The following is a 72,089-nucleotide window of genomic DNA, read 5'->3' on the forward strand; positions in this document are numbered from 1 at the left end:
AGGCTAGTTGTCTGTACGATTGTTGTAACACTGTTCAACCAACAACAATGCCCCGTCGGCGTTTTGAAGATAAACACATTGTCAATCATTTGTGAAAATTTCAAAACAAAGGGTCAAAGCGTCTCGGAGCTATTTTTTTTAAAGTTCTGGGATGTGCACTAAAAAGAAGCTGAGATAATACACTCAGTAAGAAGTTTGCTAATGTTCATAATTAAAATGGCTGTAACAGTTCCAAATTTAAATGTATTATCGTTTTGTTAAAAGTTAAATATAGTGCGTAATTTGGAGATCCCGTCATTTCTTTTTTTCACTATGTTTCTTTTTTATTATTTATGTACAGCCTTGCTAAATCTTGCCAAGCACTCAAAAGAGAGAATGTTTGCACCTGTTATCTATATTTTAAAATCGTTTTTTGAATATGTTCCATTATTCACAATTCTACAAAATTTTAACAGTCTATAGCCAAGACTGTTGGATAATAAAAAGAAAACAAAAAAATTTCACTCCCAAGTGCCCCCGAACCTGCATCTCCACCTTAAGTGAATTATAATGAATACCAGAATCTCCTGGTGGGGATAACAGAAAATATTTTTTTTCAAACTAGTCTGGTCTGTGATTCTGCCATTTTGAATGTTTGAAGTGGAGTGTGTGCCTACATATATACCAAGAAGTATGTGTTGTAACTTGATCTTAACTCTGAAACCAGTGTTTTAAATTTTTTTTTTAATTGAGCTGTAAAATTCTTGTTTGAATATAGTTTCAATGTGGTCAGTGATTGAGTGTACGATTTGTCCCAGAAACGTACAGCTTGTGACTGGTTACATGGCTAGTTGGGTAACTATGGGAAATAGGTGGGAAACAATAATCAAAAATAAAAAAAGACGTGTGGAATATTTCGGTTGCTCAAAAAGTGAAGGAGAATAGAAGTTTGAAAAAGTTATTAATCGGACGATCTTTTTCTACAGAAAAAATAGGTTGAAGCAAAGAAGTGAAAGCTTTTCCCCTGATTTCTACAGTAGCTTAGATGAGGCTAGATTAAATTTTTATATAACTGAATGACACTGAGGAATTTGTGAAATAATCCCTATTTTTGGGACAATCGTTTTTTTCAAACTCTCTTTATACGGGCCTTCCAATTTATCTGTTTGTCAATGCTCACTCCGAGAAAATGGGTAGAGTTAACGTCCCCAATGATTGAACCAAACACATCAATATTTCCCTCCATTCTCACAACCCTATGTGGGTTTTCTTTTTATCATGTACCGGGTTTGGTCAATATTTATAGTAAGTTTGTTAGCACTGCACCATTCATACATTCTTTGTAAGTCATTGTTAATTACAAATGAGATACTTGTACTGATCTTAATAAATTTGGATAAATTGGTATCATCGGTGAATAGTCAAATATTAAATACCTTAGTTGAATTAACAATTTTATTGATGTGAACAAGAAAGAAAATATGACACCGAACAGATTATTGTGGAATTCCACAATTAATGATGAGTTATGCGTCGACGAAATATTGTTTATGGTAACGAATTGTTGTCGATTATAAAGGTGGTTGGCAGTAGCAAACCTATCATTCCGTAATGTTCAAGTTTCGATAAAAGGATATTATTATTGATAGTGTCAAATGTTTTTTTAAAATTAATAAATACACCAAAAGTAATCATGCCATTTATTGTCCATGTATTGTACATATCTGACTGACAGCAAGTCTACTAGGGATAGTTTTGTATTACACCTTTGTTTTTGGAATCCAAGGTGTGTGCTCCAAAGTATCTGTTTTTTTCTAAGTAAATGAAAATGTTTTTATTAACAAGTGATTCAACGATTTTGCTGAAAATAGCTAAAACAAATTGAAATCAGTCGGCAATTTCCAGCTTCTACAGTGTTTCCTTCACTTTCAATCAGTGAACAATTGATTGCGTTACCCGGCCCAAGGGACGACAAATGACCGTGACATCGGCGACATGTTACACCAATTTTGGGTGAATCTGTACACTTCCGTGGATCCACCAATTTATAGTTATTCTCAGCAACTCAAATTCAGTGGACTGGGTGAAAGAATTATAGTGGTTGCTGTTGAGATACTACAGCTGTTCATCACTACTGCTGCCTCTAAGTTCGCGTAACATTGTATGGTATAGAGGATGGAAGAGCGCCGCCATACGACACGTTTGTGACAGTCTTCATTCAACAAAACAATAACAAGATTATATTTGAATCGTAAATATTTATTGAAAGATGTAAAAATGATTACTTAAATTATCTTTCCTGAAACTTTTAATTCGGAATTATAAAATAGTTCCAACAACAACAACAACATGATAATATTATTTCAACTTTTGAAAGCTACCAAAACGACGATATTTGTGCATATCGTGTACACAGATCTATAGTGTAACCTCCTGTAGAGAGCTTTGTGACCTGTACGGTGACACACATACTACAAACACTGGTGGCGCTATGTCAGAATATTGGCAAATACCAGATGACAACTGTATTACATACCTATGCTTGAAGATTCCGGGATTCCAACAGTGAAATAAATGTTGCTTTGAAAATCATTTGGTAATAAATAAAATACAAATGTCATGTTATATGTAAAGAAAAATTGCCAGAAGATTACTTTCACACCACTCCGGTTATACAATCTAATATGGTAACAAGTATTATTGTTTCTATAAATAATTGCTGTATTGGTCGTAGTAAACTCTTGAGGAATCGACTGGTTGCCCAGACCGGTCATTTGATGGAATGCCCCTTTACGATGCACGTCAATGCACAAATATGACTTGATTTTTTGTATTTTGTTATACGACGAAACGACATGTGTACAGATGTATGTATATGATATTAAATAGGTCAACAGTTCACCTGAATAACCCGTCATGACCCATATCAGGTGGGACTTCAATTATACTACTTCAAAATCGAGTAATAATGCACTGTGAATATGTGTATGTGTTTGCCCAAAATTTCCCAGTTCTCAATCTTGTTTGATATTTTGACTTACTAGTATTAGTATTAAATAAACATAAGTAACTACAATAGTTTCCATGTGGCCAGTGTTCAAGTTCTACTACACACCACACTATACAATATGTTTCTATTTACTAGCTGAAATATGTTTTACACGATTAGCAGAAATACTTAGATAAAAATGTACATTTTTGCATGCCCGTTGATCAATAATAATAATACTTTTCGAACAATCAAATGATATCTGATTCATCAAAACCATTCATTATCTCTTACTTTATAAATAGTAAATTATGTAAATGATTTACTAGTAACCAGTGATCGACTTGTCTTGAATTTTAAGTAAAACGACTATTCGGCAGTTGTTGATTACCTCAGAATAATGCACAAGTTTAAAGCGGGGGTGTCGTCACCTGCGCATGTGTCAGATGGCCATAGCGTGTCATTGTTTACAAACAAGCGTCTACCCATGAGCCTTTGCGTTTTTAGCGTGTGTTATCGTCGCTTGGGACTAAATTCCCACGCGTGCGCAGGTGACGACCCTCCCGCTTTAAAGAAGACAACTACTGGATTCAATATACTAATATAAAGATTTGCAGATCATGTGACCTTCATCTGTTAAGTAAACATGAAAAACAAAAAAAAATTCTAATAATTTAAAAAAAAAATATATGAAATACTGGAGCCGTCCCGCGGATTTTGCTAAAGGATTAACCCTCAGTCGACACACGATCACTTAATCATCGTCAGTTGCCCCAATTGCAACCTGGTATCTAACCATTGGTTCATCTGCTATCACGATCTCGCCATTCTTGTAATGATCCGGATTCTCCAAGCAGTCCAGAAAGACGTTGACGACAGTTTCCGGTGACGTCAGACAACCCTTTGATTTAATATCCCCGTGAACCTTTGCTATAGATGGGAAGTGTTCTGTAAATGACTCCGTGCCTGTTGCCAACATATCTGTATCTACCATTCCTGGATCGAGGCTGAAAGCTCGGGTTTCAAACTTAGAATAAGAATGAAAACAAAATGAGTTAAAGTAAAGCACAATAATGGAGCTGAAAGCATGAGAGGTCATCCAGTCGATTTGTTCTTCGACAATATTATTTTGTTGACAAGTGCTTTAACATAGACTCACAAATATATTATACTAGCACTAATTTATTTATATCAATATTGGAAAGATTTTCCCCTGACAGGCATTGTTTCGGACAGTTGGACAGATGATCCCAGAAGTCATCAATGTCACACAAATGACCTAGAATTGCTAATGTCGCATACGACTTATGTACCACTTCCGTGTCACTGAGAATGTTCTAGAACCGTACTGTGTCTGGGTGGAATATTCTAGATTTTGTTTAGAAACTGGTTGAATAGGTAATAGAACACTGTAGGAGGCAATAGGAGGCAATAGAAGGCAATGGAACATTCTAGAAATTGGTAGTAAATTCCAGACTCATTATGTATGCTGATGTAATGGTCTATTTATAGACAGTGTGGGTATATATAGGGAAGTTGTTCAGCACTGAGTTCAGATCGGAGATCTCGTTGAATTGTATTGGAGTTTAAGTATCTAGTTATTGGAGTAGTGGAGTTTTACCACGTTATTGTACTTGATGTTTGCAGAGTATAATAATACCAGTACCAGTTGAAACCTCATCTGTTGGCTCCGTGTTTGTATGATATCATCGCCGCCAGGGAAGTCTTTCTGTTACTGTTGCCATTTTGGTATTTGAACCATCACACCTGTACTATACCAATTACGGTAATATTACGTTGCGTGTGACAGCTAACAACTATGATTTGGGTATGCTGATTGTTTTTGAACACGTGACATCACTAATGGGTATTTTTCAGATTTGACCACGAGTTTTAATATACAAATAGTCGGATGGTTTGCGTATATGTGCTGGGTTACTTCTACTTCCCATACAGAAATCACTCAAAATGTGATTCCTCTTAAGTTTGATATTACGACCACCAACTTCATATACTGCGTCATTCTCCCCTGTAATCCTGTGTACTGTTCCAAATACCACAGATACAGAGCCGACATAGACCAGGGAATCTGTGGTCGCAACGACAACACACAATGTTGTTGTTCGGTTTAACAATTTCAGATATGAGCAGTACATAGTTTGCAACTTTCGAACACTATGTAACTTCAGAATTCTCATGTTTCTCAGCAAAGCGAACAAGTGATAATACATTTATTGGATATTTGATAACTCTTTGATGTAACAGTACTGGGGGTTCGGTAAACGCAGAGAATGACTTTATCTCAGGGCAGCAACTGGCACAACATTATCACTCGTTACATCAGCCATCTAGAACAAGCCAGCACTGTTAGTTTGTTGTCATAGGCCGTCATCACTCCAATGCATTGCTGATAATATCCAACACACAATAGGACACAGTCGCAGAGTATTGATTAAGTATCGACTCATTAATGTCGACTCATTACATTTGTCGAGAATATTTCGATACTCATCCATATAGGGCGACGTCCTTATACAATTTTCATAATAAATTGCCCATGTTGGGAGTTTTCGTCCACGAAATGTCAAAATACACAAACAGTTATTGCACCATCAATAACGATCACCGACCGGGTTGACATAGTTGAGCTATTGATGACAATTAATCATGTAAAAGGGAATTGTATGTTCATACAGTTTTTATTTTATACACACATTTTTTCAAATGTAATATGTACTACCTTGCCAATTCAGTTTTGGATATGCGTTCAGAGTTGTCATGTATGATTAGAAACAGATGAACAATCCATTTTTTTGTTCATGTGTAGATGTCATCTAAATTCAATGGTTGCTAGGAAACGAACGTATTGCCAGTGGATAACACTCAACAAAACACTCGTAAAAACTCGAGTGTACTGCAAATATAGGAAGACAAATCTGAAAATAGGATTTAAAAGAAACTTCTAAATTAAGTGAAGGAGTGGCCTTTAGTGATTGCAACGATAAAACACTGTGTTTGATTTAGTGATTGAACACCGCCACCTGCAGTGTGGACTGGCTTCAGCGCTGCAATATTTGAAGATTTGTTGCCAGGGCAACTGGTTTTATCATTTTTTTTTATTGTGATCACAATAACCAGTGGAAAGGTTAGAATGCAATATAGATGAGAGCATGTGATTTTTAGTGTTGATGTTTGAAACAGTATATTGTGAAATACATTAGACTGTGATCAATCTCTGTTCTACTTTTCGTTCGATGAAACAATGGCTGGTATTGGTAGCGCATGCGTATTAGTAGTTTTGATTTGTCATCTAACGAATAATTTTATGTGTCCTGCAAACATAACATTTTTAATATATGGTGAATCATCATCCGATTTTGTCTACAATATGGAGTATCAAATATCAAACTATGTTTTCGCCCGTATATTTAATATGACACATAAATGACACACTTACGTCAGAGTTGACTAAGTTACGTATATATTGCTCCCTCGCTGCTTGGATGGACGAATAAAGCGAAATCACATTCGTTGTAAGCCGACCTAACAATGACGTCAAATTCACCACTGTACATTGGCATGATGTCTTGAAATACTGCATGAAATAACTGATAAATAAGACGTACCCCGTAAAGTTTAAATTAAGAGCTTTCTGTTGAACAAAAGAGAAAACACAAAATGTGATATGTATATGTATGTGCGCTTTTACTAGACTCACTTGGATGCTCTTCGTGTTGGAGTGTTGTGTACCATAAATATGAGTTCAGAACGATCACACAGACCACCACAATAAGACTGTCAACCATGGAGCGATTGTTATTCAATGATTCACCGCATAGCTATACCGTTACGTATTTTTCAATGATCTCATCCACTAGCTCCAGAAAACACGTCAGTGTTATTGTTATCGATGGAATTAAGATGACATTGTCTGAATAATTTTATTTATTACTAAATAATGCAAAATTCCAAAGCGCGTAAACCACTCTTTTATACAGAGGGTTGATAAGATGTAATTATGTCGGGGAAAAAAAATTGTGGACGTGTATACATCGTGCGTAACATACTCAACCATAGTAGTGACATAGTACCGCGAACACCTGGCGATGGGCAGTATCTTTGTAGTAATTTGGACAACCATACTTCGAACGAGTCTGTAGCGTTACTATGGTAATCGAACATGTCATGCGCAGTTTAAACACATAAATTGTCTATTCATATGATACAAAATGAGATGTACGTATTTTACCTGAATGAGAGAGGCGTCTGTGTGTTGTCCGGCCATACGTCCTATGTCTCCCGTCAAATCGGCAACGTTGTTAACAAGGATAGCATCAGAGTAATTCTCGGCGCTGGCTTCACTGATGATCGCGTCCCATGTCGACTGTAAACCACTTACGTCTGATAAGTCACGTGACACTAGCGATACTGAAAAAAAATATGGTTGACTTTCAACAGGAATTACAATATTTCAACAACTGCCACTTCCAAGTGATCGTCTGCCTTTATAATCAGAAAGGGAGACAACGGATAAAGATTTAATCTATTAAATAATAAATATTATGTTTCAATATTTTTTTTCCTCATTCGTCAATTGGTAAATGTTTATTAAATTGACCGTACGGCTGACATGCAAACACAGATGCGGGGAAAATCAATCAACATTAACGTCAAACCTCGTTATATTCTGCCTGATTGCGTCCATAACGTGTAGGACCCTTTAAAGTTCATTGACGCATGCGCAGATAATCGCCAGCACGTGCATACAATTACAAACACACCGGATTTCGCATCGTTTCAAATAAAAACATTTACCTGCTCATTGCAGTGGTGCGATAAATAGATATTTAAGTATATTTTTTATGACGATTGCCGCGAGTAACTTGAAGACTAAATAAAATGGCTGAGGATTTTATGGCATACTCGGATAATGAAACCGTAATGAAAGCGTTACTGTGTTTCATTAAGCCGAAAGTGAGGTACATACTTATCGATGGGGCGCCTCGACTATCTGTAAGCCCTCTTACTGTTAATGAACGGAGTATACCTGAAGTAGAGGATGGAAATAGCTACGCACTGTAAACGGAGTGATATGGAGGGTACAATTTTCACGTTTCGAGGATATTCGCTATTTTTTAAAATACACACTTCCATTTATAGCTTAACGCCAAATGCGCCAACGGCAGGTGTCTAGTACAACGCGTCATACTCAAAAAAACGTCGCACTATGCTCTTTCAATTTTAGGTAGCTGGCCCTATAGCGTCTTGTTTTTTAGTGTTTACGTATATAGTTACGAATCACAGCTTGTCGTATATTTATTTTAATACAAACTACCGCCAAAGGTATCAATTCATGACTTTGCGTGAATCTCTTTCAATAAGTACGATTTAACGAGATAACCAATTGAGGCTCGCAAGACTCGCAAGATATCTTACAAGACATCTCAACAAGTCCCCTTAGGATGTTCCAATTTCTCCCTCACGTACAGCACCACAAACTACACGAATACGTTCTTGAAGCGTTAAAGCGCGGTAGTCGTCGCGCTGCGCATGTTCGACATTTGTGTTGATAAACATTGATTATCCCACAATCCAATGCGCTCTTCAAGTGGAAATCACAAGTATGAGGTTTGACCTGGGCGCGACTTGCACTCACTACCGCCGGTGACTTCTTCGATACCTTCCAATCACATGAAAATAACCTAATTAAAGCTTGGAAATGTGTCAGTTCGTACTCGTTGATCTGCGCAACAGTCAAAGTCGCCATCTTTGTTTATATGAGACCCATATATCTCGCACATGCGCAGCGCGACGACTACCGCGCTTTAACGTATGACATGCACGTGAATTATTCCGTCTATCACATAACGTAGTCCCTGTCTGTTAAATATATGCGTGTTGTTCTGCAGCTAGATACTAGGCAAACTGACAGCGAAGTATTCAATATACATAGTTTGTCGTGACCCTGTACATCAGATCTACCATTTTCGATTACGGTTGGCTTAGAAACTAAGTCGTCTGCAAAAAAAGCCTGTTCACTTTGTAGTTCCGGCTCATATGTTACGCAATGCGCCAGTATAACATTTCGTTTGTTCGTGATTGCTATTTAAATAATGCTATCCAATCAGAATCTTCGTATTATATGCATCGGCTATGCAACACATTTGATCATTTTGGTATTCCCGAGTAATATTTCACATTATATGACGAAATATAGTGGTGAAACGAAATTGACGCCACGACCGGACCATCTCATGATATGTAAAGGTGTGTCAACTGTTAAGTAACTTATAATAACATATTTAATCGACTTCTGAGACCTTATACGGATTTTATTCTACGTTAATTTTTCAGACTGCAAAACAAGATGTAAACGTGACAGCAAATCCATAGGTTGAATCGATTTGAATTGATAATTAAACAAACTCTTGTACGATAGTGTTGCATCACTTTTATTAAAATGTGCACATTGTAATATTGTGTACACAAACAACGCATTTTACACGCTTAGTATACTTCGCTATAAACCCATTTTGAACTCGACAACCGCCCTCTAATTTAAAATAGTTTTTAAAATTCAAGACGACATAATCTTGAATTGTGTTCCTTTGAGTCCCATGAATGTACCACTAACGAGCGTATGTAAGTATTGTGGAGACTTTAACGTTTGACGTTTGGTATGTATCTAGTGCATCAGCATAGCAACTTACAATCAACCCGTTCTTTAATTGGCAGCCAGGAGCGATATATGCCCGACCATAACTTATTCCAATTTTTGAAATATGAATAATGATTGTCGATAAAATAACCGCGACAGTAATTTAACAAGTTGTTATGGTATGCGAGACATTCTATATAGGCAATAACAAGGTGAGTTGCTGATTACATTTATACGAACAATCATTACAGAGAATTACTTGTCACACAAATAACTCCCAGACTTCTTAATATACCGATTACTCAGAACCATATTACTATTACAAACAACTCCGTTACGATTGCTGCAGACTAACACAATCTTGAGTTTAATGAAAGCTTGTTTTAATACATACACGCGTAAAGACCAGGAAGGAATTACTAGAAGCTTGTCTGAAGTAATTCACGACGGATCACAATTCAATAAAACAAGATGCCTGACTGCACATAACGAATGAAATTTCTATCACGTCGAGGGGTTTTTGTGGCATGTGACCTCGATGTCTCAAATGTGTTCTAACGAGTTTGTGATTGGCATTCATAATATGGCTTGGATATATCGCCTACATATGTACACAAGTTTTTACAACGATTTACAAATATTTAAAAAAAAAAATATTTTACTACCAACTTTTTATATTTAATTTCAGTAAGGTTAACATCATTTTTATTTATGTCTCATAGGTTAATAATGTTCACTATACAAAAATAATAATAACTATTTTTATTCATGCATTTCAAAATTTGCATAAAATAATGGCAAGTCATGATAAATTTACATAATAAGCTGATGGGACAATATATACACCGCTACATATAGAATGAATACTACAGGTAACGCCTAAGCGGAGCGAAATGACCATTCGGAGTAGTCACCAACGACAAATACAGTGAACTGTTTTTACATCTTGGTTAATACAAATTATCGCACAAGCCATCATATTGAGAAACAAGATATTGTTATTTCTATGACAACTAATCGTGCCTATTGCATAACACTTTTGCATCACTATGGCAACGAATAGTCAATCTGATTAAAATCTGATGTAGTGTACGGGCTTTAATTATTTTGGCTATAAACTTGTTTTAATTTTTTTTTTTTTTTACTTTTGTTATTAATGCCCTTTTATTTTATTATTTTACTTTGATTTTGATTTTTTTAATTCCGCCCTACCTACATCTGATCCGACGCCTATGTAAGTCCCGTTCAAATCTCGCGTAAGTAACAGCCAATCACAGTCCCCCTTTTATACAGGCTGTCGGTTGCTTACTTTTCAGTGTATACGGGCAATCTTTCTGTACATTTATATTTTGCCCACTTGAATAAACCATTAATAGAAAATTGCTAGTATATTTTTATTTGAGAAAGAAATTCCACAACATTTTACAATTTTTGTCATTTCATTGAATATTTTTGTCACTTCCAACAAATGTGTACACTTTCAGATACATCTTCGCCAGCCAAGGTTCGTTCATTCAGTCATCGCTTCAATTTTACATCACTGAGCATAATTATCTAGAATGGAAGCAACAAAAAAGTAAATCGTAATGATTAGAACACTGTAAACAGCTATAGTAAACAATGCAAACTGATTTTAAATTGTATAGCGGTCACCGGCCCACGGCATCGACGCAGAAAATTGGAGCAAAACAATATTTTCTGATCAATTGCGATGTGTTCCAAATAAAAAAAATATTTTATTCCAGTCCAAATCAGCTCAATTACTTTAATAAAGTGTTATTGTATAATGTACAAAATGTTGATAAAATTTGATGAATATTTACAGCTAAGGCTTCAATACTGTAGACGATTTTGGCCCGATCGTCAACAAAACATCACCCGTCTCCAGGGCAGGCGACTGGAAAAAGACACTGGTGTTCGGTCGAACAGGTGGAAACAAAATCGTCACTCCCAGAGAAACTATGCAAAATAACGATCTAAAGTCGAACCATTCGAGCCACAATATTAACATAAAAATGACTTTCGTTGCATTTGACAATGATAAACTTACCGAAAAGCCGTGTTTTTCTCGGTCGGTATAATCCGCCATTTTATTTGTGTGTTTGCCACCAGGCTCTGCCAGGTGACGTCATCATGTGCGCTATAGAAGGAGGTATGTGATTCGTTGACTAAAATCGTCGATAGTGGGTCTCGTTGAAATCTCGTTACATAGGCATCGGTTCAGATGTAGGTAGGGCGGAATTAAAAAAAATCACAAAATCAAAATCAAAGTAAAATAATAAAATAAAAGGGCATTAATAACAAAAGTAATAAAAAATAAAATTAAAATAAGTTTATAGCCAAAATAATTAAAGCCCGTACACTACATCAGATTTTAATTAGATTGACGAATAGTATAATGTTTTAATAGTATTATGAAGTATAACACTATGAAGTTATGAAACCTTCATATGTATGTACCGAATTGATTTATAATTAAACATTGCCTTCTGTGAATTTGGAGATATAATATATAATATCCAACCAACATATGTTCCCCTGGGATGGGAAATGTCTTAGGGTAGTTTTTAGGTTTCACAAATAACTCCCACAAAAACATATTACAGAGATGCTATTATATCCCACCCACAAACATTTTTTAAAAACTTTCCTCCGACAAAGCAACATGATCCTACACTTCAGTATTTCCTTAACTTGACATGATAATCATAAATCATACTCATACTAACGTTGGCATATTTTTTTAAACAAACTAAATGAGACCAATTCCAGTCGCGTGGATGTGTTACCTTTTTATTTCTCTGAATGTATACGTCCAATCATGCATTGGCAACAACTGAGTGAAGGGATATTCTGATATCATTTGCGTTTAATATATATATATATTTGTGTATATCAATCACCATACCTAGCACACACATTCGTCAATCAGTTTAGTAATCAGCCAGAAAATAAGCACTAAATTACATATATATTGCTTGATAGATACTTTCTTATTTTAGTCCCGCCTAATGATAATAGATACATTATCTTGTTTCACGGCTGTATGCATGATTAGATTGGTGATAGATGTGTATCATATCTCGTAATGACTATTAACGCAAAATTGAAAATAAATTAATAGTACCGGATATGGATTGCGGAAAACTATTACTTATTCCGTCTAAGTGTAATATTTTAAAACCTACACTGTCAAATCTGTTTGCACGTTGTCGTAGGAGGAAGTGGATACCTGGAAATAATTATCTAATGACAAGTTCTATATATATATATATGTGTTCGATGCTTTTTACACGTGTCGCGTGAAACAGTGACGCTTTAAATGAAACCGGTTGTACATTCGCACATGACAGCAAATGCACTCATACTTGCCATGTTTGCATTGTTGAATAGTAGAGTGCTTACTTCGGGCAATCAATTGGCATTTATGCTTGTTTATATTCTCTCGTTTATAGTAATAGCGTGGGACACAAAGCATCCGCTTACTTGCAGGTTTTATGAACGTCCCTGGGACGAGGTCAAATATTAGGTAGCACGTTTTTCTGGATTGTGATCATGAAGGGCGTGGTGAATACCGAACTCGCGTTTATAAAGTTCATGGTGGAATTGTACGTTAAATGTTAATATGTTCCACGTTTGGTACATTAAGAAAACCAACAAAGGTTTTCATATAGGAGTTATCAATTTGCCAAAACGTTTTGAAAAAAACAAATAACACACACACAAAACGATATTCAATTTGAGGTTTAGGTGACCTAATTTATCTTTCAATTAACATTAGCGCATTACCGTTCTCCCAACGGCACAGGCCACTATAATAAATCACGTGAAAAGCACGTCCAGTAGGGATAATATCCAGGGATATAGTCATAGAAAGCTTCATAACGAACCGCAGACTAATAACAAATTGTTATTAGTATTAGAGTGAATGTAGAAGGGGTCGCACCCGTTGGGTGCCCCCAATGTAAAAGCGCGCCCCCCATAACCAAACATCGTGCGTCCCTGGATGCAAGGATACCGCCAAGACGTGGTATATGAGGTTCCCTGTAGTAGTGCAACATTATACGTCAAGATGCCGAGGTCAAGGACGACTAGGGCTGGTTTTTTATCGATTCTAACTTGTTATATACACGGGATGAAAAATGCGTTAAAATTTTACATTTTACAAGGTGTGCAATGTATACGTGTAAACGACACATACCTTCGATACGGTCGCCGTATTGGTCTCGTATTAGAGACTTCGTTTCCTGTAGTTTCTCTAGACTTCGAGCCACTATCACCAATCGCGATTTGCGCCTAGATGTATTGCGGGAAAGAATCTTGGCAGTACCGATGGCCAGATGTCGTCCAATCCCACGGCTGGCACCGGTGATGACGCAAAATATTGGTTGTTGTCCGTACACGGCTGTAGAAGCTGCTTTCGGTGTGCACGTCGCCATGTTGAATGAAACGAAAGTGCTGTTAGTATTGAGGTCATGTCATGCTTTGTTACGCACAGAGCTGAAAGACCCATTGGTCAGAGAATGGTGATGATTATAATAAGGTCGCGCTATCTACTATTGATTCTGCCTCAGGGTGTTATCTTCCAAGATTGTATGAAATGCTACAGTTACTTTGTAATTATTGTCTATTAAAAGCAACCGGCTCGTATCGGATAATGAACACATACAATAACTCGTAGACGAGCAGCTTATAACCACTATGTCCTCTCAAATGTTCCACTCCGCTCCCAGCGCCGACTTATGATGAGTTGGTGTCTAACGACTACCCAATTTGACGAATAGCTTTCAGTTGAAGAACAGAACTACTTGTTTGTGAAGCAGAATAGCAGTTGTATGGTTTTTTGCTAGAATCGATTCCAACCTAGACGATGCTTCTATGAGTTTTAGTAATAATGAACAAACAATATCAAATAGCAATTCAATCGTTTATTTCTACATTCATGAATGAATATCAAAATATAAACTTTTAATCATTAGTACCGCTAAATACCTAACTAGTTCAATACCTAATTAAAGCGCGGTGGTCGTCGCGTACAGCGCGTTTGGTTTTCATCCAAACAGACAATGTATTTTACAATCCTTGTATACATACGTCACTATGAGTCCCATATCGAACAGGACGCGGCACGACGACTACAACTTTATGATTCCGCCTTGGTTATCAAAGCTAATTTTGTACTTATTACACACTCGCCTTTTATCTATAGTGTACCGTGTTGTACATCAAATTCGGCGACCTCGAATTCGTTAAACCTAATGCAGATGCATAACATGTGTTTGTGTTAAAGTTGTATTGCCAGGAAAATTTTCTTTGAAGACTTTGTCACGTCAAGAATTATGCGCAATCTAATAAATTCAACATTTACGGTATTTTCAAGATACCTGCGTGTCTTGCCAAAGGCTGAACAATGTTTTTTTCTTCTGTAGACTCAGTTGTAAATGTGTTCAGCATTACATCAGGACTGTCAATCACACACAGATTTCTCTCTTCAAGATTGGATAAGGACAAGTATCATAAGTATCATAACATTCAATGTGAAGCATTTTCTATCAAGATTAGTCGAGAAGCACACCATACTCTCGAGTTGTTTTCAGTATAACTATTATGTCTTTCCGTGAATATTTTCGAAGGACATTGACCGTGTCCAATTGTCGACATTGAAAGAGCTGTCGGGTAAATTTTGTCGACAATACAACTTTAGAGAATTGAGCAGAAGGTCAAGGCCGAGTAATCTTAGAGCATGGAAGATACTAGTACTAAAGGACCATGCTTAGAAAGAGAGAGAGCTCCGATCCTAATACCGTTACATGCAGTGAATAATCATGAACGAGCGTGATAAACATCGAAAACAAAACAATCAAACAATTTAATAAAGATGGTCTATTTAATTCTGCCATTACGTCCCAGAACAATTTGTGTTAATGCCACTAGAACACTCCACGCGTTTTGCCATGTATCATTCACTTTCCACACCGCAACAGATGTGAATGTGTATGACCTACGTACTTGTACATATACTTTGTGTACGCATATAATATAGTATATAGAACAATGCTTTGCACGAAAATCACTCCAATGTCCAAAATGGAAAGCAAACTAAACAAAAACAAATCGCAGTTTAATTATTAAATTAAATCACGTTTTAAAATCAAAAAAATAATTGACAACATTTCTAATAGACTATGTACAATCACACATTTGAACCATACGTACCGATGGTGTGTATTAGCATGTAGACCAAAATCAAGGTCAAATCCATTACAGGATCGCCAGAATATTTGTTTTTTTCCGGCAAAACATTAAAAAAACAAAAACAAAAAAACACAACAACCATATTAAAAACATTTATCCGAACTACATTTCTATAAGTTAGCCGATATATATATATATATATATATATATATATATATATATATATATGACAAACAATACTAAATTCATACAAATAATTAGTAATAAGAACACTTCACTAATCAAAGAAACCATAAAGTACATCGAACAGTGTTACAACATAAGAAATACATTACCGGCATAAATAAACAACATATGCCATATTCCTACATATTGTAAATTGTCTTACTATTCACGGATAGTTTTATGTCCGCTCAACTATGTAAAAACTGTATTAACTCGTTAACCAAAAAAGAAATGTCACATTATCTTTACGGTATTAATAAAGAATTCTATTCTATTCTATTCTATTCTATTCTATTCTATTCTATTCTATTCTATTCTATTCTATTCTATTCTATTCTATTCTATTCTATTCTATTCTATTCTATTCTATTCTATTCTATTATATTCTATTCTATATACTCCCAAACACCGCAACCTGCCAGTGACATTGACTTGCCAGGAACATGAAACATTTCCTTTAATATTCCTTTACAGACACGAGTGTGGACTAAATCCTTAGACCCCCATATTGGAAATAGCCCCAACAATGATACGTACTCTGTGGGCGCTAATACTTAGTGTAGAGTGTAGGTGTTATATTTCCAATGTTAAAATACACATGAAGAGCTTCTATGTCTTAGGAAATGTCCAAAAGAAATCTAATAGTTTCGATTTTGAAAAATCTTGAATATTGATCAATAATATACATTGCGGCAAACGCAAAATGAAACATCGAATGAAACATCGGATTAACCAGTCGCTAATTTCAAAATAGGTCCCTGCCCTTGCGTGTACTCATACCAAAGCCTTACACTGGAAAATTAACTCGTGATGCGGGGTACCATGACGTGAACGATAGATCTTCGTGCTTTACTTTATGGACCCATGAAACACTAGTATATTACTTTATGTATCCATGAAACACTAGTATATTACTTTATATATCCATAAAACACTAGTATATTACTTTATGTACCCATGAAACACTAGTATATTACTTTATGTACCAATGAAACACTAGTATATTACTTTATGTACCCATAACACACTAGTATATTACTTTATGTATCTATGAATCACTAGTATATTACTTTATATATCCATGGAACACTAGTATATTACTTTATGTATCCATGAAACACTAGTATATTACTTTATGTATCCATAAAACACTAGTAAATTACTTTATGTATCCATGAAACACTAGTATATTACTTTATGTACCCATAAAATACTAGTGTATTACTTTATGTATCCATGAAACACTAGTATATTACTTTATGCATCCATAAAACACTAGTATATTACTTTATGTACCCGTAAACTACTAGTTTATTACTTCAGGTATCCATAAAACATTAGTATATTACTTTATGTATCCATGAAACACTAGTTAGTATATTGAGTTATGTATCCGTGAAACACTAGTATATTACTTAACGTATCTATGAAACACTAGTATATTACTTTGTGTATCTATGAAACACTAGTATATTACATTGTGTACCCGTGAAACACTAGTATATTACTTTATGTATCTATGAAACAATAGTATATTACTTTATGTATCCATGAAACTCTAGTATATTAATTTATATATCCGTGAAACACTAGTATATTACTTTATGTATCTATGAAACACTAGTATATTACTTTATGTATCCATGCAACTCTAGTATATTAATTTATATATCCGTGAAACACTAGTATATACTTTACGTATCTATGAAACACTAGTATATTACATTCTGTACCCGTAAAACACTAGTATATTACTTTACGTATCTATGAAACACTAGTATATTACATTCTGTACCCGTCAAACACTAGTATATTACTTTATGTATCTATGAAACACTAGTATATTACTTTATGTATTCATGAAACACTAGTATATTAATTTATGCATCCATGAAACACTAGTATATTACTTTACGTATATATGAAACACTAGTATATTACATTCTGTACCCGTGAAACACTAGTATATTACTTTATGTATCTATTAAATACTAGTATATTACATTGTGTACCCGTGAAACACTAGTATATTACTTTATGTATCTATGAAACACTAGTATATTACTTTACGTATCTATGAAACACTAGTATATTACATTCTGTCCCCGTGAAACACTAGTATATTACTTTATGTATCTATGAAGCACTAGTATATTACTTTATGTATCCATGAAACACTAGTATATTAATTTATGTATCCATGAAACACTAGTATATTACTTTACGTATCTATGAAACACTAGTATATTACATTGTGTACCCGTGAAACACTAGTATATTACTTTATGTATCTATGAAACACTAGTATATTACTTTATGTATCTATGAAACACTAGTGTATTACTTTATGTATCCATGAAACACTAGTATAGTAATTTATGTATCCATGAAACACTAGTATATTACTTTACGTATCTATGAAACACTAGTATATTACATTCTGTACCCGTAAAACACTAGTATATTACTTTACGTATCTATGAAACACTAGTATATTACATTCTGTACCCGTCAAACACTAGTATATTACTTTATGTATCTATGAAACACTAGTATATTACTTTATGTATTCATGAAACACTAGTATATTAATTTATGCATCCATGAAACACTAGTATATTACTTTACGTATATATGAAACACTAGTATATTACATTCTGTACCCGTGAAACACTAGTATATTACTTTATGTATCTATTAAATACTAGTATATTACATTGTGTACCCGTGAAACACTAGTATATTACTTTATGTATCTATGAAACACTAGTATATTACTTTACGTATCTATGAAACACTAGTATATTACATTCTGTCCCCGTGAAACACTAGTATATTACTTTATGTATCTATGAAGCACTAGTATATTACTTTATGTATCCATGAAACACTAGTATATTAATTTATGTATCCATGAAACACTAGTATATTACTTTACGTATCTATGAAACACTAGTATATTACATTGTGTACCCGTGAAACACTAGTATATTACTTTATGTATCTATGAAACACTAGTATATTACTTTATGTATCTATGAAACACTAGTGTATTACTTTATGTATCCATGAAACACTAGTATAGTAATTTATGTATCCATGAAACACTAGTATATTACTTTACGTATCTATGAAACACTAGTATATTACATTGTGTACCCGTGAAACACTAGTATATTACTTTATGTATCTATGAAACACTAGTATATTACTTTATGTATCTATGAAACACTAGTGTATTACTTTATGTACCCATAAAATACTAGTGTATTACTTTATGTATCCATGAAACACTAGTATATTACATTGTGTACCCGTGAAACACTAGTACATTAATTTATGTATCTATGAAACACTAGTATATTACTTTATATATCTATGAAACACTAGTATTTTACTTTATGTACCCATGAAATACTAGTATATTAATTTATGTATCCATGAAACACTAGTATATTGCTTTATCTCAAACAAAAGTTCTCGTCGTTGTTGATTTCAGTACATATTCAATCCATGGTTACGAGCAAACCACGTGACCAATTGCATTGACCTTCTCATTGGTGCATAGATTAGCATTCTTTGTGTCAGATCAATGGAAAATTTTTGCCAAGGAAAACAAAAACGATTTGGAAGCACCTTTAATAGGGGTATATTTCCATTTTCTTCAAATCAAATTTAAAGATTTTAGATGCCACAATAACGTCAGCTCTTCTATAGCCTATCGTGGGCACTACATTATTCGGAAATAGTAATTCCCGTACCTTTGAAAAAAATCCGTTGCGATACCGTCACCGGTGGCCATATTGAAAGGAAACTGCCCCCATTGTTCCAAGATTCAATAGTCCAAGTGTGTGATGTGATTTCGTGATAGTCAATAGCTAACCCATAAACACACACACGGAAAAATGAAATGACACTTATAACCACGTATGACCTTATGATCCTCATAAACGTTAAGATAACATCGGCACGTTCAGCGGAGTATTATTCCCAAAGCGTAAACACTAGCGTTGCCCGAATCCGTCGCACGGTTTCGCTGAAGCGACCATCCATGACCGTCCCGCGAGCCCGTGCGAGAATGATAGTAAAAGCTGTATTTGACCTTCAAAGACACTACCAGGAACTTAATTAATTAACGTGCGAAAGTGAAGGAAGTTCTGTTGACAAGGAATTATTCGATTAAGGGCTCCAATCGTTTAACACACGTCTTGAAAAGTACACTTAAAATATCAAACAAAATGTGCTTCCAATTTATATGTGTGATTTACACATAGTAGAGAATCTGTTTTCTATATTATTTCACCAATCACAATTTTCATCAAAATGTTTACCGTCCTACAAAGTAAACGCTTTGGGACACTATGTTTTCATGAATTAAATTGTTATAAAATGCTAGAAATTTGCGGGATTATTTACAATTTACTTTTTCACCAAATCCTTCAAACAACTATTAAACAATCAAGAAGATGATTAATTTTTGATCGCATTTAGATAAATAGAGTATTCATTTCTATTATAATACTTCAATAATAAAAGATAAACATATTATATTTTAAATATTTTTTTGTAAAAAATTAATTGAAATATTGATCATTTCACTTCTGATGCTCATATAAAAATTATAAATATTATAGTGTATGCTACTTTATATTTTTGTCTAATTGTTTTTATTCAAACATATTTTGAGTACGTATGTTTTTATAGTGCATGGACAACTAAAAAAAGTATAGCAATCCTTTTTGCTCAGATTTGTTGTTGTTGACGTCCGGGATTGAAACGTGCCGCTTGTTATTGGTGACAAGCGCCAACAGCGTCGAAACTGTCAGTAACATTCGTTTGAATGGATTTCACCAATATTTAATTATATACGCCATATGTTGTCTTACACTAATCACAATGGTATTGTATACGAATTAGAAAGATATCATTATGACTGTACTAAATGCGCAGTAATATTTTAAAACTTTATGATACAAATATTGCAAAATCAAAAAGAATTTTACCAATTTGGCCATTATGTATGTTAAATTAATTTCCCTTCAACATATTCTAATTGGGTATTGGTTCCCTGAGTCAGATCATATTTAATAATTAAGGACTGCGATTTACATAACAACGGACTAATTGATTTGTATCATGAGTTCCCACTGGACTGGAATATGCTAAACTCAAACATAGCACAAGTAAATTTACTTAATCGATGCATATTAATTCTCATTTTATTATACTGATTAACATAACAAGGTCTATTTGCATGTGGATTTTAACTGAATGGTTTAAAAGATATCAACGGCCACTTAAATCGAACAAGTATATTTCTTTGAATTATCTTTAAAATTGTAGAACCGGAATTCAACTTATAACCCGAGTATACAAAAATGAGCATTGTTCTTCTACTCCAACTGATCATGGTTACTCAGTTGATTTTTCCTTTTTCAAAATGGTTCAGATCGAAACAAATACTGTCCCCAGTTGACGGGTATTAGCAATGCTTTCGTTTTTCATCATAAACTTAACAGTCGTACAATCTGCTCCGGATTGGCGGCGCTCATCTAATAGTCAACCCAATTGATGGTTAACAGCAAACAGGATACATAGAAAATTTCCATCTCTTTGGAGATAAGGATACGAGACAAACGACATAAAATCAAACATCAACATGAAGATTTGAGAAGGCTGTTGGCTATATGCATACTACAAATAATGAACTGACCTTGCTAGCGGTGTTATCCCATCTGAAAACTTAATTTAATGTAATCAATTACGCGAATTCGCCATAACAGTATTTCCTCTCTTCAGATGTTTTGTGAAGATAGCAGAACATTAGTCTGCTTTGATTGCCAGAGGCCCCTGTAAAATATTATCGTATAAACAAGTACTATATAATGTTATTAAGCGATGTCCATGCCTTTGTGCCTTGGGATGGTGCTCTAATAGTCCGGAATAAAAAATATATGCGCATCCTTATGGTAATTTGTTTGTTTGACTGAATTTCCCCACTGTGTGATCACTTTTAAGTTTGTGCTTCTGTGCAGCAAGATTATTCTTTAATATTTTCTCAAACCAATATTCATGAGTGCTCAGATAATATTCCCAAGGCCATAGCTCCATAAAACGTCAACAAATAACCATCAATAATTGCTTAAAATATTACACATATGGTAATAGTTTTCCCAATGCATCTTGGTCTCAAATGTAAATGATTTATTGCATGTGCTACAATGTATGTGTCTCATTTTAATAAATATGATCTGTGGTGAAAATAATTATCTGTTTAAATCGCTAAGTTTTCAAAAAGCTTTGTCCAGTGTGTTAGGAAGTCTTTTTCTTGTCATTAACACAAAAACGTCGGCAAAATGTAAATTTTTACTTGAAATACTGAACGCATTTGAAGTGCATCCACAATAGTCGACTTTAAATGCATGCTGCAATAAATGTTATATTTTTGCTGAAAAGGTTTCGGCGTCCATCTTTAATTGCGCTTTTCTCATATCGCGAGAGGAAATCAACTCGACTTAAACGTACCGATCTATTATATATGACCCGTGTTATACAGCGGCCTTTAGTACGCGAGAAACGCTTAACACAGTAATTGTGAAATCCTGCCAGGAGATTGTCACCACAGTTAGCCTGAACTACGCAACGTGATCGGAAAAATTAATCGTTATATTGCAGACCACTCTTGTCATTCCCGCTGGTCCGCTGTATTCAAGTCTCGACTTCAACGCGAAGCCGACAATGACAATCCTGAAACTAAACCCAATGCGAAAAATGTAACTGGTCATCAACCGATTGATTTCACCGTAGTTATATTTAATACAGGAATTGCATTCGCATTATACAGTTCAATTTTTTGGTCGCAGGTTAGACTCGTAATTCCACGGACGATAGAAACAGAGTTTAATTAATAGTTACCTAGCTACGTCTATAGTTGTCCGGGATACGCACAACATCATCAAATGTCCCGAGAACATCATCCATAATGTCATCCACATTACCATAGGAATGGTGCTCTCACGAGGCACACTTTCCACTGTCGAAATAACACTACATCCGGGTAGCGCAGCCTAATTATCGTCTCATATCTGGCAATGGTTTTAAAACGACGCTTTCCTCATTTTCGTATAATATATGTTATACAGGGTAATGCCCTTATATTATTGATATCAGCGTTCGCATGTCAATATTATTTTATGTGTCATTTTTTTTTCTAATTTTCACATACTTTATTACACACTAGCTCAGAATGTTAAATCGAGGACGGCAGTTCTTGCGTTGGACTATCGAGCCAGAAAGTTTATGGCACTTTATGTCAGTATTTTGTTTCGATTACCCAGAAGATATGGATATCGATTAATTCTTGTCAATACTCGATTTTGTCTTCAAGCCGTATGGCTGTCCCCATACTGTTATTACTCATGCTCGTACATACATATATACATACATAAAAGTTTGGTCTGTTTATGACGCTACACTCACGGCTAAGTATTAACCACATATCATTTCCCCCTGGTTATTCCACCCATCAGAATCTAGTATAAAGTATGTTAGGAATACTGGATGTACGTAGCAATTTAATCCAGCAGACGCGGCGCAGTCGAACTGTTCATTAGTCTATTTCTTTCTCAGACTCCCATATGGTTCGTACAATATTAGTGATGTTGCGGATATATCAAATCTCTCCAATATACAAGAATAGTGCAGTAATTTAGGGTTAATTTCCGTGAATGGTTGGGTTATTTTGTACATGATGCATTCACATCGACCATTAGCTGACTAATAACTTCAATGACTCACAGTGCAGCACGGCGTACATGCAATCGGTGATGGTAAAATGCTTAACTCCTGAATGGTTACGCTATGGGAATATTTTTTGCATAGTTGCTAATTTACAGAATTTTATACAAAACATGTTATGCAATATGCTTCCATATGAACCATCACGTCTTCCCTACAACTCAAGTGCTTGCAGCGACATGAGTGCCCCTCCTTCTGCCAACGGACAGAGCGCCCTCAATTCAATACCACACATAAACGAGAAGACAACAAAACAACCATGTGGACAACAATGCTTTTATTTAAAAAAGTAGTGTCATACATACATTCAGTGCGATAATCGTTCCTACCTCCATACTATGTAATGTGATCGGTCCATGCAAACATGTTGATCTTTTGATTTTAAAGGGCCGTACTCGTCGCGCCACACATGCGCGAGATATATGGGTCTCATGTAAACAAAGATGGCGACTTTGACTGTTGCGCAGATCAACGAGCACAAACTGAGACGTTATCAAGCTTTAATTTGGTATTTTCAGGTGATTGGAAGATATCGAAGGAGTCACCGGAGGTATTCAGTGCAAGTCGCGCCCAGGTCAAACCTCACACTTGTGATTTCAATTAGAAGAGCGCATTGAGTTATGGGAAAATCAATGTTTATCAACACAAATGTCGCACGACGACTACCACCCTTTAACAACAAACGCCAACATCGCATTATAATTGTGGTTTCAAATATAAATATTAGAAATAATAATTCAAAAGTTGTTTATAATTTTAAGCTAAAGCACGAATTTTCGAAACAAATACATCTTACGCATGAGATCTCCTTATACAACACGCAATGCATAATGTATATTGTATTTTGTTTTAGCTGCCATATTGTTTCGCTGTCTGTTCAGGCGATTAAGGCGTAGTGTCTAGAAGATACGTAATTACCTAAATTTGTTAAATGGCAAATTGGCTATTTCAATCTAAATAACGACGTAATAATAGTTACATATAATGCGGTTTAAATCACATAAGTAGGTATTAGTCACTTTACGTGCTCGCCCTTATGACTTGAGAATACACAGGTCATGCAGCTTACTACAACTTTTACATACAAAATGATTTCGAATTTAGAGGTCAGGACAAAAGTCAGATGAAGGTTAATATTCATAAACTAAAGTTAAATTAATGAACCGGCTGTCATCATGCAGAAATAAGTTATGATGTGATCGTCGTTAACACAGTAAGTTATAACCGTCCTCATTTTTGCGAAATGTGACATTCTACTAGTTCGGCTGATTATTGAAATATTTCTTTGGAAAATAACGGTACTTGTGTGCGCACTGGGCACCCTGAAATGGGTAGTAATGTATGACAATTTTCACCTTAAATACTCAGTCTATGAAAGTCTTTTTAAATATAGTATAAATATAAAATATTAGTTCAAAATATATGTGAAAATATAAAAGATCTGTGCAGTATTACCCGATATATTACAATCAGTCTATTAATTTGTAATTTTACACGCACCGTGTTAATTTTACGTACACAAAATGAAATACAGCATTTATACTGTCACACCTGCAATGAGAAGGTGCAGTAAGTTAACGGAATAAAATCATGCGATCCACTTGGGACTTTAGAATTGTCTTGATCTCACAATATTACACTTTAGCATGAAATATCATGAAAAAGAAAATGTTCTTCATATTACAGGTATGACACATGACATGACCCCAATGCAGAGGTCAATTATCTGTCTAAACATTATTTTGACGGCAGACAATGCATGACCCGTATACGTCGGCGAATTTGGCAAGCAACCATTCAACTACGTTATTCGATTACTTAACTAATGTTCGTCTTAAGCCCGGCGCGACAGTGACTAGTGATGTAATAGCTAATGGTATTATCGATCAATAGTTCTGAAGGAAACTAAAACGGACGAGTACCTGTCGATCCCGTATTATTCAGTCTAATTGGGCCCTTCGGGTAATGGATACGTTTCAGATTTTGCGTGTACTCTGTGTTCGGCTGTCTGTTGATGAAAATGTAGCATTGAAGCATCCTATACTCACTCATTGTCGATCAATTCTATTAAAACAAAATAACGACTATTCGATTCTCATTGCTGCATGCAAGCCGTAGTATTACATTCTTTGTTTGGTATTTATTAATTTGTCACGTGTCTATCCAAGATAAAGATTCGCGTTCCACAGCATTTTCTTCGCAAAGATGAGCAAATAATTACAAACAAACATATTAATCTTCAACCAGATTTAGTCAGTAATGATGTTTCAAGGTTTTTATCGCGTGATTTTATAATTGTTGCATCACAGGTACCGCAAGGTTGTCAATTAGCGACATGACCTGTAGCATCAACATCACAGAACACGTGTTGATGCCCATGGCTATGTTATTTGGTCGGTATGCATTAGGAAATAAGAAATGTACCGCCTGGAACATGGCATATCACGCTTTAATTCGTTTTTCTCCTTTGGCGCGTTCGAGTCACACGATACACAAAAAATATTAAACACTCAAAGTTTTTGTCTCAAATTTCTGTTGATGAGTCAGACATAGATTATTCATTTTTTTGTGTTATACGTTATCTGTGGCTCAACTAAAAACAAACCATGACCAATGTGCATGCGATACTACAGCACTGTTAAAGCGCGCGGTGGTCGTCGCGCAGCACGTGTTCGAATTTCATGTAAATAAACAATGTATTTTACACGCGTTGTATACGTCGTTATGAGTCCCAAATCGAACAGGACTCGGCACGCCGACCACCGCTCTTTAAAATAATCAACCGCTGTAGTTTATACTATTCTGTTGACGATCGAATGTGTTTAATTGGTGAGTTGTTACGTGATTAGTCATTCAGTCGTCCTACTACGATTGCTCGATGGATACTGCAGGTCATAACGTACTGGAAGCGCTACTTACTTCCATGCAGTGGCGTCACTTTAAATCTATATGTGCCCAGGTCAATAAGTCGGCATTTCACATAAAGTACCGCGTACGTACATATTCCTAGTTGAAAGCAACGTAGAACTAACATATCATGACGTCAACACATTGCGAATAACGTAATAATATAATGGAAGTCCTGATATATAGAGTACAATAATATAATCGGTCAAGTAGCATCGATATTCACTGAAGTCTGTACGTGTATAGTTTGGATTCAGATAAGACCAACTTCATTATGTGCGCCATATAAGGCAATTAATTGTAAGCTATTGTTATGCTATCATCTCGACTCAAATTGAATGTTTTGCTGATGATTTAGGAGATGTTCAGGAATTGACACGTCTATTATGTTAGGTTAACATGACAGACACAGTCTGAAAAAAAATATTAATGACGTTAAAAATAAATACACGACGATACTCGTCTGCAGCTGTCTAGGAGTTTCTGTAAATACCGTGCAGGCATTTTGAACATTATGTCTGTCTTCCGTTCGATATGTGTATAGGAGCTATTTGACGATTCGTTATCGACTTTCCCAGAAAAAACAGCCATTAACGTTGGATAAAACTCACATCGATCAGCACTCAATGACACTCTGTTGGACTTTTCGTTCCTGTCAAAGCTAGTATACCCCTGTGTTTCCGGCGTCAATAAATCGCTAAAGATCTCTCTCGCAACAAACGCTTTATATTCTCAGTAAATATTTTAATAGGAATTTAAATTTACCGGGGACATAATGCAATGTAACAAAGAGTGTTATCGCAGCTAAAATATACACCACGTTTCCATGGTAACCCATCCTGGCGTACATGTTGTGCGAAACTTGCCCATTGATTGAGATTTACGGCGATGTTTGAAAGAACACGCATATATTTTTTAGACTCAAATTATATGCACACATGAATTCCACATGAGAAGACGTTTGACACGCCATCGTTGTACTTTTTACAATAATATTTTTTTTGCGTGGCATTGAAAACGTATACATCAGCACAGACAGTATAATACCACCTGAAATAAATTGCTCGTGTAGTTGATACTATTTGTAGAAAAAATGAATTCTGTGATTCAAGACGAAATCTCATCTTTTGTGCTGTTTTAAAAGGAAAGTGTGATATTCGGCGTACACATCAAGTTGAATACACACTGATTTGATAACCGAGACGTTAGTGATGCTACCAAGAAACAAACAAAATTATAAAGATGAAAAAAATGCTTGAAATTGGTTATAACATGAATATCATGTGGACATTTAAAAGGACATACTGCAAAACACAATAATATAATTATTTCTGTCGTGTAATACATCACTGATCATGGCTATGGCATGTATACACGCGCTAGGCGTATACTATTCTGTTCTAGTGAATGCGGCTAAATTCGGAAATAAAAAAAAAGTGCATGCAAAATTAAACATTCTACAATTCATTTTCACCAAGCTATATGAAATGTACAATCCTTTTTTCTGGTACCCGTGACTGTAATGAGACGACTGCACAGTGTTTCGCTAGTAAAAATAGTAAATGTTACGGGAAAACGTACACCCGGGGCCGTACTATCAGAGATAGCATTATAGTCGTCGCGCCACGCATGCGCGAGATTTGTGTTAATAAACACATCGTTTACCCCCACGTGCCACCATGTGCTAACAACAATTCAATATGGCGGCGAGTGAGTTTTCATCTGGGCGGTATGATGAAGGCCGACATAATTTTAAGCCTAAGTCACTAAACATGCATAATTATGCGTAGACGCACCTCTAAAAACTATGCTGTATGATACGGTGTATATAAATGACAAATATATGGCAATATGAAAGGGATCAACACATGACATATTAGTCAATATTCAATAACTCCAATGTATTTAAAAAGAGAGGGCATGGTACTTGCAATGTGTGCTACAACCAACAATGGCATACTGCTACTTCAAACGCATTATGGGAGATTAGCCTTTTTAATATTTACTCAGCTTTTTCGTCAGTCTGGTCAAATTCCGCTTTTGTTTACCAGATTGCAATAACACCTTTCACAAATATCCTGTTTTATGTACAGATATAGGATTATTAGGCTTCATTTGCATATGTGACAATACTATACCGATTTGTATACATGATAATAATATTCGGCACTGGGTAACATGATAGGGCTTTTTCCACTTACACAGAACTGGGCTCTCACGAATGCAATTGGAGTATGGAAGCGATATAGATAATCTCCAAAGCCTGTGGAATATCGGATTTATTGGACGAGTGGAGTAATTTGCATATGTTATGACCATAAATCCAATATCACACGGTCAATCATTGAAGGTCCTTTTTATGTACCCGTTTCACAACCTTTAGTTGCCATGGATTCATGGAATCATAAATTGTATGCGCCCATTTGTAAGGTTTTTGGAGACGTACCTTAACCATTTGCATATTGGAACGCTTTTCTTTGATGAGTTTACCGCAGATCATCGCCATCGATAAACAACTTTTCTGATTTTCTAGGACATCCATATGTTTACAGTTTGGTAACATTTTCCCAGCGGAACTTTTACATCTCACGGAAATTTAACAATCGATACATCATGAAATGAGTATGCACAGTACTTGCGTTGATAAACATATTGATTTTTACAAAATCCCTACTCTACTAAGAATCCTATATTCAATTCTAGACGCGTGAGATTTGATCTGGGCGAAATGGACCTGGTGATCATAGCGGTTAGAAAAGTGGTTCACTATATACAAATATACATTTTTGTACCATCCTTTTTCTTGTAAGCTGCGTAACATTCGAAGTTGTTTCCACGGATCTGTGTTCATTGCATTATGATAAATGTACAATCTCATATCATACCCATATCTGGCGCATGCCCGGCGCTACAAAAACCGCCTTTCAAGGATGAAAGAAAATCAGTACAACGAACGCACCTTGTATAATTGGCGAATTTCTAAATGTACATTGAAAAAAATATTATTTGCCATATTTTAACCTGTTATTTAAAAACAAATATTGTCAAGTCTTGCATATTGCTCTTTTGGTGCTCTTATTCAACATCGCTGCCCTGTAAACAGTGATATCGTTACAGCGATATATACAGACATATAAACTAACTTTGAACATCGTTGTTATATACAGTTTGGATGCATTTGACGTAAAATGGCATGGTGTATTAGGATACATACAGATACCTTGCTGACGTTATATGCTTTATCACCGAAAATACCTTCTCCCTTTTTCCTCGTCAAGTTACCAACGTTTAGAAAAATGGCTATGGTTTTATCAACTTTGAAAATTTCTTGCTATCTTAACATTCTTTCTTTTGATTGTCACTAAAAAATGCCATTAATTTCTTCTTGGGAAGGTTTGATGTGACAGAAAATAGAAAATGTCTCATATGTTCCACATGTCGAGTTAGTCCAACGGCCTAATCGAGAGGAGGCTCATTTAAGATTTTTGTTACGAGAAAAGGTAGACTAAATTTGATAGTTTAATGCGACAATTGCGTCCTAAAACCAAATGTTGCGTAGGAGGGTCGAAAGTAGATCTCGTGGTATTACAAAGAACGACGTAGTTGTTTTAATTTATTCATATTCAGGTTACGAAAACATCATGTGATATATCATGTAATATATGAATTTACCCACTCCTATACCAAATATGAATAATCCTAATGCCTCGCGACATGTTACACATTCTAGTGTAACCTATCATAGAGTAAATACGGCCAATCTAGTCTTACATCGAATAAATGACGCTATTTGTATTACAAACGTGCCTAATATGTCAGATATGTTTTATCCTAGAACAAGCGTGGCCAATCCAAGCCCAACTATAGCGAGATATACACCATAAGTAATCGTTGTACTTCATTACACAGTAGTGTAACCTGTCAAATCATAATCTACCATTATATTTCTCAAATGCCAACCATCCAGACACATCGCATGTCCGTAAAGTTATTAGCTTCTGTGAACCGGTTTGAATTGTTATTTTTAGGCTTTTTTTTCTCTGCGCAGTGCCTGTATAAAAGACGACCTTGATGAATATTCAATGAGAGGAATTTTCAATTAAGAGTAGAGCGATGCACACCATATACCACACCGTGAGTTGTTTTTCATTAGGGTCCTTCTCTTTGACTGAGCGAACATCAAACCTTGAACATTACGTAAATCCTAGGTCGAATGTGTTGGCACAATGCCAGAGCAGAATTCGAACAGCAAGGCAAAACAGGAAACAGTAAAACATGTTGAAAAAGCGACATGCAATTTTAGCGAATTGTGGTAAAATGACGTAATAGCGAAATGTTGATTTAGCAAATCTCTCTTGTCATTGTTGATTTCCTGTTTTCAGAATACTTGTCTGTCGCGTGACAAAATAAATGCGCAGTTATCACCTCCATAAAAACAAAGAAAAACTGTAATTAGGAAGCGCCCCAGATTTTTATGTTCCGGATTACTGTATACAAATCCCCCAAACGTGGCCATTTTTTTAGTCATTAGCGTCATCTTGAATTAGCGAATCAGTTCTCTCGCTAAATTCGTTAAAAAGACATTCTCGCGAAAAAGACATGTTTTACAATATATTGTAGTGAAGATAACTATACGTGATACACAGAGCAATGCTTAAGATTTCAATCACAATGACATCTGAATGTTATTGTGATTGGTTGACTTTGAGAAAAAATACATAATAGATTATGTGCTGCATATATTCATATACATTTGTTATTGTCCTAAATACGTATGGTTGGCGCATATCACTACGCAGCGTCTTTAAATTAATTTGCTTTAGAAGTTCAAAAGATTGTCTTCACCTTCTTATGATAATTATTATTGCCCGCTTCTTGTGTTTTTAGATTATATTTTTTTCGAGATTTTCTGTGGATACCGTAATTATCTTCTACGACAAGCGAGTTGATATAACCTTCACCTACGTGCAATAACTGATTCGATGTTTTCCCACTTAGCATGTGTTCCTCTGTCGAGGGTGAATCGTATGCCTGTTTTCATGAATTAACCAACGTATACTTAAGTTACTAATGCATATATGTATAGCAGAGGTAATATGTTTACTTTAGAATAAAGAAGTGATTCATATCGATTGCAAGCGACCTTGACATTTCTCACAATGTTGACTTCGATAAAAAAAATTTGATTCAAGAGGGGATCATAATAGAAGAGTTTAATTGCCATGTTGTAATGTTGTACGATACGTATTATGCTGATGGATGGATTAGTAATAGTCACATGGTGAAATGTTTCAGTACTAGTTAACAGATACACGGAGAAGCAATGGAACGTATATAATAGACTAACATACATGTAAACACTAAATTCTTTTGTTACTGATATGGTATATATGATAATATATATACGCGTATATATTGTCTTGTTTATTTTCATGCACTAGTTCAACACAGACAACAGTTTTCAAATATTTTCTTTTTTTTTCTGACAGGTGCAGCTGTAGCGGGAATGTTACGCAGCCCTTAGGACACGTTTTTGACCAAGAAATTCATCAAGTTTCCTGACCTCGGTTGTTTTCTGTTAAAGGCTTTGAAAGCTTTGCTAGCATCCATCTTTGGTTTTATCAGAGATGTGGCCGGAAGGCAAATTGTGTGTAAGGATATTGAACTGACAATCATCTTCATAGGGGAAGATAGCCAGCTGTATTATTCAAGGTTTGGTATACTATTTGCACTGTGACACTAACATTTTTCAGTGTGCATCACCAAGAAACAAAAATCTTCAGGTCGATCGCGAGAAGAAAGTACTGAAACCAGCTTATTCAATTGTCTTGAATAATGAAGTTAGTTTGCCCAAAGACACTAGAAAAAGAGGAACGTGCAACTGCGGTGTTTTCATTGATCTCATGTATGTTGGTAACCGTTAAAAGAATTAAAATAACGGGTTGAAAATCTGGTTGGACATCCTGTCACTATTTAATCCGGCCCCTGTCTTTGCAATGACGTCAGAAAAAGTCTTTAAATCCTACAGAATCCCGCGTTAACTCTTGTTTTCAAAAAAAAAAAAAAAAAAAAACTCTTGTTTTCACAGTGTGATTATGCAAAAGAGCACGATTATTTACAAAATGGCGTCCTTTTCGAAAGAAGTGTGTGGCGGTACTTGTGGAGAATTTAATGACATTTTTAAAGATTTGAATGGCTTTCATGAGTGTGATTGGAGTAATTCAGAAGAATCAGACGATGATAGCGATACTGATGACGACGAAATTACCGATATACACAGCAAAATATTGCATCCTACACAGCAAAACATTGTCTGGTGTTGCTGAGACAATGGATGCAGTAACACAATTGCTTAAGGAAGTCCGTAAAATTGAAGAAGTGATAAAATCTGTTGTTATTGTTTTATGGCCAGCAATAACTGCTGGTGACAATGTATGTCTTCGCAACAGTCATACAGAGGCAATGTGCAATGCATTTCATCGTGTAAGGTTGTCATCAGAATTAAGACAGAACATAAAATTGCTGCTTAGAAAAGTAAATGCCCCAGAATCTACAGTTGTATTAATGGGTATTGCCAGAGTCCTTTTTGAAACATTATTGCTAAGATGTAAAAAATGTGTATTAGATGGTAACAGTGAGGCCATCAAAGTTGAAGAGTTGAGATATGCCTGTGGTTATATACCAATGGCTTTGTCAAAACAGCTTCTCAGCAACGTCGTTATAGTCATGTCTTCCAACCGATGCTTCAAACACTATCAAAAACGAAGACAACTTGAATAGAATCACCAACATTTCTTAACTATACTACCGAGTGGGTCAACAAAGAAAATCGCGGTGGCCTTTTCCCAATCAATACAAGGCGTATATTTTGTTTCTAAGAGTAGAACACTTTATTCGCGTATATCTTCATTCTGGACAAAGTGAATCTATCCATATCTGTTACAGCATTAGCTGACCGAGTTGCTCTGACATATTGGCCATAATTAGCCCCCAATTTGAATGATGAACAGCACGTAAACTCATTGAAGAACATAAAACAAAGCAAAAGAAGACGCACCATAAGGTCATTCGAAAAGAACTCAAAGAACTTGCTTCATGATTTTTATTTAATTTTATTCTGAATTGTGTGTGCAACTCATTATTTGCAGATGGTACATATCTGTTAGTGTTGTGGGTGGGTGGATGGGTTTGTTGGGGCGGGGCTAAGTTACCATTTTATCAATAAAGTGCAATCCCACTGAAATTCCAAACTGAGGGTTTCTATACCCTTTTAGTTATAAAATAAGGGCACAGAGAAAAAGAAATCGGGTAAATTTGATAAATGACTTTAATCCAATTTTGCCAATACCTCAGGATGTAAAGAAATGCCCCAATCTACCAATTTTAAAGTGTGACTACCCTCTTCAGCATTGTATTTAAAAATATATAATGCTACCCAACTTTATCTTGTTTTTGGTTATTATCAATCAACAACATCAGCCACTTTTTTGGCTAATTGTTTGTCATAACAATTTACCCAAAACATTCTTTATTTAGTTGGGAAGTGAACAAGTGGTTACTCCAATCGCATTGTCACACCAGGAACCATGAAAGCCAGCATGTAATTTGCAACAGTTTTGGTTGATACTCAGTTTTCAACACTCTGCTCAAATTACATCAGTGAGTTTCCAAAGTCCCCAATATTAACAAAACCGACCAGAGCACCTGTTTTCTTCTGAAACACCAAATCTGCTTTAATTCGTAACTCGTCATGCAAAAGTACTAAATACTTCTGGTGATCATCCAGTTGTGGAAAGTTTGATTCTCTGTACAGCTGCTCAAATGTTGCTGCTGTAAATCCAGTAGTTGGTTTAGTCCACTGAGTGTAGTCTACCAGAATTCTCTCTCTTGGGAGTTCCAGTACACCAGATTCTCTCAATGTCCTATAAGCAGCACTTGAGCGCAACTTCAGATTAAGGCACCACTTTATGAACATTGGGTGCCGACGATGGCCTCTTTTATCTTCACACTGCAGTGCTGCTTTCTGTTGTTGCCAAAACAGACTGCGAAATTATTCCTCTGTGTCGTCATAATCTTTTACAATCTGGTGAATGCCTTCATAGGTTTTGTCATCTAAATACACTCCTTCTTCCTGAATTGTCTTCTGTAGCTTACTCCTCAGTCTCTTCTCAGCTGCTTCAGCTCATCGTTTTGCCTTTATGTTTTTTGTTCGATGGTATGGTTCTTTGGTGCTTAAGGATGTCAGCGGTACACTACTGCTTGGATCAGTACTTTAAATCACACTAGTGATCTTCCTTTTTCTGTCATTTGTTACAATGGCATGTAAACAGTTTCGAAATTTTAACCTCCTATGTACAATCTATCTGCTTGACATACTTGGAGACTTGCGACTCTTTATTAATGCCTACTTCAATATACAGAAAGCACTTGACTGATTTACTCATCTGTCAGGTAACACACATGACTCAAGCAACATCACCATGACCAAACTCCATGAGTATAGGCACTGTGGGAAGAACAAATGTTGCTGAATCCTTATAATGTTGCCAGTACGTGGGAGTGGCATTCATTATAGGGTTGTGCAGCATGTCTGAAGCGGGGTCTGAAGATGATGGAGTACTGTTAGTGTTCACTGCCCATAGAGTGGCATTGATTCTGTGAGAGTTAATATATGCATTCCCTGCCTTTGTAGCATGACTGGTGAGAATGGATTACTGGTGGCACCTGATACAGAGATTGAGCATATTGTCCTTGCAGCTTCCATGTCATCCATAAGCGAGGCAGAGTTACCTCTGCTGACATCAACCTCCATACCTTCTTGGATGACTATAGAAGAACTTGATATCTTCAACTTTTTTGTTTTGCCCTTTTCTACCCTTTTTTCTGGTAATTCTTCCTATACTTTCCAATGCCATATTTATAAGGCATAGCTACACACAAATACAGACAGACACAGTAAATATAAAAGGTATATGCAACACTAAACAAACAGGATATCAAACAGCTTGACATGCTTATGATCAGATAAATAATAAAATCAATTATAAAAAATAAGGTATATTTTAAAGTCTATTTTAGTTTTCATGTTAACAAATTTCACTTGTTACCAAGTCATATTATTTGATGCCAACCAAGATATGTACAGGTGGTGGCTATAGTGTTCTCAAAATCATGCTAACAACGAGATAGATCAAGGCAACAGTGAATAATCAAAACTAATATAAACATGCATTTGCCATTAAATTACAAATGGCAAATCGGTCTAACAACAATGACATGGAATCACAACAATCGGCCATTTTGTTTTCATGTTTAAAATTTGGAGAGTCAAACAGAATTATGTATAAATATGTCAAAAGGTTCACACAAATGTACTAGAGCAACAGTAAATGAGTAATACCAACTAAAATGAGCACTTAGCATCCAATTACAAAAACGGTGTTCTCCAAATCGGACTAACAACGACGGCATGTAAGCACAACAATCGGCCATTTTGTTTTAACGTTTAAAATTCGGAGAGTCAAACAGAAATACAAACCTCGAGTTAAAAAATGTCAAAAGGCGCACAAAAATGTGCCAGGGCAACAGTAAATAAGTAATAACAACTAAAATGAGCACTTAGCATTTAATTACAAAAAACAGTGTTCTCCAAAATCGGGCTAACAATGCCGTCATAAAATAACAACAATCGGCCATTTTCTTGTTATGTCTACAGTCCTGATGAGTACTAAAATACAAAATACGAGCTAACAACATGCCCACTAAAACGTGCTAGGGCAACGGTAAATGTATAGTACCAACCAAAACACATTTTTAACACCATGTTAACAACATTGTATTCTCCAAAACAGGTAGGATGACAGACAAAAACTGCGTAACAAACATTCATTAACTACCTTACAACTGTTGAATTAAATACCGGATCATTTACACAACACTCACCTGGTCAGAATTTACTTGAACGTTGATACCAACAAGACTTCTTTAATATTGGTGATTTGAATGAAAAAAAACAACAGCTGAGAATCGATTTGAGCACTGTTGATAACAACGCATTCGAGATGGCAACTGACGTGCTGGCGGTGATAATCACTAATGAATACCAAGGGACGTTGCTCGTGACTTCCTTCCCAATCCTTTGATCTTTGCCGCTGTTACACGTCCCACTTTTTCTAGTGTCTTTGGTTTGCAAGTCAAAGTCGTGGTTTAGGCGACATTTATTCAATAACCTATTTCACTGTATCTAACCTAGCACACGGTTAATTGGGAACTCCCATATGAATAACATCAATCTTTTCAGTTTCAGTTTTCAATAATTGTTTAAAAACATTTCAGAACTAGGTTTGTGCAAAAGTAGAATATTTGTTCATTAAGCGTTTAAATCATTGAGCGTTGTCATAGTTTGTGAGATTTAATAAGCATCACCAGATTGTACTCCTAATTATTTTGGTCATTGACGTTGAAGAAAAATACCTAAATAACAGTCTGATATTTGTCATTTGTTATAAAAAAAAACTCAAATTCACCAATTACTGGATACATGCATAACAAGATGACACAAGTTAAACAAAATTCTTGAAAAACATTCGTTGTATTCGTTTATGGTTTCAGTTTTCAATTGTTCGTGTAACATTTGCAACCATTCGTTTTTACTTTCTTTTTCAAATTCAAATGGATAGATTGTAATTTTGAATTCGGGTGATTGCGTGTATATTTAAACTGTATCTAGTCAAAGAAACACTTCTCCTACATTTGTGCGAGTATTTATTAGTTGTTTACAATTTATATTCTTTTACACTATCTAAAACTCATTTTGATAAAGTAGATAAGTTTTATTAGCACTAAGCGTAAAATGTGAACACACAATACATATATTTATATGTACACCTATATATATATTATAAAATTATGTTTACTGGATTTAGATTTGGTAGACACAGCACAGCAAGACTTATTATATTGTTCCAATAGACTAGACGAATAGATTATTGTTACGTTTTTCGCAAGGGCTAAGAAACATACAAACTAAATTTGACCTGTCTTTTAAACCTATACTCAACCCCTAGAATGGCCTAACGCGGTGTGCGCGAACGCTTAGCTTCAGATGAGCACCAATAACACCATTGTATTCAATGTTCATTTGGAAGATTTACTATTATTATACACCTGTCATCGTAACGCCATAAGTTACAGCGTGCCGTAATTTTACGGAATATTTTCATCCTACCATATTAGGAAATGCGAATGCCAAATATGGAATGATTACGCAGACAGCACGCCGCATGTCGGTCGATACTCCAACTGTACTGTCTTCGTGCATACTTTGAGGTGTCTTCGTAATAACCTCATATTATTTTCATAACTATTCATTTTGGTTGTTCATTTCCGACATGGTATTCAACGCGGTACACCCAGAGACATTATTCCCGGGGGAAAATATTGGACTAAGGATAAGACTCTGCACTTTCTGAATATGCATGGTTGTTGTTTTATATAGAAATAACATGTATACCTACCCGGTTACTGTACTTTTTCTTAGCCCGTGGTAACAGCTGTTTCCTCCTGTACGTCACCGCAATCGAATCTAACTGACATGCAGGATATGAGCTCAAATCTTAGACTGCACTGGGTGCCGCCTGAAATTAAACTTGTTGAATTTAGATTGGGTAGATACAACCCAACATGATGGAATATACTGTGCGCAATGAAAAAAAAGACGAGGCAATATCGGCCAAGATTTAAAAATATGAGGTGGTATTTGTAGAATGTAGATTTAGTAGTCAGGCCAGCAATATTGCCTGGTATTGTTTTAACAATACCTAAAAAAATACAGATTTATAAGCAAAACATATTGTGGAACAATTATGTTGACAAATTCAGCAATCTTCTGTATAGAATAGTTGTCCAGTAAACCAATATCCTATGAAAGAAAAAGAAAAAAATACAGTCCAGTGTGTTTTCATTAAAACTAACTGGCATATTTCATTGACATGCAGTAGAACATTTTATTTGTGGCATATACAATACAGGGCTGCGTAAAGTCCAACAAACATCGTTAGTTAAACAAAACAATAAACCAACTAAATGCAACGATTTCAATCAGAACTAACGGGTGATGTTGATTATTGTGACAACGGAAGAGAAGACTGAATCGCGAAGGTCCAGATTTGATATTATGTAAAACTAACGAAACACGGATTTATAAGGAAATCATAATTTATGTAGAACTACTCGATAAACAATGTAACAAAGTATGTGAAGATATATATATATATTGGCAAATTCACCAACCTTGAGCAAGAATAGCAAATAGTAAACCAATATGAAAAGGAAATTTAATTGCATTGTCTAATGTGTTTTGATTAAAAACATCTTGCAATATTTCATTGACAAGAATATTTAATTACATTTTATATAAGAAATGAACAATACACTGCTTAATTGAACAAAACAATAAACCAACATGCAATGTGATATCAATCATAACTGGGGGAGGGGGGGGGTAATTTTCAAGTCATTTCTAAAAGCTGAACCCTTCTATATTGATTTCGATAAACACCTGGATATGATATGATATGATAAGATATGATATGACAGCACTGATTCCTCTTGCTTCCGTTTAATTATACAATAAATCAGACAACCTGTGTTCCGTCATATTGGACAAAGCAGAAGCCAGTGGGAGACATGACTTAAATTACAGGAAAAATATTGTTGGAAATTGAAAAAAACAATCAATCAACCAATCAGAAACACCAGACGTATTTAATATTGTCTTGAAAAGGGAATACGATTATAAGGGCATTTTAGCTCATTATTCTGTGAAAAAGACATTGACATATTTCCTATACTGATCAAGGTAAAAATACTAAAACGTGCACACTTTTCAAAGACAGAAATATTCACTTTACATAAACAGGCAGTCACTTACATACCTTCACCATGGAAGGTTTTGGCAGTGAAGAATTGGCCTGAAAAACAATCATCAAATTTTGCCATTGGAAACCTTAACTTGAAAGAGAGTCTCATTTACATATGCGAACTTTTACTCATTCCCAAGTGAGCCATATTTTGTCCATTTTGCAATTCACCAGTCCCATATCGATATCATATTTATTTAATGAGCGTATTAATTTAATTGTGAAACGGGTGTAATAAATCTGATGTCAAAGGTCACGAATACTGATTTTCTATTCTATTCTATTCTAGACTAGACATGTATCCATTCGCCCACACTCAAGTGAAAAAATCAAATAAATTGATCAGACATATTTATTATTTTTTTAACGCTACTCGTTTTTATGCGGATTTAGACGAGAATCGATAGCATTTTTTAAAACAAATCAATAATACAATTTACTGATCAAGTGTTACCACTAACATGACTGTAGTCTAAATATTTAAAATGTGGGCGTCGCGCCGCGTCTAGGAACTCATAATGACGTACACAACGCGTGTACAATGCATTTTTTGTTCACTTTAAATTCGAACACGCATCAACATGTTATAGCAAAACATTAGAAAGCAAGATTTGCATAACATTTTGAAGTAATCTGCAGGTTTCTCGGAAGAAATCAGTGAGCACTACGGCTGAGAAAACTAATTCCGTATATCGGTAAGAATTGGGGGGGGGGAATTAGAAACGAAAACGCTATTTTTCTGGACGAGCCACGTGTTGTCGTCACGGTTTTAATAAATGGTAAGTTGGTGACATTACATTTAAGAATTTCGTACAAGAACTATCTAATTGTAAATATGTGATTACCAGTAATGTGTTTCGTGTCGAAAATATCACATGATACGTGTTGCAAATAGAGAATACTGTAAAACATGTTGAAAAGGCGGCATGCAATTTTAGCGAATTGTGGTGACGTAATAGCGAAATATTGATTTAGCGAATCTCTCTTGTCATTGTTGCTTTCTTTGTTTGGAGGCCATTTTGCATTGATAATAAAGTCATTAGCGACACCTTGAATCACAGGAAGCCCAGGAACTATAATCAACTGTGATACGCAGTCTCTATGAGCGGGGGGGGGGGTATCGAGGTCACGACTCGGTTAGCCTTGCTCAACTGGTTCGTAACCAGTCTTGTGATTGTTGTTGACAAATGCTGAACAGGCCATGCCTCCAACTGTGTCGTGCGTTCGGACTAACCGTTAGGAATTCCTAAATGGAGTCAATTTGTGTAGTTTTCTTGATTTATTCTGCAGATATCGGTAAAATGTAGGTAAGGCTTTGGCGAAATTCGAAGGAGCAACTAATATTCTTCAACCTGGTATTTTTTTTTAGATTTTATTTTTCATTATTTTCGTCTGTTTTTTCGAGTTTAAAAAATGTGAGCTGGCTGGAGCCTTCATCCCTTGTCTATTTCTTACACTAGATACCAGCCGATACCTCCCCCCGCTCATAGAGACTGCGTATTACAGGTGATTATAGTTCCTGGGGTCCCTGTGCTTGAATTAGCGAATCAGTTCTCTCGCTAAATTCGCGAAAAAGACATGCTCGCGAAAAAGACATGTTTTATACAGTAGATTGTATCACACGGAACAGACATGATAGATTCGATAAATCTCATTTGTATTTGTGACGTAGTCTCCAAAGTTGCCAAATTATGACTCATTTTACTATAGGTCGTAATCTTTTCATGTATAGTTCTAATAAACTTACAGCACATGGTCAGTTGAGAATTAAGTTCTCACCAGAAGCTGTTGCCATTAACCAGACTAGACGATGAAATGGGTTAGATTTCCTAGTGTACAAGATTTGTTGTGCTGATTTAAAGAGATAAAATATTCCATTAACACTCTGGAGTGAGATAATATTGGAATAAATTTGTCTCTAGGTTTTCTATATTTTGCACTTATTAAAATTAAACAAGACATGATAGCAATATAGCTCTCGTATATATCTACGTACATTTATATGTATTAAGGGGGCCATTAGAAACTCTAGGTGGAGGTGATGATGGTATTGGCGTATTTAAATAACACATTTTACACATTCGTATAGTTTGGCAACATTATTTTTTCTAAAATGAAAACAAAACAGCTTATCAATACGAATTTCTTTAATATTATTCAAATGCGTCCACCAACAAATGAGGAATAGTATGGCGATACTACGCTTTGTTTTATTACATATACACATATATACACACATGCCGCCAGGGCAACGGTTGTCATGGCGCTGACCCGAAGCCGAGATAGCAATTCAATCAATCCAAATAATGTGTCTTCATTCTGTTATATTTTCTGTCCACCATATTTGTTTGTGAGTATACTCTTTCCATAATAAGCATATACCTCTGATATGTATCCTCGAGCACAGCTACAATAGTACAATGGTACATAGGAATTTATTTTCAAACCTTTGTTTTTACCTGCCCGATCTTGTGAACTGTACTAAAAAATAAACAGACCAAATCGTAAAGCAAATCGTGCTAAGTAGATTTGCAACGTTAGTCTATAGAATAATTCGTTTGTCCTAACCAGAGATAACATCGCCACAACCAAATGTTGTGATTGTAAGCACAATTTGTGTAAATTAACATTATGATTTGAAACATGACATTCTGAAGTTCATGTTCTTTATCAAAACGTAACTTGTTAGGAGACCACGTATTGGCGTCCTTCCATTGCACGTGCTAGGCTTGATTGTTGCTTATTTACCAATACAACAAGATTTACAAGTACAAACAGATCAAAAGCACACTACATTTCATTTTTTGAATGAGCAACATTGATTAAATAATGTTGGTAAATCCCGTAACAGTATCAAGTACATGCACAACACGACGCACAAATAAATAAATTTCAAAAGGAAACTAAATTGTTAATTCAGAAGCCAGAGTTGATCAAATGCATTTTGAATGAGAACTATGTAAATAGCGTCCAGGTAAAGGCCAACACGTCGGTAAGTAGTCGACCATTACGTAAATGCGCTGTAAAAATGAAGACAAAAACAAATGTTACGTGTCTATGTACGAGACTGGTATCACACAATTGAACTGTGCTTAAATGCACAGGTGTAGTTATTATATAACATATTTTTGAAGGTGATAAAGGCGGAAAATCATGGAAAAGACCCACTTAGAATATTCATATATGCACAAAACATTTATTGATTAACATTTTTAGTTTGATTCGTATCTGTTTCTAAGAAAAGTTTGTTAACACACAGACACACGTACGGACGTATGAGATTATAAGTCTCCCTTTCAGGCTGTGCCTGAACGGGGACTAATGATATTCATCTTCAATCAGCTTACTGTAAAAGAGGTGATAACAATGTGTTCGTACTATGATAACATTTCGTATGTGAAACAAAGGTTTTCTCATATAATATCATTTTGGATGATTTTCATGCGATAATACCACGGCATACTGTCAGCTATACATGTGATACCTTTGTTTACGCTATATCATACCTACACGGTGACCAAAATAATAGTTGTGAAACGTCAGCATCCTAGCCATGAAACTGGTGTCATATTGATAGTCAATACAATTAGTTTATTATTTACAGTGTAACCAAGGGCAACTAATGAATGCATATACTATATTTTACTCCTGATAATCAATGATCCGACTGGTCAATGAACGCAATTTGAAATTTCGATGCCATTTACAGTGATGCCAGGCATGACTCGTTTGACGACTTGGAAATACTTATTTTTAATATATATCTGTTTGAAATTTGGTAATTATTTATTGTTCCACTAACGGTTTAAGACGTTCACCAATATGTGTTTTGTTTTGTGTTGAGATTGAATATACATACTTTATCATGACTAATCCCACCAACCCTAACTTTTAGCAATTACACGAACTCTTTCTCTAATGATTGCTAATAGAATTACCCCTAACAATTAAGGAAACTAGAACCGAGGGTGATTTTGTATTAGCTGAAATAATATTAATTTCGATACACACCTGGACAATGTTATGCCAGCATTGATTCCTCTTGTAATATTGTAAAATGACCAGATGCTTCCATTTAATTGCACAATAAATCAGGCCATCTGTGTTCCATCATATTGGACAGAGCATAAACCTCTAGGAAAGATGACCTAAATTATATGTAAAATGAAAATAGTGCTTGGAATTTCTTTAGTATTGTATTGATAAAACGACATGGGGGCATTTTAGCCTATAACTCTATGAACTACACATTGATATGTTTCCTATATGATACATTAGGAAAACGTGCATACTCTCCAAATACAGAAATATTCAATTTACATAAACGGGCAGTCACTTACATACCTCCACAATAGAAAGTCGTGACAGTGAAGGATGGCCGAAGAACCGTAAACATTCGTCAAATGTTAACATAGCAAATCGCAACATAAAAAGGAATCTCATTAACATATGCGAACTTTTACTCTTTAGAAAGTGAGCCACATTTTGACATCGTTACAATTCCAAAATGTGTCCATCGACCAAACTGATATCGATATCATATTTATTTAATGAGCGTATTAATTTAATTGTGAAATTGGTTTAATAAATCTGATATCAAAGGAAACGAATATTGATTTTCTATTTTAGATATTTAACCATTCGCACACAGTCACGTTAAAAATCAAATACATTGATTCGCAATATTTATCATTATTTTTTCCGAATTTTCTACGCTCCTCGTTTAATATCAATTTAATAAAAATCAATAATGGAATGTAGTTGTTGATTAATTCGGATTTGCACTTATTCTACTGCTAATAAAGCTACTGTTATTTCACACCGATTTCGACAACACAAATACCACAATATTGTGCGTTCAAATCGTCTTACATGAATGCAGTTTCTTGTACACAGTTATAGCCTCAGCTTAGACACCAGCTCAGCTAATCTTTGCTTCTTTAATTAATGTGATCTAAATTTTATATTTATTATCGGAAACACATTGTCGTGTTTTAGCAAAAATCTATAAGAAACAACTGACACATCCAGTTGCGTATAAAGTGTAGAATGCACACACTGAAAAGGAGAAGGTATTGGAACAATCAGTTTGGTGTGACGTTGGGTGGCAAGTGACAGACGCGTAACCAGCAACCGGTCTTCAAACATATTAATTCTATGGGCATCAACGGACACAGCTTGTAACAATGAGGTCATCGTGCTTCATCCCCGAGTACTTCAAGTCAATGCCAGCTCTTTTTACGCTACTGCTTCCGAGCAAGTTTTGGCATTATCACTATAGTTCATCACGATCTCAATATTTGATGTATAGTATCCTGCAGCGTCGATCCTGGAACCTCAATCTAGACAACCAAGCGATAGTTGAAATTTCCAAACTAAACTGTAGAATTCGTATATTGCTGAGCTTTAGCAACATTTATAGCACCTTTAACGTCAACTCAGAACTGACATAATAACTAAATTCATTGGTAGAATACCTAATTGCGCTTTCGCTCAACCTCAATTTTAAGTTTAAATTGTCAATAAATACGTAGTGTATTGAAACATCAAAATTCTACTGCTTAAATAATCAAGAATTATCCACCCGATGGTTTGCACATATTTCAGTAATACCATATTAGTTTAAACATGTTTAACATACTCGCCAAACAGTTGAAACCCTGGTTTTCTCCGATGTACCTGTAATACTCGGGTTGTATTTCTATCAATATGTAACAAATTCCAGTGTCATTATGGAGAGAATTAATCTGAAAGAGAATTATTTGATATGCAAAAGTATTAGATGAATACTTTTTAAAAATAATTTTGCGAAATGGATACGTGTGATAAATCTAATATTAACATTCGTCACTCCCGAATACCAGATTTATTAAACTTGTTTCGTAGTTAAATTAATCCAAATCTGCTATTATGAGTCACTCACAATATACCCACTATATCCCTGACACACAACGGTCTACCAATGATCCGACTGGTACATGGGCGCAAAGATGCCAAACATTCACAAATATGCGTTTTGTGTTGAAGTTGAATATACGGACTTTATTATTCCTAAACCTACCAACACTAACGTGGCAATTACACGGGACTCTTTCTCTAATGATTGCTAATTGAATTACCCCTAAAAATTAAGGAAACTGGAACCGAGGGTGATTTGCAAGTCATTTTGTATTAGCTGAAATTATTTTGATTTCAATAAACACTTGGATAATGATATGGCAACACTGATTCGTCTTGTAATAATGTAAAATGACCAGATGCTTCCAGTTAATTATATGATAAATCAGGCCTTCTGTGTTCCGTCATATTGGACAAAGCAGAAGCCCGTGAGAGATGACTTGAATTGAATGTAAAAGGAAAAATATTGCTTAAAATTTCTTTAGTATTGTAATGAAAAAAAAAAAAAAAAACGTCCCGGGGGCTTTTTAGCTCATAACACTGAGAACTAAAATTTGATATATTTCTTACATATACATTAGTAAAACGTGCATACTCACCAAATACAGAAATATTCAATTTACATAAATAGACATTCATTTACATACCTTCACCTAAGAGCCAAAACATTCGTCAATTTTTTCCATAGCAAATCGCAACTTGAAAGGAAATTGCATTTGCATAGTCTATATATCCATCTTCCTGATTATCTGATTGCCCGCCTTCAACGTATTCAAAATTCCGCAGCTCACTTGGTTACCCTTTTACATAACATGAGTATATAACTCCATCTTATCCTTCCAACCTCATTACTATTCCAGTTCTATTTAGACAAACCCGTTATTTGAACCACGTTATGACCAAGAGCATTACGGAAGGAGGGCATTTTCGGGCGCTGCCCCAAGCCCTAGAACGCATTTCCCAGAGCTCTTCGCCTTGCACTCACTGTGCCTGCTTTCAAATCTCAACTAAAAACTCATCTTTCTCTTATAGTTTACCATAGTACATCTGTACAATGATGTGTTTTTATTTGATTTTAATGTTATCTTATTTTTCTAACTATTGTATTTTTAAAACTATTTTTATGTAAAACGCATTGAGATTATATGTTTTATACACTGCGCTATGTAAGAATTAATAATAATAACATATGCGAACATTTACTCGTTCCCAAGTGAGTCATATTTTTACATCTTTGCAATTTAAAATAGTGTCAAATCGATATCTGATATCGATATCATATTTATTTAATGAGCGTATTGATTTAATTGTGAAATTGGTTTAATAAATCTGACATCAAAGGCAACGAGTATTGATTTTCTATTCTAGACATTTACCCATTCGCAAACAGTCACGTGAAAAATCAAATAAATTGATTCGCAATGTTTATAATTATTTGTTTCCGAATTTTCTACGCTATTCGTTTAAAGTTTGTTATGTTGTTTTTAGACAAAAAACGATATCGATTTAATAAAAATCAATACTTATCGAGTTATTCGGGTTTTCACTCTTCTACCGATACTAAAGCTACTGTTCTTTCACACCGAATTAACACCACAATAGTGTGGCCGTTCAAATCTTCTTACATAAATGCAGTTCCCTGTACACAGTTTTGGTCTCAGCTCAGAAAATATTCAACCGTTTTTTATTAGCTGAAACTTATATTGATTCAGATAAACACCTGACGTGACAGCACTGATTCATTTTGCCAAAACGAAAATGACAAGATTCACCCGTTTAATTATATAATATTCATGCCACCTGTGTTCTGCAATATTGGACAAAGCATAAACCCATGAGAGATGAATTGCATTACATTTAAAAGGAAAATACTGCTTGAAAATGAAACAATTAGTCAAAAAAAATATTTCAGGATTGTCTTTAAAAACTACCATGAGAACATTTTAGCTCATTATGTTGTGATCTACACAGTAATATATTTCTCTATACTAATCATGGTACAATTAGTAAAACAAGCACACTCTTCAAATACAGAAATATTCAATTTACAGGCAGTCAGTTAATACCTTCACCATTGTGACAGCGAAGAACGGGCAAAGAACTGAATACATTCATCAGATTTTGCCATACCACATCTCAACTTGAAAAGGAATCTCATTAAAATTCTCCTATAAGCGTTTTGCCTTGACGTAGAATATACATACTTCGCCATTTCTAATTTCTAGTTCAAAAGTACACTATTCTATAATCCCTTCTTTCAGCATTTCGTCACAATCACATACATTCATTATTTTCTTCACCTTTCACACAATCTTGTAATCAGGACGGGTTCCACAGTCATTATTATGGCATTTACAGAGTGTAGTGCAGGGAGTTTGTCCCCCTTGTACGAACAGTGGCATTTGCAAGCTGTCTTTCAACCACATAGAATTGTTGCTAGTTTACATATGGGACATAGTCTTCCTCTATATAGGTTCCCAATTATTTTCTTTCAACTACCTTAGGTAGTTGTTATCTAAAATTGAGGCATCAATGCTGCTCTGGTAGATGGAAGCATTTAACCCCTCCAAATTTCTTGATTTGGACATTTACCACCATAAAGATGGTATGCTTGTTGGACCCCTAGAGCTGAACACATAAACAAATAATTAGCCGTACTTCTTCAGGCAGCTCACCATTTACCAATTCGTGAGCTGTGAAAGGGGAATATAAGAGGATCATCATTTGACAAGAACAGGTGTACATTGCCAACAAATCTTCACTCAAGCTTAATCCAGTATAATTTATGATGTTATTTCCCAATGTTATTGACACCTTCTAACATGTCGATGGAACAATACTTAGTGCCTTATCCGATCAGAACATTTACTTTGGTGATGAATACATCAGTGTCATCTATTAAAGAAGAGTCACTGATGAATGGATGCAGAGGAATAATTGTGTCTGCCTCCTCATGAGTTTAGAAGGGACTAATAAATGGAGTAGGACTAATTTACTTCAGCTGTGGCACCTTTGTGGTACCTTTCACAACCACCCTTTGTAAGCCTCAAGTACAGCATCGCCAAGACTGTTTGAGAAGCTTGATTGTGTCTTGAAAGCAGTTGATAGTAACGTTGACGATGACCATATCAACATAATCGTTTGTCTCCTGCTTCAGTGAGTGACCAATATGAATAAATCAAATGTGACATGTTTTTTCCATCATAATTCTGCTGAAAAAACGCCTTCTTAAAGTTGAGGATCTCTTTATGCTTTTTTAATACACTGAACATCAGCCATGGTAGGATAGTACTTAAAGTAAACACGCACACAAATACAAAATATTTATAGGGTTATTGGTAGTGATATTTATCCATACACAGTAATGCCAAGGGAGAACACCTATAAAAGACTTGCATAATATCCCCAAACAGCGTAATGAGTAAATAACTTTTACACTATCACTTGTAGATTGTTAACAATTTACACTGCACAGTCACGAGAACGCAACAACGTACTAGAATTAACGACTAGCTTCTATAGTTGAGCCAGTTTTATACAACGATGTTGTAGGGGAACTGGCAACAAATTTCTCAAGATGTTAACTATCACAGGCAGCAGGAAGTCGAGATCAGTCGTCAAGGAAAAACTGCCTCTACATGTGCTCCCAATTCCATTGGGGTTCCTCTAGAATGAGTGCAGGAGTAATCAGGTCAATGATTTGTGCTATCCAGTTTGGCATTGATTCAGCCAAGATGGATGTGCAGTTTGGATGAGATTGACCACTTTAACAGTATAGTTTAATGACATTTTCTCATATGCTCATACCTGTCTTTGTCATCCAGGAGTTGATAGTCTTGATCTTCACTTTCTTCCCTGTATCCTTCACAATCCTTTCTTAGTAGACCAGGGATGGTTTTGTTTGGCAGCTTCTGGGATCACCACTCATGATACTATGTTGGCATTTCTTGTTGAACATAAAGCAATGCAAAGTTAAGGCTGATATGTGCACTTGGTGAGTAAGAGACATTTGACATTTGGGAAATTACACAAAGCCAATCATTCAAAATATTGGTTTTTTGTCTTGAAAAAACAACAACATCGGTCCCATCTTGTGTAATGCCCATAATTGGCCAACCTCTTTTAACTTCTTGATTTTCTGTTGAATTTCCTCATCTGAGAACTGTGCAGTGAAGGGAAAAACAACATGACTGAAATATTTTGCGAATTCGTTTATCCAACTGTCTCGTCAGTCTCTTTTCTCTGATTGTGTCCAGCATAAGCAAAATCGTTTACCTTGAGAATAGATATGTACATATTGGAGTTTGCAGACATATTTAAAACTTAACCAGGATGAGACACAAATGCAGAGTTAACATACACACACTGTATATAAAAAGCCTGTAAACAGCTGCTATAGTATCATTTTTCCTGAATCTTCAGATTGATGTAAACAGTAATTCCCTTATGTGATCATCTCAAAATACATTTAATTCCCTATCCATATTCAGACACTCAGAAGTCAAAATGGCTTAACATTGCCGCTACTGCCTGGCTTAGATCTTGAGAAGTGATACTTGTTGACATGTATTGTAATGACTATGTGACACTTTTTGCTAGTTAGATTAATTACAATACTATAAATAACGACATCGTTTTGTATGTTAATACTTAGTTCTCGCGCATAGGACCAGGTGATATGACACATACACAGTATACCCATTCCTTACGATCGCCTCTTGTCCTCGTGGTGTTATCTCACAGTATAAACGATATAGGTCTAAAATATACCTGAATACCAACTAAGATCCGATGGTTTAGGCAATTTTAGTGAATGCTGTATTAGGGTCACTGATACGCTACCATGCTTAAGATACACGTTAATTACATTGGCGGACAATTTGGAACACATATTGAAATCGACTAACGGAAGTTTGAATACATACGTGAACATTTCTGTGTATTTTCCGAGGTAATTAAATAGTGTCGCTTGCCGCTGTTAGTCGACAACCAGGAAACAATATATATATCTTGCAGGGCTCGAGTAACTACTTATATTTGTGCTGCGCATGGCGACTTTGCAATCTGACTAGATCAGTGGTGCAATTATGTGTGTACGTAGAGCCAACGTAGCGCTTTCACACATGCATGACGCGCACGTATTTCTGCGCGTCCACTGTGTGTTACGCGTACAACATGTTTGTTTCCGCCATCTTACTATTACTCAGATCAACACCTAACTCCCAGTAATGCGCATTTTCTAATGACGTCAATGTAGGGAATAGTGATAATATGAAGAGACGTTCGAGTGACAACATTTTTAACACGTCCATCAATTTACAGTTTTTCATCGATTTTGTTAACACTAATCGATGTTCACGATGAAGGTGAGTATAACCATTAGTGCTTCTGACGTTGTAGCACTGAGTGACTTCCATTCAATGTAACGACTCGCTGGCAGTAAAAGCCAGAATGAAACATCTCCGCTATTGGCTCCTTCCTAATATTGATTTAACCTAGTCTGGCGGAGTCTTAAATTAAATAGCGCAACTTTTAAAGAGAGGTTTTCGTGGTCCATAAATACGATGAGCAATCAACCGTGGCCATAAGAACAAAAAAAAAAACCGTATGTGGACGAGACAGTTACCCGTGAAAACCGCCGGGAATTACATGTGCGCACTCAATCATAAAACATTGATTGCTTTCGTGTGAGATTGCAAACTGTATTTTATTTACTCAGCAAAAAAAAACGATTACACGGAACGTATTTCACAGTATTAATTGGAGGGGTCTTATACCTATTTTTTACCGTACGTATTAATGAAATGAGTTAAGTGCGTACAATACCACACAGAAGTCACGCAGATGGGCGGCACATAAAAACACAGAAATAATCAGTTTGTGATTGTCTGACCGATGACTGTAGACTTAGCGACACGTTATGTCTGTCGTTACTAACTGTATATGCCTGCGATTGTCGAGGATGGGAATTTCACGAGAGACATCAAAGAAATGACCCTCTTTTTCAGGAATGTAATCTGTTCGTTTACTCCGGCTCTGATCATCATTGCCACATTTTCAATTTGCAGCACGACACAGTAACCATGACGACACTGATGGTATAATTACACGCTTGTAACATTAAAAGAAAACGTACTATTTGCTGGTTGCTGTGGTAACCCGCAAAAGAATTTTTCCAATTGTGACTAGGAATAGTTCCGGCATCAATCAATCATCAACAGGAATTTCTCCAAGACATGGGATTTGTTTTGTATAATCTGACGGTTATTAGTATTTTTATTTTTCTGATGAAGTAAATTTATTATTTACAATAAGACTAAAACATCTAAGTGTCGCGTCACAGAAATCATTGAATTATTTGTCAAACATAACACTTTAGTTCGTCCGGAGTGCTGAATAGAATAAGGAACATAAGTACTTTCACAGTACATTTGCATTTGTTGGGAATTCTTAGTTTTTCTTTACTTCGAGGGCACGTGTTTTTGCAGATACCTGGACATTTGATCTGACTCCCAACTCCTGTGCTAGTTATGTTGCCTTACTGAATAGTTATAACTTTGTTCAATTGATACCCCAACTAGAGTAACGCAGAATACAAACACCATTATTGATCACGTAATTACAAACATTACAGATTATTTCATCGAGTGTGGTAGTATTGAAACCGATATCAGTGACCATTATACAACCTTTGCTATAATTAAAAACCTTGACCATGTTCTGAACCATAACATATTATTTCACAAATATGACTTTTCACGCTACAGTAAAAGCGATTTCATTTCCGATTTGAGCAATATTTCCGGGTAACCCATATATAACTGTAATGATATTAATTATGTATATGCGACCTTTTGCGACTTGTTCTTAGGTACTATTAAAAAACACGCCCCATTAATTCAAGTCAGTTCAAAGACGACCCCAGTACGTAAACCTTGGTTATCAAAGGGCCTAATTATTTCAACTAAATCAAAATTTAAATTATATTGTAAAATGAAAAAGATTGTCAAATAATGATGAAATTCTTAAGTCAGCCAAAAAAAAAAAAAAAAAAAAAAATACTACCATACACGATTTTTGTCTGCCAGTGGAAATATGAACAAAACGTGGATGACAATTAATGAAATATTAAATAAAAAGACTGGCATGACATCACCTAAAAATATTATAGCCAACGACGATAAAAACAGACTATTATCAAAAAGCTTTGATATTGCAACATAATTTAACAATTTCTTCACCAATATAGGACCCAATCTTGCAGCGAAAATAACCACGCCCACTAAGTTTAATGAATATCTGTCAGGAAACTACCCCAACTCATTATTTTTCCATCCAGTCACTGAATACGATATTATAAAGGAAATTGATTGTTTGGACCAAAGAAAACCATGGAATATGACTACATACATCCAAGATTTGTGATTGACGCTATTAATATCATTTCCGGTCCACTAACACATATTGTCAACTGTTCTCTGACCCAAGGCAAATTCCCGGATGTATTAAAATATGCTAAAATTACACATATTTATAAAAAAATGATCTGCTTTAGATATAATTAATTATAGACCAATCTCAGTATTTCCTGTGCTCAGTAAAATAATTGAATCTACTTATGGCATTTCTCGACAAATTTAACATTCTTTTAAATACACAGTACGGTTTTCGTAAAAAAACACAAAGCTCGCCCTTGCTGATTTAATCTCGGACGTCACTGATAGCATGGATGAAGGGATTATTACTTTTGGTACTTTCATCGACCTAAAAAAAGCCTTTGACACAATCGACCTAGACATCCTTGTACAAAAACTGACATACTATGGTATTAGGGGTCTTCCTTTTCTTTGGTTTCGTAGTTATCTTGAAAACCGTCAACAGGCCGTAAATATTAATGGTACCTCATCATTCTCCAATACGGTCAAGTGCGGAATTCTCCAAGGATCCATCTTGGGTCCAATACTTTTTCTTATTTATATTAACGACATCAATAAAGCGACTGACGCCTTTAACTTTCGACTGTTCGCTGACGATACAAACCTGTTTAAATTCCTAAAAAGCCAGACTGTTGACCTCGACATAATAAATGAAGACTTCAACAAAGTTGTGAAATGGTGCAAGGCCAACAAACTGACAATTAATGTGCAAACAACAAATTATATGATTTTGACAACACCCCAACGCTATATTAATCTGGAAGAAAAATAGATATAGATGGTACATGGGTAGAGGGTGCTTCGGTTACAACATATTTGAGTGTAACCATCGACCCTTCCCTGACATGAAAACCTCATTTTGAGAAAATAAGTAAAATAATCAGTTCAAAAGTTGGTATTATATCACGTATTCGACATTACGTGCCAAAATCTACCCTCCTCTTGTTATACAATAGTTTAATTCTTCCGCACCTAACATAATGTATTGAAATTTGGGGACATACTTACCCCACTTTACTTGAACGAATTATACGTTTACAAAAAAAGCTTGTACGACTTATCACCTTCTCTGATTTATATACGCACTCTGCACCTCTCTTTCAACAGCTTGACATCCTTGACATTAACAAACTCTGCAAACTTCACACTTGTTTGTTCATATTTGACCTTAAGAATAATCGCTTTGCCCATGATATCAGTCATTATATTGATCAGCATTCCCATCGTTACCCAACAACAGCCATTTCCAGTGGAAACTTGTCAGTCCCGAAAATGAATTTATCACTTTCCCAACATAACTTCACATATTCAGAGGTCAAATATTTGAATTCTCTTACTGTCTAAATAGAAGGTTTACGCAATAGAAACCAATTTAAAACAGCACTGAAAAAATTGCTTATATCACAGTGAGCATCCTGTCGTCCAAATGATGCATACCACTTACTGCTATATTTGTTTTAACTCAGATATTTAATTTACTCATGTTTTTTTTTTTCTGATTAGGTATTTACTTATTTATATTACCATACCACTTTCTTTTCATACTAGTTATTTATTTTAAGTGATAGGGCCATGAACACGGCTAGTTCTGCTGAACTATTTTCATGGTCCACACCAGAATTATTCAAATTGTGTACATATTACCTTGTATATTAATTTTCATCTTCATATAGCTCAATAATTGTATACATAATTTTCTGGTGAAATAAATCACTCAATCAATCAATCTGTGCACACAACTGTGTTTGTCGATGCATGGGAACACCAGTTTCATACTGTAGTGGTAACTACTTATACATATTTCAAAAGTTAAGGATAATGTCTCAAAACACATTTTCTCTCGCGCTAGGCTAAGTGAATCGTTTGAAATATAATAATACATGTATATAGCTTCATATTTTAGTTTCATTTCTGCCTATGTAGTGATAAATAACTATATCGCCTTTTAGAAATTTTCGTTTCTATTATTTGTCAGTATTGCTAAAAGTTCTTATGTAATTGTATCGATCACTTTATTTTTTTAATTTTCCAGACAGAGAGTAGTAACAAATGCATCAATTTACAGTTGGGAAAAAGGCTTTTAATAAGCTAGCGGAAGTAACTGTACAGGCCGTACATGTTTTACCATTTAGTCACCCACCTTGAAACCTTTTATCTAGAAAATATTTCATTATATTATTATGCAACTCGTAGTGGATAAACGTTTTAATTAAGAATGAAAGGAAATGCCCGCACAAGATGGATGGCAACCGTAGCGGGAACAGAGCTGTTCCATTTTCACAAGACCACGTACGGTTCAGTCAGCACTAGTATAAGCTATATAAACAACATAGCACGTTATGGTTTCCAATACCATTTGGGACCTGCATCGAAACCTTGTTTTAATCAACGTAAAATCAACAAAATTATGACAATGTACACGTTATTTCGGAATTGCCACACATTGCGTCCTCGGCACGGCCATTGACAAAGAGGGATTACATAAGCACCCCACTTTTACTTTCAATAGACCCGTCCATATAGACGACTGTTTTGCGTCTCTGTACTGAACACAGTGGGGGAAAAAACCACATAACCTTGAAATGTTTTAATGACTTTGATGCACTATAAACTATTGCGAAGTGGGTCACATTCTTATTTTAATCAGCAATTTCAAATTATATCACGTGTTCATTTCGTTTTAGGCAACAGACATACACAGATCAGTTGACAATTTGACTTCCGTTCAATACTGTCTCTTACATCTTCTATGGTCCATTACAGCTACATCAAAACACTCCTGTACGCTCACTGCATGACGTCGCGGGTGATACGATATTCTACGTCCATGTGTGAAAATACTTACATGTCTCTTATATAGAGACTTTCTATTTTTATATAAATATAATTATTTTGTCTGCTATACGGAAAATATTCAACAATTGGCACTTAAACAGAGGTAGAACCGCCGTACAACTAATATGAATGAAGACGAAAATCTCAAAGAAATCCTACTTCTACTAATGAGGAGTGGTAGCTCCTTCAGGGGTATCCATATTCCGGTCTCAAGCTATGCACCAATGTTAGGGTATTATGAAATGTAATAATGAGCTCAGTACTGTTAATTGATATGCATATCTTTTTCTTATACTATGTATCGGAAATGATATTGAAAAAAAAAATGATTAAGGTTCTGGGACATTATTCATGTCGCCTGATCATTTGTGTATTAACATGTAAATGTGTTTAGTTGCAGTTATCCCATTACAGTAGAATACTCAGAATACGCTGTATGTTATGTGTATTGTATTGCTATCTCCTTAGCGCATTATGCATACAGGCACTACGCAAATGGATCAAACCATTCCAAGGAGAGGATAGATCAAAACGGGAAAGAATCTGTTCATTTACGTTTGGTTACATTAATAATGGAACGTTGAAACCCCTGGCATCTATTAGAAAATCGTACAACTGAATGTATCAGCCTTGAGCTAGCAACTTTCTAGAAATTGAATGGCGATTCATTTTTCGTTCTCGACATTCAGCAATGGCTAGCTTCCTGCTCAATAATTATTTTTTCGCACACACACTGACAACCATGTCGCTGCATAACAGCATCTTTGTTCTATTTTCAAGGTCTATCATATGTATCTCTACCATCAGCGACATTCGTAAGCAATTGCGCCCCTGGGCTCTCATTACCTTGGCCTGATCACCCCCCTCTTCTAGATGCACTAGTTCACTAGCTCACTTTATCGTATTTGAATCGTCTCATTGCCACCGACTAAGAGTAATTTTCTTTACGCCGCGAGTAACGACTGACCTACTGAATAGAGAGGCTCACAGGATAAGAGTGTCGATTAATTCCGACGCAGCATTTCCATTCGGAGGGTTGAGCAGAATCATAGTTGATGTTGTTTCACGCTCTGTGTAGCTTACCAGTCCTAGATGACCGAATCTTAAACAACACATGAACAGAATCAATGTACATAATTAACACGTTGTTGATTTATTTGAAATCATGGTATAGAATAGATTAAGTAACCATCTCCACATACGTAAGGCAGATCCAAGTAATCTTTTTAGTTCAAAGATGATTTGGTATCCTCCATTGTTTCAAAGATGTTTTGGTAACCACCAAGTGGTCGAAAGTAGATATGGGTACACAAATATGCTTCAAAAAAGATATGCTAAAACTCGAATGCTCCAAAGAACTTATGGTAATCACCATTGCTTTCAAAAAAATAAAAGTTGTGATATCTGTGGTAACTACCATGTGCTATAAAGCCGTTGTGCTCCAACAGAGCCATGTTCTGCCAATATACATGGTAATTACCTTCGCTCAAAAAACTGCAGTGACAACCACTGCTGTGGAGAAACTATGATGACCGTCATTGCTTCAAATAAACCCTTGTACCCACAAGCAAACCATGGTTATCACGAGTGACCCAAAAAGAAGTCTTTCTAGCAACCATGAGGTAAAAGATGGTACATTTGCTCAAACGGAGGAGGAATAACCACCATTGTTTCAATCAAAACTCGATAACCTCTAGGTGCTCCAAACATTCAGTAACAATGTGCTGCAAAAACGCTGTGGTAACCAAGCAAGCCAAGACGAGTGCCATTGCTGCAATAATAACCCTGAGTGTTCTACACGATAATGTATAATTATTTTATCACAGTTATTGCTTTTTTTTCTCTTCAAATTGAACGCCCTCGTTAACATATAGCGGGACTTTCGATAATTCAAATGATTACTTTCCAAGGATTATATTAATGTTAAAAATAAAATAAATGTTTTTTATGATCAGATTATTTTGGTGATCACTATAATAAACAAAAACTACTTTTGTTCAAGAACAATCTGTTTTCTGATACAAAGTTTCCAAAATAATAATGCGGTGATATGATATGTTTCTTGTTTCATGAAATATTCATAAAGTCGATAAACGCATGCGTACACAAGATATTGTGCTACCAACAAACCATAAAAAACAACTTTTGAGCGCGGCTTTTGGAACGGGCGCTGCGCCTCGACTAGACACAAGCATAGGCTTTAGAGTGACCGCATATCGGTAAATAAAAACAATATTGTTAAGCTATGTTTGTCTATTTGGGAATATTAAGATGAAGTGACATTTCAATATATTATCATATGTATTGCTTTTATTATCAAAAATGATGAAGTCCAAGTTGCAGTTATGATTCCTGTAGATATTGGCCATTATTTTCCATCTATCATATTCTCGTTCAAGTAATCTGCAAAAAACTAAAATTCTATCAATACAGACATCACTAATTATTTAGGGCAAGTACATTCGTGTAATCCTCTGAATAAGACTTGACATATATCAGCTGTAAAGTAAACTTGCAAATCAGCAGCGGAATTTATTTAGCATATAAACAAAAACAGGAATATTTGATAGACCACATTCAAGAGATATTGTCATTTGACATGAATACTTTATTTGTGTTTGATACGACAATTCCAGTAGTCGACAAGGGTGACGGTCACCGTGAATCATATCACCTCGAGCTCATTGTTGAGAGAATGTTTATAATTCTCAAGAACCATTAAAGTTAATTATTTGAATGAAAACAATTCACGGATCAACATGTTTCTACACAATGTATTAAACACGCAGACGACATTTTACATTTACATGGGTCATAGGTCAAATTATATATAGTTTTTGTTGTTAATTTAGCTGTACAGGGGTATATATCTATGCCTAGTATATTTATGTATATATCTATTTCCATCATTTTCATTGATCCAGTTAAGCTTGTCCGAATTGTGAATGCATAAGTTAATCAAAATGAGGTTTTTACATTTTTATAATTTGCTTAACAATTACATGTTGTTTCTTTTTCTGAATTCAGAATCCATGGTTAAAATGTTGGGTGATGGTAGAAGAAAATGTCTTTGCTTAGTTTAAAGCTCTAGATTTAGATTTTTCGGAATGACCACGTCGAATAATAAGCATGCAAGCTGTTTGATTTTAAAATTATTAAAATAGTATTTCACTACATTGTTCTTGGAAATTCAAATAATTAAAATTGCTACACTCTTTTGTATACATTCGTTTGTCAACAGAGAATTTATACTTCACTTTTAAACATTTTGCCCATTTCTGCGTATATTTATTTCCTAATTTAAATCTTTCATATTATTATTATCATTATTATTATAATTGTTATTATTGTTATTATTATTATAAAACACTTAACAATAATAATGTTTATTGTTTTTTTAGGCCGCAGGCCCATATGACTATACATAACAGAAAAACAAAAGAATACACAAGCACTTGAGAATGTACAGAAATTGTAAAATACATATATATATCTATATATAATATATATAACAAAATAACGAAAACTCCCTTCTAAGGTTAAATGCTTTATGTAGAAATTTACCAAGATTACGTAGTATCTTTGCGGATTTTGAGCGCATTAGACTGTAATATTTTTGTGAATTAGGAAGATGCCAAAAATACTCAGGAATTAACCGTTTCCTCATAGAATGAAATAATGGGCAAACAAGAACAAATTGGTACTCGTCCTCTACATTAGATCGCATATTCTTTCATCAATTTCCAACCCTGTATAGCGCCCCTCTTCAATGCGCAATCTATGACTATATGACTAGAACAGCGAATACATGCTAAAGCATGTCTGTGTTTAGCCTCTGTGACTACAAAAAGATATCTTTCTTGTTCAAGCAATGTTTTAAAACTACAATATGACCTTAGTTTGGCAGTGCAACATATTTCACTGTACCAATCCTGTCTATGAATATCAATTACCCACTGCTTGAACTGTACCAAAAACAGATTTACATCCCCCACGCCCTGGGATATCCAAACCATACCAAAGCCGTACATATTAAGTATATTTTTAATTTCAGTGGCCCATGATGTTCTTCAATTTTCATCTATTTTATACATAAGTCTGTAAGCATGCTTTATTTTACACATTTTAACAAGGAGTTTACAAAAATGGGTAACCGCCAACATTCCCCAAGTACGGCTTCAGTACATGTTTTATCACCAAACCCAAGAAAATGTTTACAAAATTTCAACTGCACTTTTTCATTCTGAATATATTGCTTAAACCCCCAAATTTCTGCCCCGTACAAAAGAATTGGTAGAATTTAAGCATCGAATAGTCTGAAATAAACATAATTAAGTATACCAACTTTATACTCAAAACTAAATAAAGATCAAAGAAAGCTTAGAAAGAACTCCCATGTGCTGAGAGTATTGGAGACACATTAAATATAATTTGAAATTACTTAGCTGAAAACTAATTATGCAAATCAGAAAATTAACATGAACAGATTTGATTGTAAAACTAATGAGGTCTGCGCAATGTAACAAAACTCTATGTACCAAGTTTAATTGAAATGTGATTAGAACCAAAAAAATATGAATTATTATGCTAATTAGGGAAATAATATGAACAGAGTTTTACCCCAAGCTAATTAGGTTTGTACATTGTCCTAGAGCATCTTTGTACTACGTTTCATTAAAATGGAAATTAGTACTTTAGATATCAGTGTGAAAGCTTAAAATTGGTTAATTATGCAAATTGGGTAATTAATATGTACAGATTTTAACCCACAATTATCCAGGTCTGTCTATTGTCCTACAGCATCCATGTATAAACATTCATTGATATGTGATGATTAGTACCTGAGATATCAGTGCGAAAGTTGGAAATTGGTTAATTATGCAAATTAGGTGATTAATATGCACAAATATTTACCAAAAACTAATTGGGTCTCTGCATAATTCTAGATTCATTGAAATGTGATGATTAGTACTTTAGATATCAGTAGAAAAGCTGAAAATTAATTATGCAAATTAGGTAATTAATATGCACAATTATTTACCCTGAAACTAATCAGGTCTCTGCATAGTCCTAAAGGATCTATGTACCAAGTTTCATTGAAATGCGATGATTAGTACTTGAGATACCCGTGGAAAAGCTGAATATTAACTAATTATGCAAATTAGGTGATTAATATGCACAGATATTTATCCGAAACAATCAATCTCTGCATAGTCCTTGAGTATGTAAGTACCAAGTTTCATTGAAATGTAATGCTCACTACTTATATCAAAAGCTAAAAATTAATTAATTATGCAAATTAGGTAATTATATGTACTGATATTACTATATGACATCTATGTACCAAGTTTCATTGAAATGTGATGATTAGTACTTGAGATATCAGTGGAAAAACCGAAAATTGACTAATCATTATGCAAATTAGGTAATTATTATCCACGGATTATTACCAAAAACTAATCAAAACCTAGCATTAGTTCAGAGCATCTATGTACCAAGTGTCATCAAAATCCAATGAGTGGTTGTTTAGATATCAGTGGAACAGTCATTGAACCACTAAAAAATAGCTAATTATCATGCAAATTAGGTAATTAATATGCACGGATTACTACCAAAAACTAACCAAATCTGCGCATATGTTCAGAGCATCTATGTACCAAGTTTCATCAAAATCCAATGAGTGGTTCTTTAGATATCAGTGGAACAGTCATAGAACAGCTAAAAATTAGCTAATTATCATGCAAATTAGGTAATTAACGAGCATGGATTTTTACCAAAACCTAATCAAATCTGCGCATTGGCCCAGAGCATCTATGCACCAAGTTTCATCAAAAACCGATGTATGGTTCTTGAGATAGCAGTGGAACAGTCGGACACACATACACACGTACACACATACACCCCCCCCCCACACACACACATACAGACACACTAACTGCAAAGACTCCCATTTTGTGCTTCGCAAAAACATTGTTTTGCGTGCTTGTGCGGCCAAATTTGCAACAGCTTTAGACCAGCTGTTTCTACATGACAGCAATAACCCAAGATATTTGTAGGAATTTACAGTTTCAATTGGTTCATCATTCATAAACCATTTTTCTTTAGTTGAGTTATGGCCACGTTTCCGAAACACTACAATTTTAGTTTACAGTTTTTATTTACAGTTATTTTCTATTTAATACAAAATCGTTCTAAAATATTAATCAGCCGCTGCAATCCCACAATTGAATCAGCAAATATGGCTACATCAGCAGCATACAATAAAGCAAATAAATCAAACATTTCTTGCCTTAGCTGAACCCCCCTGTATCCCACATTCCCAATCATATTATATAATTCTTCTATAAACAAAGAAAAAAAAAAAAACAGGACTCAATACACTGCCCTGTCTAACACCAATAGTACAAGGAAAGTAATCAGAGATCCCACCATCAAGTCTGATGCACGATTTGACATCACTGTACATTGACTTGACAAATGGTTAACATTTTACCTGATATACCAATATTATGTAATTTGATAAAAAGTCGGCTATGGTCAACAGAGTCAAAATCTCTGGCAAAATCAACAAATATACAGTAACATTTTCCTATTTTTTTTCTAAGATAATTTTGAACGATTGCATACAAGACCAATATATTGTCAACAGTACAAAAGCCTTTACGAAATCCTGCCTGCACTCCAGAGATGGCCCCAGTATCCTCTGCCCATTCATAAAGTCTGTTGTTTAGTATGCTGCAGAATATTTACCCGAAGACATCCAATAATGTGATTCCTCTGTAGTTATTGGGATCATATTTTGAACCTTTTTTCAAAAGTGGAATAATTACCCCACGTGACCACCCTTCAGGAAATTTCCCCGTTTCAAAAACATTATTAAATAATTCACTCATGAGTGGTAATACATGATTTAAAGAATATTAAAAATATTCGGCAGGAATTCTGTCTTGACCAGTAGCTTTCCCATTTTTCAGTAATTTCACTGCTTTGATAATTTCATCATTAGTAATCCAATCATTCATATCTCCACAATTACCATTTTCAGCATAACTCTCTTCAAGCAATGAATCAAAAGTGACGTCCCCGTTGTTTACAACCTGTGGCTTATTTATCTGTGCAAAATGTTCCAACCAACAAATAGACGAAATTAGTGGACCACATACCATCCCATCCAACCACATTATCCCAACATTTTTGTTCTCGACTTTACAGCACTTAACATATTAAAACGTTATTTTCGATTGGCAAAGTATTGCTGAAAAAGTCGCCATGGCAAGTCAAATTACTTCAAAGAGGCCTCGATCACCATCCAAATAGACTGCAGTAACCATTTGTAAACAACCATTGATGCAAAGAGGTCTTCATAACCACCAAGAGCTCCAAGGAAGCTGTGATAAAAACTATTGCTCAAAAGATGCCGTGCTAGAAACCAAGTGCTTTGGTAAATCACCATGTTCCAAAAAAAAGCTGCGTAATCACCATTGCTGCACAGACGCCTTGTTAACTATTATGTGTTTAAAATCAGTTGAAGTAAACGCCATTATTCCAAAGAGTCTGTTGTAACCGCCATTTCTAAAAAATGAAAGCCACAATGCACCAAAAAACTATGGTAATCGCCATATGCTGCAAAAAAGTCATTGAAAATGTGCTTTACGACAATTTAATTGAAACAAAAAAAAACAAAACAGAGCTATGTGTTTAAGAAAGCATAGCATAGAATGTCAAATCATTTATATCTGAGTTGAATTATATTGAATTGATTTATTTCATCGTTGGTTTATACATTCTTTACGATAAATCAGAATACATCATGTGATTATATCATTGGCATGTCAGAAATATGAATGAAGATAACCACACAGCTCATGAAGTAAGTTGCAATGAATAGTGAAATGAACGATTATGCAGATTGCCTGAAATGTATCCGTTTAATTGGCTTTTATGGTTAGGCGACACATGAAGTAACTTTTTTTGTACTCTGCCGAAGGAAGTGCTTTTCTGAATCGCCAAAATTTACCAATTTAAAGTAATTATTCTTTTGGAATCTTCAGGCAGTATTTGCGGACGCAGGATAAGAGAGTATATTTGGTGTCTATTTTTGTTATCAGCTAATATTAGATTTTAGCAATATGCTCAATAATGATAAAATGACGTACATTCTGCCAAACTATGCTTGTGAAAATTTGCTTTCGTTGATTTTGAATTGGTTCTTACCAGCCACACGGCATTATTGTTATACACCTTGCAGATAAAACAATCATTTCGTACTCGTTCAAACGTTTATCAGTTTACGGAAATACTACCGCGTCACTGGGATTTGTATGGCGATTGTGCAGACATTTTATCGCGCAAATTGCGTTTTTACAGCAATATTGGGCTGTTATCTGCCACTAAATGGCTATATACAGGATATAATAATGAGAATGCCATGAGAACGTTAAAAAAAAGTGTGCATTGAAGCATTAATAAGGAAGTGTCGGTGTCAGTCGATAGAATCACGTAACTGGATTTCGTGCATACATTTTGATATATTTAGAAGTTCTGAACTGTATATATTTTGGTAGTGCGTTATAATAAATTCATACTATATCCGTACAATATCCGAATAAGCACATATTAAACAAATCAAATCCAGCATGACATGGCAGTATAATATTTCATGAAATTGAAAAAATACCATAGGCTTCATTTCTGGGAAACCAATTTCAAGCAATTACACGTGTCTCCCGTTCCGAATGAACTCAAACTCTGCAATTTATCGGCAATTTTGTTGGCTTCCTTACGTTCGTACATTACGTTCTTTCCTTACATTCGCAACAGTGACCACGTTTAAGCAATTCATCGTATTCAGTTCTCCCAACTTTGGGTCGCACTGGATTCGTTGTCCCACTGAAACGCGAATAGTGTTTTACTGTTGAGGTACGCGAGGACAGCTGATAAAACTAAAATTTAATTAAAACATTATCAACTTAATGAATTTTCTAAAAATATTTATTCGTTTAATCACATGCGAAAAACTGACCACAACGTAAGTGTAATTAATGGCGTTCCTGTATGCAAATGAACTGAACACACTGAAAAACTTTGATGTTTCTGCTGGTGAAACAAATCGAAATGCATACATGTGATAAACAGAATGTAATAACTCGTGATCCATGATATAAGATTTATTAAACCATTAATTAATTAATTTAATAATTTCCTAATACTCACCACACTCATGGGATACGCTTAAACACTTACACTGTTCGATATGGGACTCATAGAGACGTACATATCGTGTGTAAAATACATTGTTGTAAAATACATTCGAACACGCGCTGCGCGACGACCATCGCTTTTTAATAACATGAAACCTTCATTGGCTAATCTCCATATATGGCCGTAGGATAAGAAGGTTTCACAAAGTTTCGAATGGCTCGTGGTGTGTCACGTTACAATACGCCTGTAAGATCGATAACTCAGTTTTGTTTATATATTGTGCGCGCATATGAACATATAACATAAGCTGTAACTCGAATTTCGATCTTAATTCTGAAATGACAGCACGGTTTACATAAATGTAAGCATCATCTTGGATATCCGACTACTACCACGTAGAATATATAATAAAAATATCCATGGCATCATAAATTATCCAGGGTGACACGTGACTTGTTCAAGTAATACACAGGGTCGTTTTAGGTACATTGTGTATTAATAATTTTGACATCACGGCGCGCACTGCATCGCCTTGTAACAGGTACCTCGAGGAAAAATGTTTGAATAATTGAGTCAACATTGTGAATGCGTATCAGTATAGACTTACTAACAAGGCAAGACGAATGAGATCTATTCAATACACAGCCTGTATATGTATACGTAATGAAAGCCTGGTTATGCTCTGAAAGAAACAACTCGCGAATGTTGAATATCAATTTTGCGTGTCTGCTCTGTTGATAACATACTTGATCCAAGGACAGACACAGTCACGTACACACATTATTAGAGTGTATTGTAATCAAGATTGGCATTGAAAAAGATGCTGTACTTAGCTGTACTTTGCTTTACATTAACCAATTGTTCGCGTATTAGACAAAATTGTTTGCCAGTTGTGCAATGTCTTGCATACATTATCATATACTCCACAGAGTCTGTACTCTGATTATCAATGTATTCGTAGATACAGATAACTAAATGATAATATACAAATCTATACAATTGGCCATAATTATCGCAAAAATACCACAAGTCAAATATCAATTATCTCCAAAAAGGAACGTAACAATTTATATATGTGTTTCTTTTTAATTGTTGAACCATGCGAGAATGGATAGACAGATGACGGTTTTAAAACTCACACTTTCGTCTGTAATCTGTTGAATAATAAATATATATCATAAATATTCTGTTCTAACATGTGATGGAAAATTACACATTATACGGATACCCTAACTAATGAAATGTACACTGTCGTTAAAAATATATTAATTTCGAATTTAACAAACCTTGCTGCAGCTGTAAAATGTGGTTTCGTAGTCATATATTAGAAACCATTTCCTATAATTGTGACATGCTTTAAGCGACACCAAACTCGTTACACTATGTACAGCCAGCTCAGTTTTTCCGTATCTTAAAGTGATAAACTGTCCTTAGAACAGTACACCTGTCACATCCCTGTATTTGAAGAAGGGATTCCTATGACTCATTTATACTTGCCAACGATTAATGTTACCCCCATAATTTCATTAGAATATTGAATACATTCTGCAAGAAAATTGTTAGTAGGCGTAAGAAGCGCAGATGTAGCTATGTTCTTCAGAACTTGCAGCGGCATTGCCTACTCGTGGCCGTGAGAATTGCAAAATAGAACTTACTCGTCCGCTTGAGTATATAGACAATGATTTAAAGAGTTTCGAACGTCTTCGGTACAGCTTCCCGTCGTCAAGGTACTACTTCTCGCGGCAGCTTGGATGAGTAACACGCACGGAGTGACTGATTTAATTGTTAACGCATATTAGTATGCAATACACATGAAAGTGTGTGTTTTTGAAAATTTGACTATTATTCTGAAAAATCTTTATTACACCATGAACAATTGGCATCATATAAAAAACACTACCACAAACAATTACAACAAAACAACATACTTCAATATACTAGAGCGCTGTGGTTGCCATTAATTATCAGTTCGTGCAGAATCTACGTATCTGGATTTGCACGAATGAACACATTATAGTCACGCTTAGTTTGTTCAATGTCAGCAAATGGGTTTGCACTTTTGCGTATCAACTACAAAACACGCCGCCAGATGAATAATAAAAACAAATTATTAATAACATAGTATTGATGTCGATTACATTGAATAATAGTGTTACATTTTTTGGCTATCAAAAACACAGCGTTTACATTTATGAAATAACGAAAACAAAAACACACATCGTCGTAGGCATTTGAAATATACTTCCAAAAACATACTTGAACCTCAAGCCATTATCATGTTGATATAAATAAAACTTTTCGATTTAAAAAAAAGCAAAAAAAAAAAAAAATAAAAACAAGAAAAAACACACAGAAACGCTGACTATCAGTGACATATGAAGCAGCCTAGGTAAGTTTGCATTAGCCTAACATTTCCATTGATTGAATGCTAAAATAATTACGCATCAAGATACTGATTTATGTATATATTTCATTGAAAAATAAAGATTAATCTTATCGTATGTATGTCCTCCTTCTGGGTAAAAAAGACTTACATAATCAGGTTACAAAATGAATTTAACATCGCACGTCGTTATTCGCCGACATACACATTTCTTTTTATAGCGGCGGCGGCAGATTACATGAATGTCAACGACGGTCGATGACGTCATAGCTCTGTTAAGTACACGCTACTGTGCAATCATAGATGACTATCGTGCAAGCAATTATGTAGACACACATCCGTAACACCGCATGGGATTAACGTTTTCAATTAGTACTTTATATAGACTATATATACTTAATACATATTAAACATTGTATTGTAAACATATGTACGCAGTAAATACTCACAGGAGACTGTGCTCTTGTGAACGGCTCTGGTCTTATATAATTTATGTATTGGTACTGCGTACAATTACACACATGTAAACCGTTACTGACGACTTATTAAAATAAACCGTGACTAAAAATATAATCCAAGATCAATTACCTTCATTATTCAACAAACAGCCATATGATATAAATATATATATATATATATATATATATTGATCTAAGCAGTTACGTCTTATCATTAATAATCATATCAGCGTGGTGTTTTAAGTGTGGCAAAATGTCGCGGTGTTTGATCCACATCACCGATAAATTTTGATCTCCTTGATTTATTGCCCCGGTGTTATCTTTGGCCCGGGATCTACAAATTACAACGACACAAGTAGCACAACTCCGATTCCAGGGAAACATTCCCTTGTCGGTTGATTCCACAAGATGACGTCTAGTTCATTTTAAAACGTTCGATGGCAGGTCACTAGGGTCCATTCACAAATGTAAAAATCTAGTTATTTGTACATTGTTAGCAAATTTAACATTACAAATTAAAATGTATTCAGTACTTTGCAAGACTTCAGAAAACATTTAGCATCAGCAAGGTTTGGTATATATTTGGAGTCAATACATTGGCAACGCAAATCGTCCAGTATTCACCCACATCGAATATTTACGTACTTCGCAACAAATACGAGTACGCGTTATGAAGTAGGCGCGCTGTGCTTTCCATCACTCTCAAAGCTCAATTCAAGAATCCAAGAATCAAGAAAAATACTAATGCTGCAATAACTATTTTTGATTTCTATAATGGTTTCATTGAATAGCGTTTTCTGTTTTCCAAATAACAGTGAGTAGTACAGCTAAAATCATATTTATCTCGCAAATAGTTCATAGCCGAGTCAGTCCACTAGGCTAAGCATGGCGGTATGATTAGTCAATACTAATCTACTAATATGTTTAGAATATTTACAAAAATGTTATAGACATAAGCATTTTAAGTTTATATAAAATGACAGGACGCAGTGTCCGCCAATACAAACAAACACAGACATTAAATGATATTTGTTATTGAAGTGATATATTTTGAGCAAAATACAATAAATAAATATAAACAAAAACTTGGTATACACACTACAAAATGTCTCTTGTTAATATCAGTTAAATATATAAATAATAAATAAGCAATTCACGGCATCACAACGAAATGCAGGGTATCACAATCAATATAAATTTTCAGTGCAATTATTTTTTATTATTCTACATCTGTCACCGTAACGCCATGAGTTACAGCGTGTCGTAATTTTGAGGTATTTTACAGAGTATTTTCACCTACCATATAAGGAAATGCGAATTCCTAATATGGAATGATTACGCGTGCTTTGATAATAAAAACAAACATGGCTGCCCCTAGTGTTTGCCCGGACTCTACACAAAGAATTTCGCTGATTCTGAACATTTTGGCATTCCCACTATGTATCCTTGGAATGAAGAGATGTATAATAATAAAGTTATTGCGAGTACACCTCAAAGTATGCACTCAGACAGTACGCCGTCGCATCGACCTCCGCTGCGCAAAGAACGGGCAATCAGGTCAGATGATGTTGGGTATTCTTGGGCCTGTGAGAAAATGGCAGACATTTCCTTCCGCAGAACAGACGGGAAACGAATGTTATATAATAAAACACATCACATACGATCTCACTGACTCAAGTTGAAAGAAAGTCATCTAGCATCGAATGCGAGTCTTGCTTCATCACGAGGCGATACAGTCAATCACTCACGCTGTAGCATTCTGTAACATTAGTAAATGGTCACAGTTAACTCACCTAAGACTATCGTGAAACTGGTAGAAAAACGCAACCTTTTCATTATTTCTGCTCATTTAAGTATTTTCAGCTCCGTGTTCGAATTATGGGTGCAACCTGGAGGATTAGAGATTCTCGGATTCGTTGGATCACGATTCTTTGATTCTTTTATAAACATTTCTGTCGCAACTTTTCATGCTTGTCCTATTTCTCTTAGTCGGATTTTCAATTTTCCTGCTGACCAATTGCAAATAAGCGCTCAGGAAATATAAATACCATACATTATCTCTAGCATTAGCAACAAATAACTTACTAATTACCTTTTTAGGAATTAATTACATGATAATAAAATTATGTTATGTTGGCTACATCTCCGTTCATATGCGATACACGTGTAATGTACACATACACACACACATACACGTCTTACCGTCGTTGTAACGATATACATTGGATTAACTTTTAATATAGTTGAATTAACTTTTAATGTAGTTTCGATTTGAACTCGAATACAATACGTTCCTATATAGGATTGCGTTTTAATTGGAGTTTAATTAAACTCAATTACAATTCAATTCAACATAGAATTGCGTTTTAACTAAGTGTGAATAAATAAAGTTGAATATCCTTTGACTTGACGTAGAAATGTTTGCGAAGCTTAGGTTTAGTAAAGGGGGTGGTATGGTACAATTATACTAATATAAATTGAACCACACCTCCCCCCTTTACTAAACCTAAGCTACGCAAACTTGACTTAAATTCGATTAAATATTAGTAGACTCTGTCGTCGGTATAAAGTTAAATTGAAGTTGTCACAAAGTTGGTATCACACACGCGTACCCCCCCGACATACGTCGACAGATACGCAAAGACGAGTAGCAATGTGGTTTCCACTCTTGTATTCCGTATCGGAAATGATGTGCCAATTAAAGTCAAACTCGTCTAAATAGCATGTTACTTGAAACCGCATTGTCTCCTGTCACTTTGTATTTAACTCCTGTCTACGCGTATCAGCGGGATTAGTCCAGTCTTTCATCATTCTGCCACCCTGTCATTCTAAATCGCTGCCTGGAAGCAGTGGAAGCCCACAGCAACTATGACATTTGCCGTTCTTAGAAGACGATTACTGAGTGGCGGCGGTTCCCCAGAGTCATAGACGCTATGAAGCATGCCATGAAGCCTTAGAGTCTGCACAGACCAGTTTGCATTTTATATATCTAGAGCAGCCTGTCGATGTAATGGAAGTGAAAATGCAACCTATTTCCTATTCCTTTACTATATTATGAAAATACTTCGCTTAGTTTGGGACTCAGCTTTATGTCTCTGATAATCAGAGACTACATTTTGAATCATCTGGTATCGCAGCACTACCCAGTGACACAGTTATATATTATCGTGGGAAACTACAGGGGCATCGATATTAATTATATATCAGTTTGTCGGTATAGCTAGTTATAATGAGATATAATGAATTCAACAAAAATGATAAATCCACAAACGACAAAGGTCGTCCAAATTAATCCCCTCCTCTGTGATCCCTAAATTGAAATGAACACCCGCTATGATATTAGATGGAATGTATATATATATGAGACTGGTGTGCTTGATTATATAGCATCGTAGCAGATTCTCGACATTGTCCCCGGGCTATCATCACGCTCTTGTCCATTTCATTCATTAAATCATAAACCACTGCTTTGTCGGCAGCCGAAAGTTATGGAATTATCCAATTTAGTTAACGATATTAACAGAAAAAATAACGATGTTATACACTGTATCGTCCATAAGAAGCTTGCATATAGGCATTTATTACATATTGGTGGAGTTTAACCCTTTTTCCCCGACAGCGTGCAATTCTTAATGGATTTAATGATAGATTCGTTCTTGGTTGCATAACTCACATGCCGCATACTTCTATACTCCCCGAACGCATCTAAGCAACTCGTCTGTGGGTTTATGTGAGTACTAGGTCTATTCAATCAAACAGTTGCATGGCTGATCTCTAATGCACTTTTTTATACTAGAATCTGTTGAGAATGTGTTTTAACGGTCGAATGATCCTGTGGACAGATTTCATCTGAATTGATCTGAGACGACGAATGCAATTTCACCATGTGTTTGCATGCCTTATGTGCCGCGATTAATAGTATCACGTTTCCCACGAGAAGCAATGTGCGATAAAAAACACGCTGTGCCGACAATCATATGATGGTGGAACAAAGCAATACCTACTAACTCCGATATAGACACAGTGCATTTTCACGTGGAGTCACAGTCTAGGTGTTTCTTACTTGATTAACCCAATCAACATGCGGTATTTCTTTATGTCTATTTCCCTCCATAGTGCAAAGGCGCCGTCACTATAACATGGGCTAATTTTGTTTAAAACAAGCTGTATCTTCAACGAAATCAATAACACGGCTACGGACAGCATTA

General features: G+C 35.2%; 1 protein-coding gene and 2 long non-coding RNA genes across 3 annotated transcripts; all 3 read right to left on the minus strand.

Annotated features, from left to right (window-relative positions):
- Positions 1–2,217: 2,217 nt before the first annotated feature.
- LOC102804203 (uncharacterized) lies at positions 2,218–8,411 on the minus strand. Its single transcript, XM_085505599.1, has 4 exons — positions 8,405–8,411; positions 7,218–7,396; positions 6,426–6,620; positions 2,218–3,995 (listed from the first exon to the last, which is right to left on the minus strand). The coding sequence occupies exons 1-4, from the start codon at positions 8,409–8,411 to the stop codon at positions 3,723–3,725; spliced, it is 654 nt and encodes a 217-aa protein (XP_085361725.1). The 3' UTR covers positions 2,218–3,722.
- A 2,465-nt stretch (positions 8,412–10,876) lies between these two features.
- LOC146736149 (uncharacterized) lies at positions 10,877–12,793 on the minus strand. The gene is made up of 2 exons (XR_014930894.1): positions 11,677–12,793; positions 10,877–11,180 (listed from the first exon to the last, which is right to left on the minus strand). It is a non-coding gene; the product is annotated as an uncharacterized LOC146736149 (long non-coding RNA).
- A 919-nt stretch (positions 12,794–13,712) lies between these two features.
- On the minus strand, positions 13,713–21,865 carry LOC146736150 (uncharacterized). Its single transcript, XR_014930895.1, has 3 exons — positions 21,760–21,865; positions 15,011–15,115; positions 13,713–14,043 (listed from the first exon to the last, which is right to left on the minus strand). It is a non-coding gene; the product is annotated as an uncharacterized LOC146736150 (long non-coding RNA).
- Positions 21,866–72,089: the final 50,224 nt, after the last annotated feature.

This window comes from Saccoglossus kowalevskii, chromosome 11 (genome assembly GCF_978046115.1).
Source record: "Saccoglossus kowalevskii chromosome 11, keSacKowa6.1, whole genome shotgun sequence".
In the NCBI taxonomy this organism is placed as follows: domain Eukaryota; kingdom Metazoa; phylum Hemichordata; class Enteropneusta; family Harrimaniidae; genus Saccoglossus; species Saccoglossus kowalevskii.

Excerpts from the sequence above, each read along its gene's own strand:
- LOC102804203 (XM_085505599.1), bottom strand. Across the intron at positions 6,621-7,217 it reads CAGACGCCTCTCTCATTCAG|AAAGCTCTTAATTTAAACTT; the intron begins GTAAAATACGTA and ends TTTGTTCAACAG. Across the intron at positions 3,996-6,425 it reads GTAACTTAGTCAACTCTGAC|TTTGAAACCCGAGCTTTCAG; the intron begins GTAAGTGTGTCA and ends TCTTATTCTAAG.